General features: G+C 36.0%; 3 protein-coding genes across 4 annotated transcripts; 2 read left to right on the top strand and 1 right to left on the bottom strand.

The window, feature by feature from the left end:
* The first annotated feature begins 240 nt into the window (after window positions 1–240).
* Window positions 241–23664, top strand: LOC129278078 (microtubule organization protein AKNA-like). Its single transcript, XM_064110779.1, has 14 exons — window positions 241–401; window positions 3215–3309; window positions 4799–6350; window positions 8095–8263; window positions 8940–9191; window positions 10080–10234; window positions 11489–11555; window positions 12220–12430; window positions 13111–13235; window positions 14031–14251; window positions 14987–15285; window positions 15710–16925; window positions 17662–17845; window positions 18151–23664. The coding sequence occupies exons 2-14, from the start codon at window positions 3252–3254 to the stop codon at window positions 18283–18285; spliced, it is 4644 nt and encodes a 1547-aa protein (XP_063966849.1). The 5' UTR covers window positions 241–401; window positions 3215–3251; the 3' UTR covers window positions 18286–23664.
* Window positions 23665–24611: 947 nt separating this feature from the next.
* Window positions 24612–29074, top strand: LOC129277660 (microsomal glutathione S-transferase 1-like). The gene is made up of 3 exons (XM_054913814.2): window positions 24612–25164; window positions 26043–26131; window positions 26731–29074. Exons 1-3 carry the CDS (start codon window positions 25045–25047, stop codon window positions 26978–26980), a joined length of 459 nt encoding a protein of 152 aa, XP_054769789.2. The 5' UTR covers window positions 24612–25044; the 3' UTR covers window positions 26981–29074.
* Window positions 27561–46641, bottom strand: LOC129278077 (protein zer-1 homolog). Of its 2 annotated transcripts, none has more exons than XM_064110151.1 (14): window positions 46506–46641; window positions 45021–45721; window positions 44281–44430; window positions 43383–43803; window positions 42601–42744; window positions 41455–41513; window positions 39984–40046; window positions 39175–39442; window positions 38534–38624; window positions 37729–37799; window positions 37094–37203; window positions 36387–36572; window positions 35285–35382; window positions 27561–34797 (listed from the first exon to the last, which is right to left on the bottom strand). In XM_064110151.1, the coding sequence occupies exons 2-14, from the start codon at window positions 45710–45712 to the stop codon at window positions 34658–34660; spliced, it is 2493 nt and encodes an 830-aa protein (XP_063966221.1). In that variant the 5' UTR covers window positions 45713–45721; window positions 46506–46641; the 3' UTR covers window positions 27561–34657. The 2 variants fall into 2 exon arrangements, with proteins under 2 accessions (XP_063966221.1, XP_054770268.2); XM_054914293.2 differs by having other exon boundaries at window positions 45021–45767.
* Window positions 46642–72089: the final 25448 nt, after the last annotated feature.

Genomic DNA, 72089 nt, shown 5'->3' on the forward strand with positions numbered 1-72089 from the left:
TATTCTCACATTGGAGCAAGCAATGTATTAGAAAAGAAAAAAAAAGAAAAAAAAGACCACCACAGAAACATGTGCAGGTACAGTTTGGAGACATTTAACAGAAATATTAATGTTTTTAAAGAAGGTTTGGGATAGTATACAAGACAACATAACATAAAATCTTTTGTCACATTGTGTTTTAGGAAAATCTTTGATTTTACAGCTTAATAACGTTTCTTACTAATATTTGTGTATTTCTGCAGAGTGACTGTGTGTGACCACGAGCCTAATGAACAAAGAATGAAGAACAAAACCAAATCAGACTGACTTCCAAGATGCCTTCCATCCCAACCCAGACAAAGAAAGATGGATGGGAAAAGAATTGCTTTGTTACATCCACTGACAGAGATGTCTTCTGCCATGTAAGTTGCATTATAACCACTCAATGAAGGCCTGAATGCTAGTTCATATTGGATATGTGCTCTCAAATTGCTCTTGATCAAATTACACTATGCAATATAATGCAATTAGGACTGCTTCTTCTCAAAGCATGTCAACTTAATAATGCTTGGGGAGAAAGCAAGGCTTTTTAACATTATCACAAACATTGATGAAAGACAAAAGAGGAAAGAAATCTACATAATCTTTGGATTATACTTTGTTTGATAGTCACTGCACAGTGGTACTGAAGAAGGTCTTTATTGCAAGTGCATGCATTGTAAAATTCATAATATTGTACATTATGACTTGACATGGCCAAGCATCAGGAAAAACTACCAGCTTGTCTATAGTTTGAAGGATGATTTATACACTACTCAAAAAAAGTTAAGGACCACTTTTTAAAACGTACATAAAGATTTTATACAAGGTGTTTTATTTCTGGAAATACCTCAGTACAACTGTCCTAAACGTCCTTAAACACGCTGTAATCAATTTCACGCATGGGTGGTTTCAGTTGTTGCACAATGTCTCTCGCATCACTGCACATCCTGAAAAGTGGGCCCCGAGGGGTATCAGCTACCGACATGAAGTGGTAAAAACGAATGTCTGAGTGTCTTTCAGGCAGTTCAGTAACGAGTGTGACCACCTCCTGCAGCAATAACGGCTTCACAGCGCTGTCTCATGGAGCTGATGAGGCGATTGATGTCTCTGACGTCCAGTGCATCCCATGCAGCCTCCAGAGCCACACCCAGCTGCTGCAGTCCAAGTGGATGGGCTTCGAGCTGCTCGAGACTCCTCCCCATCATGTCCCAGACGTGCTCTATTGGGTTTAAGTCCGGGGACCTCGCTGGCCACTCCATACGCTCAATCCCCTGGCCCTCAAGGAACTCGGTCACCACCCTAGCTCGGTGGGCACGGGCATTGTCATCCATGAAAATTATGTTTTGTCCCACATTTTCTGCAAATGGCACCACTATAGGTTCAAGGACCTCATCCCTGTACCTCACTCCTGTCATTGCTCCCCCTGGGACCACGTAGAGACGAGTACGGTTGGCGTAGGTGATGCCTCCCCACACCATGACGCTGCCTCCCCCATAACGGTCATGTTCTGCAATACAGGGGTCTGCAAATCTCTCTCCTGGTCGCCTCCAGACTCTCGAACGTCCATCATTGTGGTCAAGGGAAAATCTGCTCTCATCTGTGAACAGAACTCTACGCCATTGCTGTCTGGTCCATCTGACATGCTCCCGGGCCCAGTTGAGACGAATTCTTCTGTGAGCAGGGGTGAGTGGGACACACTGAGCTGGCCGTCTGGCATGCATATTGGCTCTGTGAAGTCGGTTACGGATTGTTTGAGTGGAAACAATCACTCCAGTTGCTGCAGCGAAGTCATTGTTGAGGCGGCGTGCACTGTGAAAGCGGTTGCGGAGGCTGAGATTCGTCAAGTAGCGATCATCTCTAGGGGTTGTCGAAACTGGTCGGCCACTGCGGGGTCTCTCGGAGTATAGCCCTGTCTCTCGGTGTCTTTGATTTGCTCTGCTAATGACACTGTGTGACACGCCCATCATTCTGGCTACTCTTCGCTGACTGAGGCCAGCTTCCAGCATCCCTAGGGCTCTGGCTACATCTGTTTCACTTAGGTGGTGTCTTGGCATTGCTGTTGTAGGCAAGTTGTTGATTGTGCAGACTAAAGACGGAAAATGCTTTGGAAGACACTTGTCTTATGGCCCACTGCAATGATGCCAGAGACATCATGAAAGAACTGCATGTGTGAAATTGATGTCATTGTGTTTGATGGCATTCTGGACAGCTGTATCTTGGCATTGCTATTGTCAGCAAGTTGTTGATTGTAGAGACTAAAGACAGAAAATGCTTTGGAAGCCACTTTTGTACGGGCACATTGCAATGATGCAAGAGACATGAAAGAACTGCATGTGTGAAATTGATTTCATTGTGTTTGATGGCATCCTGGACAGCTGTATCTTGGCATTGCTGTTGTCAGCAATTTGTTGATTGTAGAGACTAAAGACAGAAAATGCATTTGAATCCACATTTGTACCACTTCACAATGGGCCCACTTTTCAGGATATGCAATAATGCGAGAGACATCATGCAACAACTGAAACCACCCATGTGTGAAATTGTTACAGGGTGTTTGAGGAGATTCAAGACAGCCATATTCGGGTATTTCTAGAAATACAACACCCGGTTTGAAAATTGTATACACACATTAAAAAGTGGTCCTTAACTTTTTTTGAGTAGTGTATTTAAGAGCGTTTGCATAATGAAATAAAAGTGTTGAATAAAAAAAAAATATATATATACTTATCCCCCCCCCCCCATATTTCAAAACTATTCATCCCTGAACATTGACATCTATAGAACTTAGAACATGTTTGTTTTGCAAGTTGTACATTTCTTGCTCCTTTTCCTTGCTCATTTTATGCGTAATGTTTATGCTGCAAAGTTATTTTAAAAAAAGAGTTGACTCAGCCCCCCCCCCTCCTCCCCCCTCCCCCCCCCCCCCCCGTCATAACAGGATTAAAGTTATAATCCATATATTTTCATACTGTAGTGGAGATCACTGACAATGCTGATTGCACAAACTTTTGCTTTGAAAATCATACACTATAAATGTAATAGCATACATATTCACCTAGATGTACATGTATGTAGTGTATAATTTTAAAAGCATGTGTGAAAACTGCGATGGACAATTGAAATACAGTTTAATACCCCATGTGGTATTTTCTTGTGAAGTGTCTAACAAGTTATTTTATTTCTTTTTTTATAGATCACTGTGATGAAAATAAGAAGATGAATCAGACAGTATGGCTGGGTCAGGAGGGTCATTTGATGATCATGATATAGACTTTGACCATGATGATGGTAAGAATTCTCATTTTATTTCAGCAGCATGCATTTAAAAAAAATTGTATTTATTCAGATTTGAAGGAAATTCCAACCCAAATAGAAAGTTATTATTAAGAGAAAAGAATCAGAGGATCAGAATCACATGTTAATAGTTTGAGCAATAAAAGAAAGCTACAGTATATTGAATAGTGTTTAAAGTTGTAATTTGTCTATTGGGGTGTACATAGGTATTGAATGAAAATGTACCTTACTAAATGTAAGATGGAACAAGATGGTAATTATAACAGCAAGGCCCGCTGGGAGAACGTTTTCAGAACTGAAGTGGATACCCTGGGTAAATTATTATTATTATTAAAAGAAAATCTGTATGTATATGTACATGTATGTTTTACATATTGATTATGGTAGAGTTAAGGTTTCTCAAAGACAAGGAAAACAGGCCTATATGCAGTTACTAATGGGATAACAAGTATAGCTTTGGTATTAATCTTTGATGTTATTTTGTTGCTAGGCAACGTTTCCTAGCAACAAAATCTTGCCATAAATCAGAGGAAGCCATATTTCTGTGGTAACAGAGTGAGAGGCTTCATTACGCAGAGGATGCTATAATTATTATCCCATCCTCTATAGCAGTACTTGTAATTTGATACATGTGCCAGTATGTTTGCTAAAATACAGTGCAATGGTACAACACTTAAATTAAAATCTTGGTGTTTTCGTTGTAAAATTGAAGAATACAGATATACCTGCATGTGTCGGCCTTGTAAAATCAATGTTGCATCCATTTTGTCATAAATGTTTCACAAGTACATTTTTTTACAATACTTTAACTCTAAACTCTCCATGATCATTAAAAGTGAAAACAAATTATTGTTGTAGCTTATATTGCTGTAATCTTCATTTTTTAATTTGGTTAAAAAAGTTTGTTTGATCATACTCTTTCAATTATAAAAACATTTGTTAGGGATATTTGATCGCAAGTACATGGCTAAGGTCATTTGTATTTTATTTTCCTAAATTGCACTCAACTTTTTTATTCTTGATTTCTTCTAACCCGGTAACTCCAAAATAATCTAAATTTCTGGATACACTTTACCTTTAAAATCAAGGTCATTGACATGCTGACTCAAAAGGCCTAGTAGAAACCCAATGAATTCTGTATCTTTGTCATTTACATCACTCTATTCAAAGCACATGCATCATGCAATTCAGTTAACACAAGAAGCTGGTGAGTGAGAGCAGGATTAAACTAAGAAGGAAATTAAGACGGTAAGTCTTTGTACTGCTCAAGTTTCTTCCTCTCATACCAAGTTTGCTTCTTAATACACACTACCATAGGGACTCTTCATTGTTGGGATTGTAGTACATGTTGGTGGTGTGTGGCGGGATTGGGAACAGTATTACAGGTTTCAAACTTTCAATATTTCCATTACTTGGTCTTTGGTCTTTTGCTTGATACTGTTTGCAGTTCTTGATTGCAGTTTTTGATTGATTCTCTCGGCAGATCGGGGTAGCCGATATACCAGTGCTTCCTTCAGCAGCAGTCCAGGCATCGAGGACGAGTATGGAGGGGAAGTTTTCTCACCGGAGCCTGAGGGTGAGAATAACTATTCCATGTCCCATGGTAAGGATGGCATCCAAAGCAGAGAAGAGTCACAGGAAATAGAGGAATATGGTGATATTGGACCGTTGACTCCCAGAGGTAAGATCATTGGAAATGGATTTGAACGGCCGATCCATCGTCAGTCGCTGCAAGAGTTTGAGCATCTTGAGCAAATCCTCAAAGACCAGTCTCAGGATTCTGCAGAAGATGTCCACATGGATGATCGGTTGCTGAATGGAAAGCTGAGTGGAGGGTACGAAGCTGATCGCAGGAGTTCTGGAGATATGGATTACGGATCTGATCATGACTATGATATCAATGGAAGTGGCAGACTGGAAGGAGAAGAGATTGTGCATGATGATATGATGAAGTACATGCAGGCAACACCAAGAAGTACTCAGGAGTTTCCTTCAGGTGAAGAACATAGACTTTCAAGGCTGATGGAAAACTCATATGACAATGATTCCCTGGATGACTGTGAAGGTCAGGTCAATCAGCAGTTTGTTCCATCTCCTCAACTAGACTTTTTCAGCCTGAGTCAAGAGCAGCTGCCTGAAGGACCGTCTCATCTGGATTCAGAAGACGGCTCTGATTTATTTGCCAATAGTGGAAACAACACTCTCCAGGACAAAGAAAGCCTCTCAACAGTCATTCAAGCAGCGGCTGCAAATGTTGAGACCTTCGGGACGGGGGACAGTCCGGAGAGTAAGAAGGATTCCAGCGGAGGAGATGTGGAGCACTTCAAACCTATCTCTACCTCTTATAGACGGCCAAGCAAACCTCAAACTGCTGCACAACTGAAAAATAAGACAATCTCTGATCAGAGTTCAGCCGGTGATCAAAACTCACAGCAAAGTATTGAAGGTAGAAGGAGAACAAGTAGTGTCAAATCGTTTAGAACTAGATCTTCCAGGGCGTCAACGCCCCAATCAGTATTATCACATAGTAGGAGAAGTAGTATGAGAAGCATTGATGATCAAAGTGAATACAGTATTCAAGAGAGCATAGGACAAGTGAGTCCTAGATCAAGCACACCAGGACATAACTCAACTCTCATTCATCAAGAAGATGAGTTTAGTCCATCCCCCGTGAAGCATAAAAAGCAGAGTCCTCAAGAGGTCATACCCAGGTTACGCTTGGACAACATGTCTGCACGTAGTGACCAAAGTAGCATTGTCTCAGACATACATCACTTAGACAAGAGTGCAAGATCACGACTGGTCAGTGATGAGTATGTTGATCAATTACAGATGGAATATGATGATCTCCTTCAGAAGTATGCCCAAGCTGAGAACACCATTGATTCTCTTCGTCTAGGAGCAAGGGTTAACCTGCACTATGAGGGCTCTCCGGTAGGCCAGCCAGGTAATGTAGGGATTTCCCCTGCTAAACACAGTCAGGATATAACATTACCCACAGGACAAAAAGGAATGCTATCTTCCAGGCAAAATAGGTAAGTGCCACTTGTGTTTTTTGTTTTTCTGTGTGGAGTGATTTTTTTCATTCTTACAAAAAAAATAGGAGATTGAACAAAAATATTTTAGAAAAAAAGTCCTCAAATGACAGACACTGAATTTCATGAGGGCCCAGTCTTACAAAAAGTTGCGATTGATACGATCAACCACAACTAGGGAAAGCTAGCGTCAACATACTGTATGAAATGCATGTTTTTTCAAAATATTTTCTAGATATGATGTTCATTCATGCATTTACTGTTTACTTGACAATTCAGTATGTTCTTTGTTTACAAGATGACATTGTGCATATTCTCTAGGAAAACTTATGACATTGATAGATTTGTATGTGGTTGAGGTTGATCGGATCAATTGCTAAGCTTTGTGTTACAGGGCCCAGGCCTTATTAAATGGATCTTAGCTTTAATCTCTCAGTCATCTAAAAGACAAAGAGAACTGTTCTCTCTAAAGAAGAATTAGGTTAACTCTGCCTGTATGACTTAGTTTTTTTCTGTCCTGTCTGAACATGATTTTTGTTTATTTGTTGTTTTGCACAATTATTTGATACTGGATTTGCACGCTTGTTGAAAAGAATTGCCTCTAAATCATAAGTGAACATCTCTGCTTTTCTTTGACCCCTTTCGCCTTATTCTTTTATAAGAAAATTTGTGTTTTCAGCCCAAACAAGAGATCAATAATGATATGTTGGTTATATTCTGTAACAACTCAGTTTTTTTTTCTTTTCGTTACATTTTCACTAGTTTCAATTATTTAATATTTATGATGCCCCGATACACTTATTAAAAATTTGTTTCTCACATTTTCCTATGGATTTAGTAAACACAATGAAAGGATCAAAATACAGTACATGTTTTGTGAATGGTGTTGTACTCTTTGTTCATCTTCATTAATGAAATAATATGAATTGTAGGTAACTTTTGTTTGAATTAATCCAATCCTATATTGTCAGCATTTGTAATAACAATAATGGAATTGAGTATAGAGACTCTCAAGAGACAAGGATGTATATTTGATACAACTGTGTCTATGTTCCACGCAACATGCACAACTGCTGACATGATGTTTTTGTGCTAAAATAAGAAAACTTTTCTAGTTTGAGTGAATTTCCAATAATCCTAATGAAATTTTGCAAATTTTACAAATTATAAGCTTTGAATTCATATAATGATTAATAATAATAATTGGTATTTATATAGCGCTTTATCAATCTACGAGTGTTCAAAGTGCTTCACAATTATTATTACCCGGTCACTGGATTCATAGCATTTCAAGCAGCCTGTTAGGTGCACACTTGCTAAACCAACCACAATGACGGTTGTTTCCTACCGGTACCCAATTAGCACCTGGGTGAGAGTGGCAATGTGTGGATTGACGCCTTGCCAAAGGGCGCTAGGCCATGGTGGGATTCGAACACACAACCCTCTGATTACAAGGCGAGAGTCAGAACCGCTACACCACGGCCCTTCCATATGCTTGTCAGCAACAAAAATTTAATATACAACTTATATAATTTTAACTTTATCTGATCAGAATCAGAATTATTTTGATCTAGAATTTAATTTGGCATACAAGAAACGATTACAAGTCATGCTTAATGTCATTAACTTACAAGAACATTATGAAACCCCTCTCCCCCCTTTAGGAATAACAAATACTCCTTTGGTTGAAGAAAATCATATAATGTCCCTTCTCACTATCATCCTCCCTCTCCTTATTATGTAGTCTTGTACACCCCCCTGGAGTGAATAGTGTGATCCATGTGCACACATCATCCAATATAAACATGGGTGCTTCCACTTCTAGAAAGGGGGAGACTCAGAAGACCTTGCCGGATCCATCTGAAGGGAAGTTATTGGCCTTACAATTCCAGACTGAAGGTCATAAAGAGAAGGTATGTCTAATAAGGGGGAGGGGGTAATATATGGGTGCTGTAGGTGATTTACCCCCTCCCCCAATAAATAAATAATGAATGATTGATTGATTGAATGAATGAATGAATAAATAACCATATAAATGAATGAATGAATAAATAAATGAAGAAATAAATAAATAAAATGAATAAATAACCATATGAATGAATAAATAAATAAATAAATAAATGAATGAATGAATGAATGAATGAATTAATTAATTAATGACTGACTGACTGACTGACTGACTGAATGAATGAATGAATGAATAAATATATATAAATAAATAAAACACGGGGTACAGATCATCATCAGATCACTAAAGGCATTTTCGTGATGTCATACATGGAACTGTTTCACTAAAAATACCAAATTAAAAATGGAATGATTTGAATGTTTCTACCATATGATTTTTATGTAATTTTCAATCCTGTGGTTATTTTGTTTCACTCTGTTTTCATTCAAATCCCACTTTCTACATGGAGTATAGAATACACTTTAATGAAATAAAAGTGGATATAAAAATGTTTTGATAATGTAGATAGCAACAATGTGAGATACATTAGGAGGCAGGCATATTTGATTATCATGCAGATAGTAATGCATGTTAATGATGAATCACATCATCATCTTTATATCATACATGCATATCTCTAGATGGATTCATTTGAGATTCTGTTACAAGAAAACCACCTCGACCCAACGGATCAACAGAGGGGGCTAGAGGGTTTGAAATCCGGTCAGGCCAAGCTAGAATCAGACTACATGCAGGCCAAGGAGGAGCACAGTATGAAGGTCAGACTAGGGTCAGCACGAGGTCAAGAAGTGACCTTTGACCCTGAGAAGTTGGTTGAAGGTCAGTTGTTTCAGCTTGGGATGAGACTAGAGGACATCCAAGAAAAAGTCCAGGTGAATATGATATAGATATCAACATCTGTCTGCATGACACAAGAAAAATAGAATAATACCCCTTTCATAAACCCATCCTCCAATTAGCCGCCTAAGAGTAATGCGGATAATTCAATAAAAATTGCGTTCACAAACTCCGAAAATAATCCGCACTATTTTTACGAGCGCCCGTCCTGAAAAAGGCGGATAATCGTCATGGCAACCGCACACACCCCCTCCGATGCGGTTGTGTTGGAAAAGGGTGACCTTGTGACCGCACCATGGCAATTATCCGCATTACTTTGGATTGCGTTCATAAAGTCAAAATCTGGTCCAGATGCCGCTATTATGCGGATAATTGCAGCATCAAAATAATGCGGATAACTCTGGTCCTCCTCCGATTTTACGACCAAATTATGCTGCTATTAGCCGCATAATTGGGTTTATGAAAGGGGTTTAAGAGAATTTTGATTAGTGTGATGGTGCCAAGAAATGGTAAATCTGGTCGGCAAAAGATATAATCATGTAAATTATATCCCATTCTGGTATTCTGACAAACGTGTGACATCAAGGCAATTTAATACATATTCCATTTGACATTAAAAATGTTTGGTAAATGCCCCAGTGGTATTAAGTATACATATAAAGAGGTCTTGTTGCAGTAGTTAGTGCCAATCTATTTCATATAAGGACTGGGGTGGAGTGAATGTAAATGTAAGGGTTAAAGCCAAGTGATAGGAATTATGAAAATGGGATGTTATTTTTATCATATTTATATTGAATGATCTCAAATTTATACTGATGTTAATCTCTTTCATAGGATAATTTACATAATAACCTGTAAGAATTCCCTGCAGGTTTATTCATATTGAATGAACTCAAATTATTGATATCAATTTTATTCCATAGGAGAATCTACGTAATAACCCACCAGAACTACCGGCCACACCCCAGAGGAAGCCATCGGATGCTGACGTAGCAATGAGAGATCCTCATGGAATGGTTCCATCCAGAAGAACCAGCTCACATTCACCAGAAGAAGATTATGCCTTGCTGATTCAAAGGTTAGTTGCTGATTTACATCATTTGCTATCTCACTTTTATTTTTACAATTATAATACTCTGTTTTGCTTCAATCTTAACCTTCACCAACTATCTATTTACTTGCTCCTCCTTTTGATTTTAGCATATAGTAAAAAACCTTGAAATCCCATAGGCGGAGACAATAAGGAGGACTGATTATAGCGATGATGCTGATTATTTTTATTCTTCAGTAGATGGCTAACTGTCTATAAGTTGTAGAGTGATTTTGAAGAGAAGTGAAAAGAGGTATTGATTGAATTAAACTGTGGAACATAAACCTTCAGATTAGATAGAAAGTCAAATTTTCACCCCAACAGCATCTTTTTCTTTTTCCCGTCCCGATTCCCTTTCCATCACAGCCCCTCTGCCTAGGGGGGGGGGGGGGGGGTCTCCCAAGTAATGTAAACGCTGTTATTTTCGCGGGATTAATTTCCGTGCTTGGCGGCTTCAAAACATATTCGTTGGTTCTTGAATTCGCGCTGCACACTCCGTCATAATCACAAAGTCACTTCCTTCTTCCCAATCTGTGAATGGTTTTAATTAACATTTCAGCAAAAAAATTGTATTTTCTGATCATAATTCTAGCCCTAAATTGGTGTAATTCAGCATTGTTTTGATCCAATCATGAGCTTTTGTGACATTTAGCGCAACTTTTCTTTGCGGGGCGGACATCGGGGAAGGCAAAACGGAGGTGCTACTGGCCTGGTATGGACGGCCGAGCGGGTAAGGACCGGGGGATTACAGCTATTCAAAGTGCATGGGATCAATCAACAAACCTGGGCGATCGACAGGACGTCTTCTTAAAAACTAAACAGATCTAACAACTTACCAATCAAACAGCTAAAGCAACTTATATTTCAAGCAAAATTATAATTCAAATACCGATCTGCGACTTAAAAAAAAATTATCGCATTAGAACAAATTCTCGCGATGCATATGATTTTGGGGCTCAAGCTTGCTTGCTTAAATGTCGCCCTCTATAGGTCAAATTATGCAGTCTCTTTGCCAAAACGATACACGCAATTGAACAGCGGTTCAAAACTTGCATTAAAATAGATGCTCATAAATTCACGCTCGCCGATCTTGCCGCGAAATCCGCAAAAATTCCCACTTTTACAGTATACTATCGGGATTTTTCACACAGTTTCCTGGACTTCTTCATTACTATGCTGCTTTGTAATGTCTTTGTTTTGTTGAATTTTATATTCTTATTAATTATGTTCCTCTTTATGTAGGTATAATGACCTGAAGCAGTTGCCACCCCACCCTGAGAGAGACAAAGAAATACAAAAGCTTGTCAAGGTAATTGCCTCTTTAGACACAGTTCCACAAAAACAAATGGGATTCTCGAAAAGATGTAACTGTTTAATCTTTTTAATATTTTCAATTCTCTGATTTTAAAGTAAAGCATTGTTGAGATATGGTGTGAAAAAGTTCAGCATGTGTTTCAGTTTTCAGCCATAAACAAAAAGCCTGACTGACATACATTGGTAAAAACATGTTGTATGCATCAAGTCTCAGATTAAAGAGACTTTCCAAATACAGATAAGACATGACTTTTTTGCATATCTCTTTAAGAATCCAAACTTGGCAGGGTATCCCTCTTGGTACCCAGGACCTGACTGAGCCAAAGCAGAGGTGATAATCCATCACTTTATGTTACTAGGACTGATTGATAATGTTTGAGTGAAATAATGCATGATATGGGATTTAAAATATTTTATTCTTTCCAATGGAAAATATCCATTGAGGATACTGACGAAATCTAATGTCTGCCATGTGCTTTATATGGAAAAGGACCATTGAATTAATACATCAATTCCTAAGAAAATTTTTTCAAATGTAACAATTGTGTGCCTCAGAATAGGGTATTTCTAGATAGACAGCATTATGTGTATTATTATCAAAAGAATTATTATCATTAAGTTAATATTATATTGTGATTGATGATTTCTATTTACTATAGAGTCTTCAGGACATGCCACAATTTGCTCTTAATCAACCAAACCATGATGATGATGGTGATTTCCATGGTAATGATGTTGAGATGCAGGAGGAGGAAGATGAGATTGATTTTATTGCTGATGTTGAGGATCATGATGGAGATGATGATGGGTCTTCTAATCATTCCTCTCCATTCAGAGAAACTACGTCACCTGATGTCTTCAGACCGAAAGGTAAAACAGCCATCCTCTTAATACTACATGATATCACAATAGAGTGAAAGCCAGTTCACATAGACCACATATTTTATCAACCAGTTTGATACTTGTAACCTGGGGTGTGTTTCATAGAGCTGTTCGTAAGATACGAGTGACTTTTGGCACGACTGGTGATCCTTACTTGTGCTTTGTGATATCCCTACGTAATTGATCTATGACCTAAGAACATGTTCCAGTTATGCGTAAAAGTGTGTAACTTTACGAACAGCTTTATGAAACACCTACCAGGTATTGTACAGTCCTTTGTAACAAACCGTTAGACAAAATGAATTTTGTGTATCCAGTTAAACGAAATTCACTGCAAATTAGAATGTTATACCAGGAAAAGTATTCACTGATAATTTTTCCTTACAGTTGCTCAAAAAATTCAATGCTTGCTTAGTTGCTTGGGCTCATGTATTGTTTAAAATCATCTAAATTTGATTTAGTGCAATCAAGAGAACAGTCCTTATACTCTCATACATAGGAAAATAGAAATATGCACGATGTAAATTATACATGAACAGAAAAGTGAGGTTGTGACATCAATGTCTTTAGTATTTGATGATATTTCCTTTTGTTGATAATCAGGATGCCTGTGTAATAGGAATGTTAGTTTCCTCTATTTATTGTTATTTCATCTTGTTGAATTGTAGGATCAAGACAGGATAAGCTTCCAAAATGGCAGCCCCCTGTTGACGGGAGTAACTCCTCCATGGGATCACCTGATCATGATCCGCCATCATCAGTACATTCTAGGAAGAAAAGCATCCCTGGAAAGGTTAGTTGTATTCATCTTCATTTTGTATATATCCAGGGGTGTGAGAGTTCAGCTATCTAGCTGATTTCAGCATTTTGTGCCCTCAATTTTCAACATAATTTCAGCTTAGTTTTGCTTTCCTTTGTACAAAAGTATAGGGCTCTTCAATTTCAGCTCACTTATGTTAATCTATTGAAACCTGTGGGCATGTGATAATTGATCTCCTTTTGACTGATAAAGTAATAGACTTCTTGAAAAGTTGCAAAGCTTGTTCTAATTTATGATCTTAAATAATAGATGATTATGCCATGTGACGATAAGAACATGATACTACATGTGTTTCTACATTGGTATTATGTATACTCATCATTTTTATAATGTAGCGATTTTGATATTTGTATTATGGGCTGTAGCTGTACCACAAACTGAACTTATTATTATCTGTCAGTATGGAGGCCGTACAGTACACCATGTATCTTTTGTAGGCATATCTTTGGAGCACCTACTGGTAAGCATATGTCAACAAATTGATACTTGGTGGCTGTTCCATTAAGCTATTCTTAAGTTACGAGTGACTTAACAAATGATTAGTGATCCTTCTGTCAGTTATATTGTGTGTACCAAATTTTCAATTATGTTGGTTTAGCTACTAAGAAAGGGTCACCAGTCATTTGTAACTTACGAACAGCTTTATGAAACGCCCAATTGGTGTACTGTGAAGCCTCCAAACCGATTCATTATTTGCCAAGGAAACCTCGGAATAGATCACTAGATAGAGGGTGTTTATTATTAAATATCATTATCCTATGATTTCAGTCTAACAGCAAGCATACCCCACCACGCCCAAACTCCACCCACCAATCCTCCAACCAAAGGGGTAATGGAGGAGGTGATACCAGGAAACCAAGGGGTAATAAACCCACCTTGGGTGGCCATCTAGAACCAGAGGGTGACAGTGGGTTCCTTGGATCAGAGAGTAGTCGGCAATCCCTGCAAGTCAGAGGCTCGGATACCAGCACAAGGAACAGAGCACATAGGTGTGTTCTTTATATAATGATGATGATATTCATAATAATTGTGATATGCTACCTTTTTATAGTGCTTACACGTTTCCACACTGTAAAGTATTCAAGGTGCCAAAAGAATTAAGAATGAAATAAAAAAAAATGTTAAGACAAAAATTGCAAAATACTCCACAGAGAAACAAGTTTAGATGTCTTGAGGAAGGCTATTCTAGGGGCTAGCACGGATACCCTGATCAGGTGCCCAAGCATTCAAGGAATTCCTTCCAACAAGTTTCCAAAAAGAGTAGCAAATGTAGATAACCACCTTTCCAAAGAATATTTGGGCTGCGGTGGGATTGAATCCTGGACCTTTTTATTTGAAGTCCGGAGACTTATCCACTGAGCCACAACACCTCTACCTCTATGTTGCTGATTAGTAAACAGGGAAAATAACATTTTGGCATCTCGACATACAAGTATGAGAAGAAACCTTTTCATATCCAATCCTAGAAACTTCTTCAGCTCTCCTGAGTTGGTATATAAAGGAAAGGGTTGTTGCTGATTTAGCGACTGAAATTGTCCAGTCAATACTAATATGAATGAGTCTCTCAAGAAAGCAGTAGAATGTTATCATTACTATAGAACAGGTTTTATAGTTATGAAATTATCTTGCCATCCAAGTCATATTTTGAACCACATTTCGCAGTCACTAAAATATTGCATTAAATGTGTAATCTCAAGTTTATCATCATCTTTTTTTAAATACAGATTACCACCGCATTCTGAGAATCCTAAATCACACCTTACAAGACATTCCATGATACCTGTAAAGGGACCTCAGATGGGGAGGATGAAAACACCCCTGAGAAACAATGGTTCAGTCCCTCTACGGCAAGAGCCTTTGGCTGAGGAGGAAGATTCCATGTATTCTGGAGGGGTCAAACGAGCAAGAGAACTGAAGCAAGATGTTCGTCCACATGGTATGCAAGATTCTCAGAAATCGGCCGGGAATAGGACAAAAGAAAGACGTCCTCAAACAGTGACACCTCATGAAAAGCAGAGAAGAGGTAAATGTCCAAATTGAAACATTTGTTATCCCCTTATCATCTGTTTCATGTCTTCACTCAACATATAGCTCAATTTAACTTAAGAATTTTCAGGAACATTGATTCAAATTTAGCTTATGTCTGCTAAGAGGAATAACCCTATGCTCCTGGGATATTTGTGGTCATGTTACAGCTGGGGGTATTGGGTTTGAAGCAGTGGTATCCTCAGCCTTCACAAGAACTTACAGTGACAGTAGTATTTCAGCTCATGTTGCAAAGTAATTCTTCTCAAAAGGTTTTGAAGCATAGCATTAATATATTAATTTGTTTGAGTGTTTGCTGTTGATAGTCAATTATATTAAAATTTTAAGCATATGGGGGGATTTGTTTGTAATTTTCTTTGGTTAACATAGACAGCCTGTTAATAATCTTTTTCCTGTTTCAGACCCTAGGTCAGAAGTTCACCAGCCCCAAAGAATGCCAACACCCATGAAACAGACAAATAGGCAAGGATATGCTCCAACTCCTCCTGCACAGCAAAGAACATATCCCCAAACTGAACAGGGCACCCCTCTTGGTACCCAGTACCTGAGCCAAAGCAGAGGTAATAATCCGCGGGCAAACACGACGCCAGTACCTCAAAGGGTAACCCGTCAAAGGATGGAATCAACAAGGAGGCCAGTGGAGTCACCACCAAAGCATCATCAAGAATTTGATAAAAGGTCTGATGTGACTAGGAGTAGTGTGAGGAGTGAAGCATTACAAGCCCTTCAGGATGAAGTCAATCAGTTGAAAGCAAAGATGGCCAATGCAAGACAAGATCCTATTCCAGAGGAGACCGGGTATTCAAGGATGCGTAACCTGGGGGGTGAGGATGACGAGATGCTCTCTTCAAGGAGCTCCAAGAGTGAGATGCTTCACATGCTACAAGAAGAGATTGAAGATTTGAAAGATCAGCTGGCAGAGAGGGATGCCACTCCCAGCAGAATGCCCTATGCTTCTTCAACCCCACTAAGGGACACCATACATGATGTCCTCAGCGAGAGGTATATCCCAAGGAGAAATCCTTCTTTCAATGCTTCACCAATCCCTAAGAAATACCATTCTGGAGCCAGACATTATAATGGATCTACAATAAGAACACTATCTCATCATGTCAATCCAAGTTATTCAAGTCAGACAGGTGTCAAGTACTCCCCTACGAGCCCTCCAAGGGTTTCCAGGACACCAGGGGTGTTTCAGGTACCCAGTGGGCAGTACCAAACTGAGACATTGCCATGTCCAAAGTGTGGAGGGACTGGGTCTCATACCCACAGCGAGTACACTCACCCACCTCCATCAAACCCCGCCCCACCAGCTCAGAATTATGCCCCCTCATACAGTTCACCAGCACAATCAATGCGGTACCACCCCCAGACATCTTATTCACAACCAAGTCCTACAGTTGCACCTCAAACAATGTCAGCTGTACCGCAGCAGAATCCATCGATACCAATCTATCAAGGACAATCCTATGTGCTCCCACAGCCTGCTACCTTGACACCACAGGCCACCCAGCAGGTACCCGGTAATGTTTCCCAGGTGATGGGAGCTGTACCGACTGCAGTACCTGTTGCACCAATACTGAACCAGACTAGTGTACATGGAACACCTAGTCATTTGTAAGTGTACCTTGTTATTTATGTATTCCACATATTGATTTTCATGAACATGAACATGTACTGTATGTATTTATGCATTTATATTGCAGTTATCCTGGTAGAATTAGACATGAAGATTTTATGGTATTTAACTGCAAGCGTATTAAATTACATATATTATACTTTTCAAATTCATCACTTCACATGTATGCTGGTTCATATTCTCAAATGTACCTATTATGTTTGTATCATTTATTTGTGGCACTTAACCCAGACTGAGGAAGTTTAGAGGCAATATGTAAGCTGTAGCTGTCCTAGCACTAAATCTGTCAGTTTACATGTTTGTGAATATTTAGGAAACAAATGGGAAATTCCATAAAACATAATCGTCTGATTTTCTATATGTAAATCGTTCCTTATTTGTTGCTGTCTTCTAGTCTTAAAAAATTGAAATGCTTCCAAAGCTTCATGGCATCGGCAGTTTGTAAAGTGTAATAATAATGAAGAAAAATGAGGGCCAGACGTACAATAAGTGTTATTCTTTTATCGAATCGCCCAAATACATGCTTGTATCAATGTATATTTTACTGATATTACTGATTGCATTTCAATTTTTTTTTATAGTAATATAAATGCCAGTATTTTGACCAATAGAATATCACAATTTCAGTGGCCTTTAACAGTCTCATGACTCGTTATAGCTATTCTATTCTCCAGTGACTATGATTGATTGTGATTCGTTGTTCTCTTTGCCAAGGCGTCTTGATGCTCGGCCAGTCTACCTGATACCCTCTAAAAATAGAGGGCGCTATTACATCAGGGAGGATGAGGAGGAGGGATCCAGTGAAGGAGAAGGAGAAGAAGAGTTTTATTACAGGAGAACACCAAGATCCACCAGGAGCAGCAGGAGACACACCTCAAGGACTGTCAAACAAAAGAAGGTGAGTAGTCTTGACTCGGGCCTTTCAAGCAGAGGATCATGGATTCCTATCCCAAACATGGGGTAGTCCTAAAGCACAGACTCAAATTCTATATCTTAACGAATTTAGAATTATACCATGTCTAGAGTTTTTTTTAGTTGAGCAAAATAGTAAAAATTGATTTATCGCAATGATCATTAGGCCAGCACGTATAAATAACTTTGTTCTTTTCTCTGTATATGTCTCTCCCCCCCCTCTCTCTCTTCCTTCATACCATCACTCTCTTTTCTTCTATGTCTTTTCCTTTACACTCTGTTCTTCTCCAGGTCAGTGAAGTTCCTTTTGAATTGCAACTCTCCCTTGATGATGCTCTGCACATGGCACAAAGGCTGAAAAGAACAACCCGTCAGATGGTGTCCTCGGTAAAGAGAGATGTACACCTAGCTGAATCCTTTAACTGATGACATCTGCTTGGTCAAAGACTCAAGAGATCAACCCATTAGATGGTGTTCTCTGTAAGGAGAGATGTACGTTTAGCCGAGTCCTTTATCTGATGACATCTGCATGGGTCAAAGACTCCCCAGAGCAAGCCATCAGCTTATGTCCTCTCTAAGAATAACTTCTGTTTGGCCAAATCCTCTAACCGAAGATGACAGTGACTACTTTGGTTTCATCCTGGATAAATTCCTTTTCATGGCCCAGAGACTCTCCAAATAAACCCAATCAGATGTTAGCTTAGTAAGAAGCGTCTACAGTCTGCCAAATCCTTGTTCTGATGACGATGAACAATACTCCAAGCACTCATTAATTACATAAAGTCCACCTATTTTTGCTCCACCAAATTTGTCCCTCTAAAATGGGACAGACCTGTATTTGTATTCAGCATTTTAATTGATTCAAAAGCATGTCTTAGCAGATGTATGATTTGAATTTGATAATCTATTGTGTTTTTATTGTATAAAGACATTCATTTTCCGTGTGGTGCTACAATGTGCTCTGAACAACCTTTTTTTTGCTTAAAAGCAAAGTTATAGAAAAATGATCCATTATGGAGGATATCACCTTTTAATCCAGTAAAGCTTGAAGTATTTGTTTTTAACATAGATTTAAATTTTTTGAAGATATTCTCAAAAGAGTTGAACTATACTCGGTTGTCTGGCGCAGCGGTTGAAACTGTAGAGAGAGTGAAGAGTAGATTAAAACTGTTACAAATTTTGTACAAAATTTTCTTGTATTCAACTTTACATGCAGGCATGGTTATTATTATTTTTGATAAAGAAATGGCATTGTAGATTGTACTTCATAAATTATTATTAAATATCATTGACACCTTTCCATTCTACTTCATGAAATATATGCATTATACGTACCTTTAAACAAATGATGGCCCAAATCTTGTAAAGTAGCAACTGTTTTCAAGCAAAACATACGCTTTCTTGAAGGACATTTCCTTTCTCTTTCAATGAATATGCTTCATAATAAGTTTGTACTGCCATGTGATCACTCTACTGTAATAGCGTCATGGTTTCAATGATTTCTATTGTTTGGTTTGCAAGAAGTCGGTCTCCTTCTCAGATAGTCTAATACCACATAACCTAAACCCATTAGGTCTAATTGCTTTTTGGTCTACACTGAAGTTCTACACTTGGTCTAATACCCACTCGCTATAGTTATTGTTAGTTTTATTCCAAGTTGGTCTAATTTCCACGTGGTCTACTCATTATGTTTACTTTGTCAGTGACAGTTTGGTCCATAAACAGTTCATGTTACCATATATACTAAGTGGTACTAAGTGGATGGAGCCCAAATGGAAATTAGATAAAATGATTCATAGTCTAAGTGGCAAATAGATTGACAGGTTATTAGACGAATCGGTTGTAGAAAAAATGGGATTAAACTATCCGGATTCGACCCATCCAGAATTTCAATTATGGTGTGAAATTGGAACCTAAATTGAATGTTTAATCACATATTCATTTACATACTCATGTAAGGTTTGCTATGGATGGAATGATTAATTCTGCTCCCAAATTTCCGTGCAAGAACTTGCTCATTTCCTTTGATATGCTCCTTAGGGAATGCAAGAAAATATTTGCAATCAATTGCAAATTTCTGATGCAACCTTCCAACTTTTATGTACATGTCATATCTAGAGTAAATTGATTTTAACTGTTTGTTACAAGAAGCACACAAGCAATCAAATGTAAATTTGCAATTGATTGCGAGATATGTGATTGATTTTAGGAGGATTGATTGCAAGTTTCTTGCAATTCCCCTTTATTGATTTTTCACTTCAGTTCAGTTTCAATTCAATTTCAATATATCACTTTTTAGTACTAAACTTCTTTAGAAATAAAATGTTACATCATACTATCCGTAATGTACACTGTACTAGGTAATCATTGAAATAATGTATTTAGTATAATAATATGTTATCATGTTGTACCCCATGTTGACATTTATTCAGAGGTGCAAAACGAACAACTTTTAATGATCATTTTTATACCAAGATATCAAAGAACAAACAGAGGCTTTACTTGTATAGAATTTTTAACCAGACATGAATTTTTAGAATTTTTATTGTATAGTGTTTTTATACATGCATGTATAATATATTTTGTAGAGTTGATTGTGATTTTGTACTTTGATGTGAATTGTTATACATATAGCTAGAGTGAGTCAGGTATGATTCATAATAATATACATGTACATTCACATCAGTTTTGTTTGATACCCACATAACTTTGTAAATCATTATCAGGGCTTATAGATTTATAAAGGTGCCAAATATGATTTTTGCAGCTGTAGCAACCTTCCTTTTAAAGGGGAGTTCCACCCCAACAAAAAGTTGATTGAATAAAAAGAGAAAATCAGACTCACCTAACATTGATAATTGTATCAGTATTGGATGTAAAGTAAGAAATTTATGACAAATCAAAATTTCACCTTTTTTTTCTCAAAACAGATAGACACCGTTCTCACTACCTTCCTAAAACTAGTTTACTGGAAACTAGTTTAAAGTGTAGTGAGAGTGGTCGAAGCAATCTTCCAAAACGGTTCAGAAAACCACCTCACGATGTAGTTTTCAAGATCACTTTGCCTCGTTAAACTGGTTTTAGCATAAGTGAGGACACAACCATTCTTCGGGAAGCGATCTTCGCACGTTTTGAGCGCGCTACTACACACGACAGGTGTAGAATGCCTACGCTACGGTTTCAAATTTTGCACAAAACGTGTAACCCCATTGAGAGCGTCTTCATAGCAACAAGATCGCTTGACCTGAAGTGATTTTGAAAACCACTTTTGTTTGATTAAGTGGGAATGCTAGCAAAGCAATCTTTTAGACTGGTTTCCTGAACCAGTTTCCAGTTAACTAGTTTTAGAAAGCCTCATGAGAACGGTGTCTTATATGCACGACACATTGATATGAAGTCAAGCAAAGCTTGAAAATGTTATAACTTTCTCTTATTTTACATCAGATTTTGATAAGATTTTCAGTCGTTAGCTTGTTTAATTCTTCTCTTTTCATTCAAATCACTGCTTTGTCAAAGTGGACTTCCCCTTAAAATGATAAAGTGATGCTTTATTTCATTTATTTTACTCTTCAGTATTCTTCAGTATGATCAGCATTTTCAACGCAGTTTATTTCCACCTTGATAATTGTTAACCACTAATCTGACTGATACAAACATGAAGGTGAATTTGTGTGTTTTGGAGTACATACGTGCAAGTTGTGCCCTAATTGTGCTGTCAATCATACCTGTTCAAACCTGAGAGATTAGTCAACAAGATTGTACTTGACACCATCACAGTGTTTCTCTTTCAAAATGATTACAAACCATTATTAAACACTACCTGGGATCTCACTCCCATTTCTACTGATTATTCCCTATTGGTTCCTGTGCTACGGATATTTCTTTAATATTTTTAAATTCCTATTTGTGGGCTGTGCTGTCGTTTATGTCTTAGGAAAAATTGGTCGACCAACAAGTCTCCCATAATGAACATTAGTGGTATATGTATTATGGAACACACAAATTGAACATTGATTTTCAAAGAGAGTACACATGGGCCTGTACATTAAGTTCCATATAGTCAGTAACTTAAAGTATTTTTGTTATATACAGTGTATGTCCAGTATTGATAAAATACCTCTTCTTTTATATTTTTGATAAGTTCACTTGTTGGATTTGAATTTAATAAAATAGTTTTTGTCATCTGCTTTGTTTGATTTCATGTCAATCACAACAAAATCTGTCCAGTTGATTGGTCCAAGCAAATCATGTGATTCAATACACTGGTCTTTATGCAAATGAGCAAAGGTTTGCACTGGAGGGTCACATCTGGGGCCCGTTTCACAACACTTGTTTCAATAACGGTTATAAGCTACTGAAAACATTCAATTTGATTGGCTGATAGTAAATTTGAGAGAAGAACTTTACAATTTGTTATTATAAAATGTCTTTGTGAAATGGGGCCCTGATGTTACTGTTCGTGAAAAGTGTGCCAGATCCTAATATAGTTTATAAAATGGTTTGATATGTTTGGGGTTTTAGTACATGCATTTGTCTGTTCTGTTTGTTTTAGTTATTATTTTGACTATAGCATTCACAGCTTATTTTAACCATTACCACAAACTTAGCATACCCAGCATTGATGTGTAATACACTTTATATTCAGTTTGATTTTATTTTCTTGTAAATATTTTAATTATCAGTATTTTGATTGATAATGTTACATTTTGCCAGATTCCTATATACTTTGATTTCATGCTTTTATTAATAATCAATTTGTGTTTGTTTTTAAAGTATGTATTCATTCATTTATCTGACCAAATTATTAGATGAATTGTTCTCAATTTTATAATTCTCAATTTCCAATTTTATTTTCAAAATCAAATCAATCATCTTCAACAAATTTATGTGATTGTTAAATATATTAGTGTGAAGTTTCAATTAATTTGCTTTCTCATATTTAGTTATATTTGCTCTGAATTACCATATTTTAGCACTTTTTATATTTTTTTATTCTCTAGAATTGATCTTTCAATCATTTTTGTTTCTAACCACAAAAAACTTTCATTTTGGCCATCAAACACAATTAATTTGTAATTTGTTTCCGTATAACCCCCACCCCTTGAAAAATAATATGTGTATAATATATATTTTGTAGTACTTATTATACTGAAATAAAAATAATGTTTTGTCTCCAAAAATAAATTTGATTAATGCTGTGAATATGAAAGGGAATACAAATTCCCCACTTGATTTGGACAATGTTTTATATTGGAATTATTAAAAAATAAATAAACTGCCTTGAGCAAGAAAATGCCAAAGCAATCAAAGATCTTTACCCCCACCCCCCCCCCCCAATCACTACACTTTCATATTGAATTATTGGAGATCTATTTATTCCTTTTAGGGCATGAAATGATTTAATAAGTATTCAAATATAGATTCAGAAGTTATATGTTATTCCTTCATTTTAATTAGAAACATTCCAGCACCTTGAAATATTGTTTATTTCTTTTTATGTTCTTGTACATAAGGGAGTATAAATGTATGTAATGTAGAAAACTCTCACTCTTCAACAACAACAAAAATGAATATAATCATTGCCGAGATGGGTAAACAAACAGGTATAAGCATATTTTAAATGATTTTTCTCATTGTTTACAAGTGTTCCATTTTGTAGCACACTATTTTCATTGTATTGGCGTATATTCTGTATTTTGTGTGTTTGGTTAATTTGTTTTCTTTGCAATGTAATGTGTGTTTTTTCGTGCTTGCCTAATATGGATCCTGCAATCTATGAATAAACAAAAATGACCTTGAAAACTATACCAATTGCTTTAAGAGTAATCAATTTCTTTTGTTTTCATTTCTTTTCCTTTAGCTCTAAACATTCAGGATATTTTTACAATGAAGGGATGCCGGAAAATTAAAAAATGAAAATCAAAGACATACAGTGTCTCGAGAAATTATTTGTACACTATACATTAACAACACTGTAAAAGGAGTAGATGAACAATGCCAGGAAATGAAAAATTGCCAATCCCAGATATTATCAAATTTAATGAATTGTATATCAAAGATTAAGAAGTTTATTTTGCATCTAGTTCCAAATTGTGATAAGTCATGCATGAATGATTATGAATCATTATATGCAATAAAGCATATTTTCATACTCTACTGTGATCGAGAATAACACTATGTTTCAATGGTCATGACCAATTTCTTACTTGTTTCCATGACTCGAGATAAGACCATGTGCTGTCATTTGATATAAAATTCTTATTTCAATGGGTATTACTTCACAAACAAGTTCAACTGCTGCTGCCCCATTGACTTTTGTACAGGGGTGCAATTGGACTAATATTTAATATAGATTTTCTATCAAAATATAAACCAACAAAAAGTATCAACATTTTGTAATAAATGTAATGTCATCTCTGTGCAAGTATCATTCCAGTCTGAAGGGGGTGATATTGATTTTGAATAGCTTGTCTTGTCAGTAATTTTTGTACAGAGTTTAATAATGGCAGAGGGTAATTTATTTTTAGATTGCTGAAACATAATCATTAAAATATGGTTTGTTCTATAAATGTTTTCAGTGAACATTTACAAGTGAATTTATATCACGCATTCTGACTGAAGCAGGATGTGACAGATCAATTTTATATTTTTCATTCTGCTCAACAACTATAGATTCATTAATGTAATTTTAAATTATTGCAGTTAGCTGTTTGTAATGATGAAGTACATGTAAATACTGCAAAGTTCTATCTGACTACGAGTACATACTGAAAGGTGAAGGTCAACCAACTATTGAATTGACAATGCAGGGTTGCTCCAATATCCCAGGTAAAACTTAAACATTGTATTCCCAGCTCTTCAGCTTGAGGAAAAGTCAGACTTTGACCCCCTTGATACCAATTCAAAGATCATATATTTCAATTGGTGTATTGTATGTCCTCAAAAGCTTATTCTGGAAAGGAATTCAGCTTATATGTGTTAATTGTATGAAGTTCAGATTTACTGTGACTGTTGAAACCCATACGAGGTTGATACTCAAGGCTGTCACAGTACAGTTTTCACTAGTGTTAGAGGATCTGTTGTTGTTAAACCTGAAAATTTTCTTAATAGTTCAACAAATGAGAGCTGTAAGCACAAGTATCAGAAACTTCATTCAAGAGAAAAGATAATTAGATTTATTTCATCATGTCTGCGGGATTTGACCCAAGTGAAGAGTTGACACTCTTTGCTACCTATGCTACCATCGTATTACTCAAGATGCTCCTGATGGCGCCAATGACGGCTTACCATAGAATAACCAAAAATGTGAGTGGGATTTATTTTCCAAAATGAATATATGATTAGTGACCAAATCATGCGTTCAATTGCAACATTTGTTTATTCTTTCTTTCTATTCAGCTTTCCCCTCTATTCTGACCCCCCCCCCTAATTGCCCAATAATTAAGGAGGGGGGGGGAAGGATCCTGACCCTGTGTAACGGCACCCTTGAGTGTTGCACTTATGTAGTATAGCCCATCATAGTAGTAGTCAGGGACGGATGAGAGGGGGGGGGTGGTGGCCGGGAGTGGTCAGGGCTGAATGTGTTTTTTCTTCCTTGCTGAAGTTTTATGTTGCCACGTTTTGCTTTTATATTGGTGACCCTTGACTTCTATTTCCCTTGACAGAACCCACCCTAGCTGTTAGGCATCGCATTAGAAGAGATATAGCAGAACAGAAGCAGTAGTACTATAGTGATACAAGTTAACTTTGCCTAAGTCAAATCTCTCGGGACCAGAGAGATCTGTTTGACTTAGAAGAAATGTGACTTAGAAGAGCTATATGAACACATCTTTTGAATAATCTGGGGGGGGGGGAGTTTCACAAAGATCTACGTATATGACTTGGAGTCGCACTTAAACGTCTAGTTGCGCTTGGTATAAAAGACATGACAGTAAAATCATGCCAACAGGACGCACACTACTGTGATATATTGATCAATAAGATTGCGTGTTGCATATCATGTATGCGTCAGCATTTAAGTGCGACCTAAGTCATACTTAAATCTTTGTGAAACACCCCCCAGGTCTTAAAAAATTGCTTTGACCTCAGGTATTTATTCAACGTACAGAAGGTCGACTTAGGCATGCAGAGTTACCTGTATATATAGTTCTAATTCTTCCAATTATTTGCTATCTTATTTGCAGGTGTTTGCCAATCCTGAGGATGCGACTGGCCACAGTCAGAAAGACAAGAAAGTAATCTTTAATGATCCTGATGTTGAAAGAGTCCGAAGGTAAAAATAAAATGAACCAAGCATTATGTGTCCCCCCAAAAAAAAGAAAAACATTTCTTCCTGTATTTTTTCCTTTTGGGGAGTCCATAATATAATAATCGAATTTCATCCACTTGAGAATGAATAGGCAAAGTGGTCATGTAGACCCCTTCCCCATTAATTTCCAAGAATTTAAAATGAAGGTTCCCTTAAGGTAAAATATTTCACTTTTTAGATCAAAATCGATGGATTACCGTATATAACGCATTATATTTTTTTAAAGGGGCTCTTTTATATAGGGGGTGTGGAATGAAATGTAAAATTGATATCCTCAATGATGATCTCTATTCTTTGTGTGCATTTGTGAACTAGTCAGCATTTTGTTAAATTTTGGCAATGAGAGAACAAAAAATTCCCCTGGAGAGTCAAGTTGAGTCCTCCCCTCGAAAATTGCTCCCGATCATAATGTGTATTGCCCATGAGAGGTGAGACAACAAGAATACACTTGTCGAAACATCAAGTTTGGGTGTCCTTTTCAGGACCAACCACTACACTCTAATGTTAAACTCTTGATTCTTATATCTTTGACGAATCATAAATAAATTTCATTCCAATTTCAGATGCCATTTGAACGACCTTGAGAACATAGTACCCTTCTTTGGCCTTGGTCTCCTGTATGCTCTAGTATCCGGGGCTTCATTGACAGTCATCACCTGGCATTACCGTGTGTTCGTCATTTCTCGTATTCTCCACACCGTGGCTTACATCGGTGCACTGCCCCAGCCGAGTCGTGGCCTCTGCTTTTTGACTGGTTTGCTAGTCAATGTTTCAATGGCAGTACAGATACTGAGAAATGCCGCCCAGTTTTAATCCGGAACATCCGATGTTTGCCTTCTTTTCCTATTTCCTTCTGTAAAACAGTGTATTCAAACCACTAATAAAGAGTGACCCTGTATAAATGAGTCATCAATAGAACTCTTGAAATTGAAATGCTTCATATCATTTTTTTGGGGGGGTAATTCTCAATTCATCCTGATTTTATATAGATGGGATAGTTATTAAGCTATTATATACTCCTTTGTACTTAAAATATACTATTCTGTTTATATGTCAAGCAAAGTCACAATGTTGATATAGTCTACAATGATCGGGAAGTGACATGAGGCAAAAATTTTGAGTGCACAACACTGCATATGGGGAAATTTACAAAAGTTTTAAAAAATGAATTTTGTAATATATTTTGACCTAGTAATTGAAAAATAGTAAGATTTTTCAACATGTTCCTCTCCTTTTCAACTGAAGTTTGGTCTTTCTTTGTTGAGAGACAGTGCCCCCATCATCCCCAAGGAATAGATGTATTTATACATTTATCTCTTAACTGCTAATTAATTGCCTGGTTGTATTATTTTGGTGGTCTTGATTTATTTATCGTTTCATTTCTTTTTAATAATAATAATAATACGAATTTGCTTGTATAGCACATATCACTGTCCATTGGTGTCTCTATGCGCTTAATAAGAAAATATACAAAGCAAGTGAGGATATAAGCTATTATCATGTAGACTGTCTCAATCATAAAACCGCTTAAACAAATAAGTTTTGAGGCAACTTTTGCCATGCAGAGCATGTAGATGGAAGAAGGGATCGTATTCCAAAGTTTTGGGGCAGCATGACAAAATGATCTCTCCCCATAGAACTTGGTCTGAACAACTGGACACTCAAGCAGATAACTCTGTTAAGATCTTTATGTGAAGGGACATATCTTATTAAGTTCGCACTGAGATATTCAGGGGCCAAGGAATAAAGAAATTGATAGGAATGAATTAACTTGTAATGAATGCATTTTATTACATTTGCCTGCTTGATTGTTTTCTTGAACTGTTTCAATGTCTTTTTTTATTATTATTATGCATTCATCCATTATTCATCAATTGTAATATTGATAATGCTCATTTTCTTAATCCTTTAACCTTCAAACATGTACAATAAAATCTTTATAATTTAACTGAAACTTAAAATATCAATAAATCAAAATAAGACCTCATAAATGACTGTCTACTGTATTAATTTTTCATGGTTACAAAACAAATAGGGAATTTGAATAAAAATTATATCAAAATCTATTTTTTTTTGTCTGATAAATAGAAAGATACTGATGTTGAAGTGGAATCCGATCCAAATAGAAAGGAATTTCAAATCAGGCAAAGAATAAGAAAGTTAAAGATTTTGAAAAGTTGTTTAGCTGTGGTCAATATTCTACGAGAATTTCAAATTGGTCACATAGGGACAAAGGTCATTTCACTCGTCTAATGCACAATATAATGTCATTTAAAAAATAACTGTTATTCTGTGTGATAATTTCTTTATGATGACAAATACTTGCATTTCATTATTGCCCCAGGGGGGAAATTGGAAGAGAAAAACAATGATTCCTAAAAATTTTGAACATGAAAAAGAAAAGTAATCTCTATAACTTGTCAGTCTATTTATCAAAATGCCAAGTTGAAATTAACTTAGTCTAAGGAGGTGTTGCAATATATGTGATCAATTGAAAATTTCAGTTGCAATTTACAAGTGATAGATCAATTTCAACTAAATCAAATCAATTTTCACTTGTTGATACAAGAAACAGACAGAGATCAATTGCAAATTTTCAATTGATCTCAAGACTTATGATTGATTTTGGAACCTAAAATCAACTTTAATAAGTTTCTTGCAACACCCCATTAGTAGTTATATCAGGGTTTTTTTTTCATATTCCTTGTCTTATTTCTTTCTAACTTTAAACACTGTTATTTTTATGGTTTCACATAAATAATTTCATTACTAAAGCTTTGATTCCACTTTTATAAGTCTAGTGACCTCCAATTGTATGGAGAATTCCATGGAATAAAGGATTTTTTTTGTTAAAGGCTTACATTATAAACTTCAATAAGAATGCTTGATATACACTGGTTTTATTTCAACTTTTTAATTATCTCTTGGCTTTGATTTATTGTGTATGCCTGCAATATTAACAAACAGATACTTTCTCACATACGGGCAAACTTTGGAAGCATGCAGTATTAAACTCCAGCAATTCATGATCATCATAAACTTTCATAAATTCATATACATGTAAGTTTAACTTAAAATATAAATTAAAGCATATCAATGCTTACTCTCAATATGTTATACATTCAATACAATTGTAAAGCATTTTACAATGTTTTCATTAACAAAATCAAATACAGTTTCTGAGTATAGATTAATCAAAATCTATCCATCATCAATAAGTCTTAAAGAAATCACAGATGAATACTACAATCCCATCTAGTCATTTGAATATGAAGAAGATTCTTATGAACACTGAAAACAAGAAGGTTGAAAAAATAGGGAGAAAAAAGTGAAAATAATGTTAATGACTATAAACACACCTCTGCCAATAGTCTGAATAAGATAAATGCAAAAAACTAAAAGGGCAATTTATCTTAATCTCAAGAGATCAAATCATTGCAAACTTTGTCAGTTGTATATGCCTACCTATATCAAAGAGCTCAAAAGCTGTGTTATAAATCAAATAGACTGCATTACATCAAGATAAGTTACAACTATATAATCTCATGCTCATGAACAAAATCATTTGATGATAATAACTTTGAAATCCACACCATTTGACCATAGAAAGACTGCTATTTCTTTTTTACATCTAAGAAGAATGGGGCCCCTAACGCCTTGGCTGTTGACCATGGTAATATGACGAATCTCTAAATCATGTTGGCTGTGATGTAATCTCCAAGACTGGACTATTTTTCACAAAAGGATCTTGTTTTTAGAATTATGCTTATTACATTAATGCATGGGATCCATGCTCTGGCAAATAAATGGCAAACTTTTCAGTTTACAGAAAAGCCATCATGACACAAGCAAAAAAAATGTTAAAACCTTATATTTTTAAGATCTCAATATGAATGGGACTGTAAGTGAAGGTAATGGGCAAACTATCACTTACGAAGCAAGCTGGATGCAGCTATCTTTCCGAAGTGAAGCTGAGGAAAGATAGCTAGATCCACCTTGCTGGGGAAGTGATAGTTTGCCTCGTCATATGAAATCAATAGGTGATTATATGCTGTATATTCCGCATCGGGAACACTATAAACGAAGACACCGATATGAATACGTCTCAATAAGAAGAATTTTGATTTGAAAAAACAATCAAGGTTTCCTTTGAAAAATCAATCCATTGAGATGATTATGCTTGTTTTCATGCTAACGCGTATGTAAAATGCGCAAGCATCCGAGATCTTGCTCCAGCAAGATTTATTGTTACATCACAAAGAAAATGTACCGTCACAACAAAACAATTGAGGGGCAATGCACTTTTATTTTGTGCAAGGTTTTACTGATAGCGCGTATGTACACTGCGCGAGGATCAAGATCTTGCGCAATCATCACTGCAGGTGATGGTGAATGATGAAACAAAAAATCGAGTGGCAATGACCTCTTTATTTTGCGCGTACTCAAACTAATTCATACACATTATGACCTTATGGGCTGAAAAAGATCAGCGAAACAAAAAAAGTCCATCACCACAAGCGATGATTGATGGGGAAACTACCCTTTATCACATGACCAACTTAGATTCTTAGTATGCGGAATATAATACATGTACATGTTATCAGTCAATATGATAAGCAAGAGACTAGTTACATTTCCTCAAGAGTATTATAAAAAAAATTGACATCCTACTAAAAAGGTTGAAACATGCAGTGCAAATGAACAAAATACAAATAGTTATAATGATAGACACGGACAAGCCAATACATGAATAGGATCTTATAATTATATGCCATTACCAAGCAATATTCATATAATTTACACATTTGTTTAACATCTTTTCTGCTTAAATCTAAATAACATAGGTTGTGAAAATCTCTTTTTTACAGGGCAGTTCAGAAAAATCTTGAATTTGTAATATCACATTTAGAAATGGGTGTTCTAAAAATATGACCCACTAACCTAAAAAAATATATAAGTTGCACTCATCAAATTTTGAGAAATATATGAAAATTGTAATATTGGTCAGATAAGACAAATACCAAAACTGACAAGACAACTGCATAATAAGTACAGGAAAATGAAATAGAATGAATATAACAAAATATATTGCAAAGATAGTTACTTGAGTATATGATAATGACATTACACAATATTCATTAGAGTGCTTGTAATGGCAGATGTATCTTTATATGTTAAAGAATACTTTACATAAACTAATAAAAATGTTATCAGTACTTATACAAATAATGAATGTTCATTCGTGCAATGGACAGAATACTTCATGAGGTGAAAGATGAAATGATCCATTCGACGAGGCGTAGCCGAGTTGAATGGATCATTCATTTCATCTTTCACCGAATGAAGTATTCTGTCCATTGCACGAATGAAAAGAACATTCATTATTTGATTTATATGACACCTAAAATTGATTCTTTTTCACATGAAAATTATGAATTTCGATGCGAAATATATGGTCATGCAGTGCGAGCTCGGTCTGCTGATTACCGTATCGCGTACATACAACATGCGCAATATTTTGTGGTGCCTGCCGTCTCGGTGCACGCGTGCAATGGACAAAATCGTATGGATCCAAAATTGCACGATGAATGGATCCAAAATTGCACGGTTGATGACGTTATTGTAAAATGGGCTGAATGATCGATATCAAACCAATCAAATGACAAGGATCTATCTTGGTGTCATATAAAGCAAAATAATGAATGAGGAAGGATACTATCCATAGTAGGAGAGTCAACTGAATATAGCCCCATGTGTGCATAACTGAGTTGGTACATGTAGTTGATGTTCACAAATAATAAAAATATTCCACTTTTACATAGCACTTCATACAACAAACCAACAACTCGGAACACTTTATACATACATCATTATCCCATTCATTGAATTCTGGCTTGCCTGCACACAACAAATACACTTTGTCCACTCCCCAGGGAATAGTCAAGCAAGAGCTTTTATACGTAATTGATAGGCATACTACATAGGCTTTAGCATCCTACCGGGTACCCATTTAACACCTGGGTGGAGAGTGGCAAAGTGTGGATCGATGCCTTTTGAAAAGTCGCTAGGCCACGGTGGGATGAGAACACACAACCTTCTGATTACAAGGCGAGTGTCTGAAGTCTGAACCACTACACCACAATGATTCTTACTTATAATTCACCATTCATGCAAACAAGAATACAACACATGTTAAAGCATTCATATTATGTGGTCAGCTTCTCTTTCAATGCAAGCCAACAATCTCAGGGTTCAATGTCATAAAACTTGTTAGAATAACAAATTTGCAAAAAACAGTTAAAAGCTACTGAATCCTTAAATTTGATTGGCTGATAGTACAGAAAATGTTACAGAGAATGTGCATTTGTTATAATAACAAGTATTCATGAAACCGGACCTGGACTAGATCCTCACATACACTCACATTCATACTCATTTCATTTCATTTACTTAGGGGTCAGTCACATATGAACGTTTTAGCCAGCATATGCTGACGTACATGGCAATGGTAAGATGTTTTCTTCATAATAATAATCCACTCATATATAGCACTAAATACATCAAAACATCTCTCAGCGCTTTCCACATATATATTACCCCGGTCATCAGATCCTGACATGCCTGCATACAACATATGTACTTTCTCCACTCCCTGTGGAGCATTCCAATGAGAGTTCCAAGACTCAATTGCTAGGTGTACCACATAGGTTTTCGCATCCTACCGGGTACCCATTTAAAACCTGGGTGGAGAGTGACAAATTGTGGATTGACGCCTTGCCAAAGGACGCTAGGCCATGATGGTATTCGAACACACGACCCTCTGATTACAAGGTGAGAGTCAGAACCACTACACTATGAGGCTTCCTAATCTCATTACTTGATAATAGGAATTGCCTTTTGTCAACATCACAAATGATTCTTCATATAAAGGCTTTGAATTCTTGATATTCAGTGTTGTTAGCAACATGGCATTCTTTATATCAAGGATGGAATGCTTGATACGAAGATATGGGATTACCGGTAAAGGTAAAGGTGAACAAGTGGAATGCCTCTGGCCGTCTCACCTGCATCACGCGATTCAATATAGCAGCAGTGCTGATTTTGAAAACTACTATAACTCGCACAAGATGTTCAGTGATACTTGGTTACTCTTATTTCCACGTTTTATGAACTAGACCAATACACTTATAGAGATATGATGGCAATTCAACAAATACCCCCAACGTGGCCAAAGTTCTTTGACCTTACATGACCTTTGACCTTGATCATGTGACCTGAAACTCGCACAGGATGTTCAGTGATACTTGATTACTATTATGTCCAAGTTTTATGAACTAGACCAACACACTTTCAAATTTATGGCTGTAATTCAACAAATACCCCAATTTGGCCAAAGTTCATTGACCCTAAATGACCTTTGACCTTGATCATGTGACCTGAAACTTGCACAGGATGTTCAGTAATACTTGATTACTATTATGTCCAAGTTTCATGAATCAGATCCATAAACTTTCAAAGTTATGATGGTAATTCAACAGATACCCCCATTCGGCCAAAGTTCATTGACCCTAAATGACCTTTGACCTTGGTCATGTGATGTGAAACTGATGCAGGATGTTCAGTGATACTTGATTAACCTTATGTATAAGTTTCATGAACTAGGTCCATATATTTTCTAAGTTATGATGACATTTCAAAAACTTAACCTTAGGTTAAGATTTTGATGTTGATTTCCCCAACATGGTCTAAGTTCATTGACCCTAAATGACCTTTGACCTTGGTCATGTGACATGAAACTCAGGCAGGATGTTCAGTAATACTTGATTAACCTTATGGCCAAGTTTCATGAACTAGGTCCATATACTTTCTAAGTTATGCTGTCATTTCAAAAACTTAACCTCAGGTTAAGATTTGGTGTTGACGCCGCCGCCGTCGGAAAAGCGGTGCCTATAGTCTCACTCTGCTATGCAGGTGAGACAAAAACGACTGGCTACTTGTACAGTATGCTAGCATACACTGGCTTACACCCACTAGGTAGGGGTTTATAAAGCTGTTCACACGTTACAAATGACTTTAGGAATGACTTGTGACTCCTTTCTTAGGGACTAAATCAACACCAATTTGAAATCTTGTGTTATCATTTACCACAAGAATTGGATCACAAGTTGTTAGTAAAGTTGCAAGTAACTTACGAACTGCTTTATGAAAAATTCACCTGGGGTCCGTTTCATAAAGCTGTTCGGAAGTTAAGAGCGCCTTTAAGAGCGACTGGTGATCCTTTCTTATGTGCTTAACCATCACCAGTGAATATACCATTTACCACAAGAAAGGATCACCGGTCGTTCTTAAAGTCGCTCTTAACTTACGAACAGCTTTATGAAACGGACCCTGGTGTGACAGCTCCTTCACATTCACAAAGCAACAATAGCGACCATATTACACATCAGTTCACAAGTTCAGCATTGATTCCAAAACAAATGCAAATGGAGCTTAGTCTCTGTATTGCTGTGACAGTCTAATAGCAATCTGAGCAAAGTAGGTCACACGTGACCAAGTATCAGGTCTCGCAACAAGGTCCTCTAGCTTCTTCAGCCCGCCCTCGCTCACCAGTAAACGAGAATACTTCTCTCCTGGGATAATGGAATGGAGATAAAGAGAAAGACATAACTCACTTTGGGTTTTTTAAGGTTTTGGTACCAAAAAGCTACAGATTACATCTATAGTCTTAACCCCAATAATCCTGATGGGGGGGGGGGGCATTATGCCCCCTCCCCAACATTTTCCTGATGTTTTTTTCAACCGTACTGCTTGCAGAATATTTTAGTCTCAAGTCTCGTGCAATTAAAACCAATTAGGGGGAACCCAAATTTGATGAAAGAGGGAAACCCTCAAATTTGTTGATGTCCAGATGGAAGCGACTCAAAGGTCAGAAGTGATTAATTCACTTTCTCTTTGCAATTCTAGACAGTTTGAAGATTATTACATGGATTTTGACTAGGAAAGTGATTTAGCACTCATCCTTATCCAGATTCCCAGTCTCTGGCACACTTATTGTGGCTTTACTATTTACATTTAATTCTACAAAGGTACAGTTAACAAACAACCTGATATACTTACTTGAGACTGTACAGAGATTGGCCAGGGCCCATGTCGCCCAGAGTTGAACTTGAGGAGTGTGGTAGGTATTCAGTAATCGAAGAATTGGTTCAAATGACCTGAAAAAAAAAATTATAGGAAAATATCACTGAGTGATAATAGCCAATCAACCAAATAATAATATCAAAACTTTGTCTCGTTGCAGTATAATTATCATTGTTACTTCAAAGACCTAAACTTGGTAATGAAATGAATGCACTAATGTGACATAAAGGGTTAGTGGAACCAGAATTTTATGATAAATTATACTTCAGGATTGTATGTGAACCATCTTTGGCAATTATCCAGGGGGGATAGAACATAATGATAATAGCACTAAATCACTTTTATATAGCTCAAATGTCTGTCATATATAACACTCCTGAGCCGGTATTCGATTAAAAGTACTGATTTTGTAGGTACTTTATTTAGCATTTTACTTGTATAGGCAGAGTGCTTAAACTCGTATTCAGACATCTAAGAATTTTAGTTCATCAAACCACATTCAAGCAAAATTTTTACTAATAACCATTGTGATTCCACAGATTTGGAGGGGAAAAAAAATGCAATGTACCAATTCATCTGTGCACAGAATGCATGACTGTGCGTATCACGTTGGTAAACTGCATGCAAACCAGACTTGAGTCTGATAGGCGGCAGACTTTAATAGATTTAAGCAAAATACTTAACGAAAAATTACACTTGATACCAAAGATGGATAAGTATTTTACTTCAGCAAAATACTGAGTATCGAATTGAATACCGGCCCTGGTGTTCCACGATTACTACCCCAGCTTCAGCAAAGCTTAATAAAGGCAATTAAACATTTCAAATTTCAATGAATAAATTTTCACCTTATACCAATTTACCTCACCAAGGTGCAATGTGGCAAATGTAGATTAAAGGACATTAGCACCAAATTAGGGTAGCCATGCTAAAGCCAGGTTATAACTACGATAATTGTATGCAGCACTCAGAAACTTTGTATTAAGCCCTACATAAATATTGCACAAATTATTATAACCGACCCCACTACACCACCACAACTTCTCACATCATTCATCAATGATCCAGTGATACTGACCTGTAGTTAATGTTCCTTTGTTCATCAAGCTGCCAGGATTCAATAGCATCGGCCATCTTATTCAAGACCTCATCACGACGGGTACTAGCCTTCCATACATCCTCACCGTCTGAAGCCATGTGAGCGAGGGCGCCAGCCGCGTTGTAACTCACCTCAATACCATCAGTTCTATCCTGGAGGAGAGATCTGCACATTCCAATGACAGAAATTTAAGAAAAAGCATTTACAAAGAGTTATTGTTTCCATGGTCTTTGAAAATAAAGTTAAATTGTTACAATATTATTTTCAACCTATATTTTCTGATATCATGGTATTTCTGAACTACAACTCGTGTTTATATCACTTTGAAGTAGCATTATGCTATTTTGAAACCAGGACTCACTTGTTGACATCATTTTCAGGTATAAAAGTGGCATTTCTAAACTGCAAACTATATATTCAGAGAATTTTCAGATATCAGGACATTTTTCAAATCTTTGAATGTTAACCGCTCACTTTCACTGCAGCCACTATCACAAAAATAAAGTAGTTTGACCAAAAAACACCGTGAGTTATTCATAAGCAGTAAACTGAGACAAGCTAATGACCAATCAAGAGATAACTATGAATCTTAATATTTTAAATATTAATGTTGACAATAATCAAATAGCAGCTAAAAATGCACATTCATGCAACACTACACGCAACATATAGTATGAAAGACTTACGCGAAGACAGGTACATGAGGGATAAGATGCGGTCTTAGTGCTTTGACCTCTGCCACATTACCCATAAGTCCCATCATGTTTCGGAGAAGCTCTGGTCTTGACCGGAAAGTCTATAATACAGGAATCAAATATTTGAACATTTCGATTATAAACTGAAATTTAAGATTCACCAACACAGTTCGAACTTGACTTATGTCATCAATCTGCAGATGCCAATTTGAAAGATATTTTCAATTTTTTTTTTTGGGGGGGGGGATCTTTTAGGCCTGGTATTACCATAAACTATAATTAAGAAACTAAGATTGATTATGATTCTAACTAGAAAAAACAATAAAGTGACTAATTGTAGGAAATCTAAATAAAGTATTCTTTGGTTGAATTCTAGACATGAATGAATGGTCATAACTCCAAGGGAATTGAGAATACCAATCCGCAATCCTAATTTGAAAAAAAATATGACTGTTTACCAAAAACTGTACTAAAGTCAGCATTAATAAGCGCGTGCAACAAATATGCATAATCAATGAAAAAATGTACTTGGATCAGAATCTTTACAACAAATGAGTAAACCAAGCAGCCTATGCTCTCAAAATCTTTAGAAAGAGAAACCAGTCAATGCATTAATTTATGCTTACTTCTTTACATCTGAGGAAGAGCTGCATGCCATCACCATGTAGAAAGAGTTCACAGTTGTGTGCTGTCTCATCTGAAAAGCATCAAATAAAAAATGAAATAAAATAAATTATAATGAAATAAAAAAAATAATAACAATGAAAAAAATAATGAAATAAAATATATAACAAATGAAATAAATCAAAACAACAATGAAATAAATCAATCAATAGAATAGTTCATACCGCATTGGGATGTATGTCAGGAGAAAAGGTTTCTTATTGGGTAATAATAACAATGAAATGAAATAAAGGAAGTAGTGGGATACTATGAGAGGGTTTCTTTGATATTGGGTTCTCTTGATTTCACATAATAAATTTATATCCCATAGTTGAACTGTGACAGCTCGCTTTGATCTATACATATATCTAGTCCCTCATTCTCATTCGGACTCAGTATTAGCTTGCTTCACAAGATTTTCCCCAGATTATCATAATGAATCATTACCCAGCATGTCAAAAACTGTCTTGACACATCCTCATCCACACACAAATGTGATTACCAAGTATTGGGTGAAAAATAAGGGAGTAGTTCTCACCATGAGGTTTCTCCCTAATTTCCATGATATTACCATGGCAACACATTTTAATATGTCTTACACATATTCACCCAAAGACTAATGAGTGTGCCAAGTAAGGGAGTAAATTGAATCACATGATTAGCTAAGGACTGACTGACACCCCAAATGTTGAATGATTCTTGTAGACTCCCTTCGAACTTTGTCTGCCAAGGGTAAAACAAGGTTTATTTGTATAAATTTCTACAAACCTGTTACATTCCATAGAGTACTCCATGCTGTCTCCATTACTTCATCACATATCTTACGATCCAAACGATCTTTGATCAGCTTCAACATACACTAAAAAACAAACAATCAGATACAGTTATGTGTCATCAATATTAAGGAGCTTATGTTTTGGATGATGGATGCTTTTATGAAGGACTACAACACAGAATAGTCCTCAGATTTTACAAAATTACCACATTGCAGGGACACGTAGGAAGATGTTTATATAACTAATTTTCTCAACTTTTTTAATCGTCCTCCAACTTATAACACATTCTCTCTACTTACTCGTTTCCTGGGCTTAAAAACCAACAGAGCAAGGCAGTGAGTCAACGGAATGGCATATTACGCCATGGCAATGGGTTAACAAAAGTAGTCTTGTCAAAATAGTGTCTTAGCACAATTAAACTCATTATCATTATATTAACATTCATGTATGCAAGATGTTTTCCCTTTCACTCACATTCAGTGATTAATCTAAAATCAAAGGTGATCAATTCAATCCATAGAATTAAAGCAAAAATCTGTTATCATGTTTTGTGTAATATCCAGAATTTAAGATCAATCTCGATTGTTTTCCTATATCAAAGATTTTAGAATCTAAACTTCCACAGGAACTCACTGTGATGATGCCCAACTTGCCGACCAATAGCTTCTGTCTGCCTTCGACATGACAGACAATTGAATTGCACATGTGAACGTAAACTCGTTGAAGGAGGCCCTCTCTGTCCTCGGTCAGCGCAAGTTTAACAAGGTTCTTGACAACGCGTTCAAACTGGAACTGAAAGTCTTCAGGGATGGAGAAATTAAAGAGTGTCAAGCCGCAGTTCCGTAGGAGAGTCACACTATCTACCACCTCTATGGCATCTAGAAGACAGCTGATTACCGCTCTGAATAATGTAATAAACATATTATCATTATCATCATCATCCACATCCATAACATTTTCATCATCATCAATATCATCAATATCATCATCATCATCATCATCTTCTTCTTCATCATCATCCTCATCATCCTCATCATCATCATCACCATCACCATCACCATCATCATCAACAACAACAACAACATTTTAAACCTAAGACAGTAAGTTTGGGATCAACGTTAGGGAGAACAATGGCTTTATTCTGTAAGAAAAAAGGGCGGATGATTGAAGGGGTGAACCAATTCTATGTGGGGGTATTTTGAACAATCAGAGAAAATGAAATTGCCAATATCATTTGATTTAATATGATTAATTATTATTTCAATCATTAATATTTAATATTTTCATGAAAGTGGTGAAATGGTGCATCCAAAATGTGCAGTACTATACTAAATTATACAGGATGATTGCATCCAATATAACAACATCAACTCGTGAATTGTCCTCTCTTAGCTTAAATCTGACATATATTGACTCAAGTTTAAATGATAGTATCAACTTACTGTCTCCATGTTTTTGTGAGATGTTTCTTGTAATTTCCTCTTGTGAGATGAAATAATGATGCACTGAAATCAAACAGGTCGGAGAAAAATAACACATTAAAAAAAAATCGCCAAATAATAGGAATCACCCATATTGAAAAAAGATCAAAATTTGAAGAAAAAATAATAATGAAAGTTAACCCTTGAAATCAGTGGGAAAATTAATCAATGATCTAGAATGGAATTCACAGAAATTATTCATGAAAATAATTTTCCATCTTTTACAGCACAAAACATTTTTTTGTTTTGACCTTACCATAATCATTTCCACTGGTGGTAGTGTTTACAGAATTCTTCTGAATGCAAACGGCCCAACACATCTCATTTCCTGAGACTGAATTCATCACACATTTAAAATGCAATCAAATTTTCAAAACACTGAAGATGGATCTTAGAACAATAAAGGAAGAGTACAAACAAGATTTACGGAAACAAAATAACAATGATTAACAGACCAAGCTGAAAAATTTGTATTCAATAAATCAACTAGCAGATAGTCTAATTATCAGATCATCTAACACCATCATGGCTAGAACAACTTGGTCTATCAAATCAATCTGGTCTAACAGCCACTTGGTCCAACTATCACTTGGTCTAATACTCAATTGGTCTAAATGTCATTCAGTCTAAAGCCAAGATAGTCTAATACTCAATTGGTCTAAATGTCAATTAGTCTAAGCCGAGATGGTCTAATTTCCACTTTGTCTACTTGTTTTCGCACTTTGTCACATGATTATTTGCTTAATACAACGTTTATCTAATCATATAGACCAAGTAGCATTTAACCAAGTGTATATTAGACATAATGGCCCTTACTCTGAAGTCGGGTTTAATTCAAATTCTGGTTTAAGTTGTGGTTTCACTATGGAAAGCCAGTTGTTACATCAATCTATAACAGTAGATGTTCAATTTATCAGCTCATTTGACTCCCAAAACATTGTTAACTGCCTGGGAAGGATAAGTATGAAAGTTGTCTTCACCATTAAATTAGTAAAGAGCACACTATTAAAAAATTAGAAACATTCACTGTAAACAAAATTTTGAAACGTTTGGCTTCCCATGATTTTGGCAGAGTTAGACCCTGGTCTAAGTTAAACCTGACTTCAGAATACAGGGCAATAGGTAAAGATTAACTGGAAATTAGACAAATGGTACAGCATCAATTAGACCAAATGTTTAGTAGAATGGTTGTATACTAACAAGGATCATTACACCACATGAGATGAGACCAAATGGAAATTAGACAAAGTGGTTGTAGCACGGGGATGTCACTTAGAATTGCTTACCAGAGAAAAAGTTTGAAAATCACCTCGAATGAGGCATTTCACACACAAGAAAGCATTTTCTATGGCTGAAAATGAGTTGATAAATTCAGACTTTGGTATGAAAAGTGGTATCCCTGTTTTTGACCAGACTGAAATGGTTTACTTACCTTCCTGATATTTGTATTTGGCTATCGCTGGGATACCTCTTCATAGCATTTATTATACCCTAGACACAAAAATAAACAAAAATAAACAATACATAATAATGATAATAATAGCTGGATTCATGTTTTGCTTGAGGACACAAGCGCTGCTGTTATTACCCCCAGCTTTAGCTGCACTGCCAATACAGGTGCTCAAGCATTCAAGGAATTTCTTCCTACCGGGTATCCATTCATCTCACCTGGGTTGAGTGCAGCACAATGTGGGTAAATTTCTTGTTGAAGGAAAACACGCGATGGCTGGGAATCAATCCCTTGTCTTTCAGATTGAAAGATGAGAGACATAACCACTAGACCATAATGCACCTACAGATCACTTTGAGATGTCAACAGAATTATTCTTAGAATTCTAATGTGAAACTACTGTCTACATCATTGTTTGATTCCCTTGGCTGGCAGGCTTACTTTCAGATTGTAACCTTTAAAATGATAAAATAACATTAGTATATGATCAAACCCTGATGAGATTATATGACCAAGACCTACTGACATCTTTTTAATTCAAGAAATGTGAATTCATTTATTCAAGAGGTACATTCTACCATGATCTAATAATGAATGACATTTCATACATGTATCTTGATATAAATTTTGATTTTGTTTTAAGCAAAGAGAGTTGATTGGATTAGAACAATGTGAAAGTATGAAATATGACATCAATCCCAAAATGACCTTCAGGAAACAAAATAATTCATGAATGCATGGAACAGAAATGATTGATCAGAAGCAGGAATATCAAGTTTGAACAAAAAAATACAAAGAAAACAATTTTAAAAATAGTTTTCCAAGTAATTTGATGATTGATCACTATGGCTATTCTTATTTTGCCATATTTTTCCTACCTCTGTTATCAAACAATATAGGCTATTAAGTTCATACATGTATACGACAAGTCTGCCCTACTTTTACACAAGGAAGCAAGTAACTGAAGTGTTATTTCCTGGAAATTAACAAAATGTGTCTGCCATTTACATCCATGCATATGATGGTTAACCAGCCATGAATGAAACTTGACCAGGAAGAAGAATAAACTCAATTTCTATTTTTATATTTTACTTGCTTCCTTTTGTCGAAGCAGAGCAGAATTATTACCTGTACAGCTCTCAGAGGCGATTGGCAATTGATGACTCTGAGAATATCAAAATAGGCGTTAAGTCCTTTCAGCAGGAAACCTCTCCTTTCAAGATACACCTCTACGGTGACTAGGATCTGATCTTCATTAGCAACACCAGCAACCTGATAAAAAACAAGAAGGAAAATGCTTCACAAGCGCCAAGAGTATTATTGCTTCACATGTTGGCTAGGTAAAGAGGTTTGAAAATGCACCATGGGGATTATCCTGGAAAAGGGCTATTTTGTAATATTTCAGTAAAAGTTCTTCAGAAACCATTTTTTCCCCCAGAATAACTAAAAAAGTCCTTTGAGGTACTACTTTATTACAAGGTTTATTCACAAACCTGTTCAACTAGTCTTACCAACATGCACGACTTCAAAGCTTCACTATCGTCTTTAATGAATTCACTCCATGAGCTCTATCCATTGCACAGTACCAACGCTTGACAATGGGTATTTGATGCCAGGAGTGCAGTGTCATAGCATGCTATGTGCCATGGATTATTTGAGATGACCAAAGTTTATAGAGCACCAGTACCTGCATTCTTCTGTATGGGATTACCATTCTAGAATATAGATTTTTCCCCAGAAGTGCAATTATCAAAGAGTAACAACTGTCTGAGAATTATTTAAAATGAATTCAGGAATGAATGAATTCAATTTGTGCCCTCAAATAGTGATTTAATTATAATTATTGCATTGCCATTTTTAGTTCATACTGAATACCTCAGGTTACCTGATAATAAGTTATCTATATTCACCTTGATAGCTGGTATGTGTTCCGCTTCACACTCATCCATTCCAACAAGTCCTAGAAAATGAAGCTTATGTCTTAATCCTTTCAGTCCATCAATACTACTAACAATGTTCTCCACCTCCTCCTCCTCCTCATTCTTTTTCCTACTCTCCATCCTACTAATTCCAACGTTCACATCATCGTGGTCGTCGACATCCATTGGTTTCTCAGCCTGATCAGGCCTACTGTCCGCTACATCCCTTCCAGCTGCACCACTAGCACCACCATCAGCATCATCATCCTCTTCATACTCTGAGTCCAGCTCCTCCGCTCTGTCTTCCAATGACGATGATGACGATGAATCATCCTCATCGTCCACTATTATTCCTTGAGCAAGATCTTGAAGTTCTACTTGATTTCCATTATCGACCATTTTTGCATCTCCACTGTTGAAAAAAAAAAGCTGCATCAGTAAACATTTGATAAACCTTCACTTTCTATCCAATGCATGAATCTATTATTTCATAATTTTCTATTTTTGGCTTTCAAGCCTCACTTAATTTTATTCTAATAAATATTTATATTCTATTTCAATTCTATTATATCATTTTTATTATATCAATGTAATTTATTTCACATAATTAACTTAATTCCAAAGGGAGAAAAATCAATGTACATTCATTTTAAAACCTTTTACTGACCAAATAGAAGAGAAGAGCAATTAGCCTTGCGGTCAGAACATTTTGGATTTAAATATAACCTAGAAAAATGTCCACAACGGAATATGTGTCATAACTAGATCATAGAGTATGTACTTCGTCTGACATAATAGACACACACAGAACAGACATATTTAAGAATTTTAAGTACATGAAAATATCAAATATAACATCATTACAACAGTTTGTTGCCATATTACTTACTCATTGTTTTCATTTCTTGGGTGATTTGTAATGTCGTTACCAGATAGGTCGAGAGAGAGGAGTGAAGAGAGACTTTTCACAAGGCACTTTAACATGGCTGTCGTCAGAGGAAGTTTGTAACCCTCGTTGTTGACAGAAATATCCAAATGCCTAGAAATAATAAGTATTGTTGTGTGCAATCGATTTTGAATTCATTTTATTAGTCTGAAACGCATTGATTACAAAGATAATAAAAATGGCAATTCCTAAGTCTAAAATTAAATGAAAATTTGATAAATAAAATATTGCTGTTTTACCTGTTTACAATGCAAATAAACATGTCTAAGACTCAAACATAATGCCCAATAAAGTAGGTAAACAACTACTAAACAAAATGTATCTATATTGCTATTATTTCTATGAACTCAATTGTTAAAAAGGCATCAACATATCTGACAGAGAGTTGGTAAGAAAAATGAAGCAATTTTCTTGAGATATCTACTTCTGCACAACTTTATTTTTTGTTGACTTACACACATCCCTAATGATGCATTAAGCACCTTCTTGCTTCTAATCTATTTTATTTAAACTTCATACCTTTCTTAATGCTACACATATAGGAACATAAATCTGCTATGTGTTGCTCTAATAAACATGAACCAAGTAATTTTTTTAAGTGATTTGAGCGCTGCGTAAAAGTGTAATAGCAGAATACTAACAAAACTAAGTGGAAATTGTCTTTTGAATGCGAGATGTATTACCTGAGTTGTGGTAAGGTACATACATACTCCAAACTGCTCTCAACAAGAACGCAATCATGAAGCACTAAAGACCTAAGCTGATGCCTGACAGGATCAAGGAAAGAAAGATCACCATTCTTCACCACCCTTGAGACATCTAATACAGTCAGGTTCCTTAGCTCTTGGACAAGACAATGCAGTTGTACCCCACTCAAGTCTGTATACCCTATGTTCAGACTCCTTAAATTCTTCAAAGGAAAGTCAAATAACGGGAGTCCGTACTTCTCTAGGGCATCTCTACACCTGTGAAGATTCAGTAGCTGAAGGGATGTGAACTTGAGCAAGGACGGCAAGCAGTCTTTACTAAGATTCTCACATTCCGAGATGTCTAACTCAATAAGTTTGTGGCTGGACAGCTTCTCCAGGCTTTCATCAGAAAGGGCTGTCCGACTTAGATTGATTTTTTTCAGCTGGACTCTGTTCCTGTCACACAGCGCTTGTAGTTTGCTATCATCCAGGGTGCCTCTCCTTGCCAGAGTGTTGATAATCCTATCGCTGATAACGCTGGGGAGGTACGCATCCTCACGAAGTGAAACAACCTTTCCATTGGTGTCCACCACACAAACAGTTCTTAGATCATTCAACGTGTATTCTATCATCAATTCCTGTAGAGTTAGAGGACTTGGGTCCCCCGTTCCTGCCCCCAGAGCCATGGCTTGATTCTACAAAATTGAGTAGAAAATACCTCTTGAGAGCTCTAGAGACTCACTGTAGAAAGAAAAAATTGAAATATAATTTTTTGAGAACACCGCATTTACCTGTTTACAACAAAAGTAACACTTTAGGCCCATATTCCCAACTCTATAGTTTAATTTAAATTAAGGCCTAAGTTTCAGTTTGAGTAAGGAAAGCAATTTGCAACAAAAATCTCTAGCAATGATTAAATCATCATTTCATTTGACAATCAAATCAATCATAGATGATTGAGAATAATAACTAAAATAGTTTATTGACAATTTGAGCATGAAGAAAGACCAAAGATTGATAGAATTAGAACTTGATCTATACGAAACAGAACTCCACCTCGATCCATTCACAATCACAGACTCCGTCTCACTTTCACTACTCTCAGAATCAGACAAGCCAACAAAAGTCAAATCACAATAAAACCTACATTTATTTATTCAAGAATGTCAAGGAAGCCAATTCAAGAAGTCAAGTAAATCACTCAAGATATAGTCAAGATTAGTTTGCATGACGGCGCACAACGAATGTTCCATGCCTAGTTCCAGGAGTATAGCTCCCGTGATATTCGAATCACGGAATCACGGGGTCATGATATCCATATTAGTTTTGTGTGTATAAAAATCGCACACACTCATAAAGCAAGTGTCCGGTCCTTTGACTTTTTTGTTGAAAGTCATAACCGAGATGCGAGATTGCATACACATGACAAAACTGTAAGTTTTCTCCTAAAATTACATTAGAATTTACCGAATACATTACCTTAGGTTAAGCAGCAATAAGCAGTATCGTCCACAATTAATGAAATGTCCACGAATAACCCACCAATTTCCTTGTAATTCACCAATCACGTCATTACGTCAGCTGTGCTGTGACTGAAAGGTGTGCAATGGGATTCCCCGAATCCCCGGCCGGTGTAGCGGCGGATTTGGTTCCACCGGCGGATACCGTATCCGCCGGCAGATATGGTTCTAAATGGCCGATATCGTTTTTAATCGGAACCATATCCGCCGGGTTTGACGCGGCTTGATGTTTGCAGATTTGGTTCCTCGGCGGATTTGGTTCTATTGACTATACGTTTAATGTTGATTTGGACAGACAACCTCGGCAGCGCGCGCATGCGCGGCTCTGCAGCTCGATCGCAATGGGGGGGGGGGGGGGGGGGGGGGGGTTTCGTCCGCCTTTAGTGAATTCTTATTCAGGGGCGGATCCATACAGCTTTTGACAAAGGGCTCGATGGGGATGAGGATTAATAGGAGAAATGATGTCTCGATATTTCATGTATTACATAGACCTGGCACATACGCCAAAACTATGCTATTTATTATAAGATTTTGATGAAATTTTCATCATTCTATTTTGTGAATTTTTATACTTTTTTCAGTCCGCAGTATGCATCGACCTCTTTAACTGTGCTTTTTCACACCATGTTTAGTGTCAGTTTGCCAGACTGTTTGGCGAAAATTTGCACCCCATATAGGCCTATAGGTTTTTTAAACTACAAATGTTTAGAAAAATTTCAACAAGTTAAAACTTCATATTTCAAAATAAATGATGCAAATTATGTATGAAAATAATTATGTTTTGCTGTTTGCTCATAATATTATTGCTTGTAGAATGCTAATTTTTTGGTAAAAACATAAATTTGATATTTCTAACAAACATAAAAAAGAATGTCAAAACGTGATCAACTTCTTATGTAGTTAATTGTAAGCCTATTTTTAATTTTTCATGTTTGTTTGTTTGCTTGCATTTATTTCTGCGTTCAAAAACACAATACAAAAATATTTACAATTACAATATACAAAATAATTCACAATATAAACAATGTAGTCATATTACATGATAAATACAAATAAGAGTGTGAGTATTTAAAAAAAGAATAAAATGTATTTAAAAAAAGAATTAAAAAAAAACATTCTTTTTTTTTCAATGTTAAGGAATCTGAATTAATTAAAGGGGACCGGAAGTTCACCCGGACAAAAGTTAGATACGCCACGTACCGTTTGGTGCTCCCTAATTTACCTCTCAGTCATCTAATTTTAAGATCAATATGGGATCTTTAGTGAAATATAATTTCTCCTTTATATCTTTTGTTTCTCACTATACCCCTCCTGGTTTTCATTTCTTTATTTGTTTTGCCTTTCTTTCTATCCCTGCTCATTTCGCCCCTTTCGCCTCTTTTCCAGTTTCGTAACCTTTCTGGCACATTATGAATAATATATCTGGGGCGTATACGCGTGGGTAATATAGCACCAAAAAGAAGAAACAGAAAGAGGAAGGGGAGGGAGATAAAATTAAAAAAAATATACGAGAAAATTTGGAGGAAATGATAGTAATACATTGGAATTTCGTAAATCAAGAATTTCATTTGCAGTGATCATTATGTATACTTCCCTTTAGGAAGCTTAAAGGGATGGTCCGGGCTGAAAGTATTTATAGCTTAACAAATAGTAGAGTAGAATTCACTAAGCAAAATGCCGAAAATTTCATCAAAATCGGATAACAAATAACAAAGTTATTGAATTTTAAAGTTTAGCAATATTTTGTGAAAACAGTCGTCATGAATATTCATTAGGTAGGCTGATGATGTCACATCTCCACTTGTTCTTTTGTATTTTATTATATGAAATTAGGTTTATTCAAATTTTTTCCTCTAAGAACTAGAAAAATTGAATTGACAATTGATTTAGTGCATTAGATATTTATTGCTGCAACTTATTTCATTATAAAAGAGACATATTATTCACACAAGTATGAAATAATGAAAAAAATATGATTTTATGTAATAACATAAGAAAACGGAAAGTGGAGATGTGACATCATCAGCCCATCTAATGAATATTCATGACGACTGTTTTCACAAAATATTGCTAAACTTTAAACTTCAATAACTTTATTATTTGTTATCCGATTTTGATGAAATTTTCAGCATTTTGCTCAGTGAATTCTACTCTATGTATTAAGACATGAATATTTTCAGCCCGGACCTACCTTTAATACAAAATACTGATTTTAATTATCGAAACTGCCATTGTTTGCCTTCATTTAATACTCTGTATTAATCGATGCATATTGTGCCCAATTTATCCCTAAAATTGTGATAAGAAGGATTTTTCATACTGCAATAAATTAATAGGTATGAAATAAATTAACAAATGCATGTTATTTGAATACAAGCATTATCTTGGGGGAAAATTCTTTGTATACTAGTAGTGCAGCAGACATTGACAGTTGAATGAAGACTAAGTGTGGACTATTTAAAGACCCAGACCAGACCCCAAAATTTAATTGACAAATCAGACAAATCGAAAGCTATTAATTTAAACTAAAAACAGAAATGCAAGTTTCATGCAGTCATCGCTTGCTGAATATATCGGGTTTCGAAAATGCTTTCACCGGCCTCGCAATGTTAGAAGTGGTGTAATTCCATAGAGTTGTAACAAGGAAATGCGTTATTTTCCCCTTTCAGATTACGCATTTTATTTTTTCACTCATATCACATAGAGATAACATAAATATCTTTTTCTGCAAGCTTTAATTGATGAAATCTACCGCTTTTGACTAGTTTTCTCGTACCACGTGACGTATGTGAATGAAGGATATCGCGATAGCGCAAGAACGATATCTTCCGAAGAGAGTGGTACTGAATCCGCCAGAGTAGAACACGATCCGCCGGCGGATTTGGTGCCTAGAACGGTATCTGCCAGGCGCAGGATCCGCCGGTACACCGGCCCCGAACGACTTGTATGATATTGGACCTTGTTTTGGGTCTAGAAAATTCCCTGAGAAAATTCTTGTATACATAAGATTAAGAAGATGTTTCTTGGTAGCCCCGTTGGTAGCCATAATAGGGGGAATGAAAGGAAAGGGGGGGGGGGGAGATAAGGGGAAGAAGACAACAGAAAAAAAATAGGAAGTGAAGAAACAACCAAATTAATTTAACTGTAAAACTGAATTGAAAAATGATTGAAAAAAGATAAAGAAATAAAAAAGATAAAGAAAGAAGGAAAGAAATAAATTTTAAAGATTAAAGGATTAAAGGAGAAGTGTGCATCACTTAAAGGGAAAATGAATGAAGATAAACAGACAGACAGACAGACAGATCGAAAGAGATAGATAGATAGGTAGATGTACCCCTAGTCAATTGCAATGTTTGTTTGTATATTCTTGATTTTGTATATTTTTTAATAGAATTCAATTCAATTCAATAATGGTTTATTAAAACATGCCTCACAGCCATGCAGAGGCTGAATAAAAACATGTGTACAATTTTACAATAACAAAATAATACTTCAAGTACAAACATGAAATGAAAAATTAAATTAAATTAATAAATGGGTCCTATTCAATTCAATTCAATAATTTCATAATAAGAGAATACATTTTGAACACAATGGAGAAGTATCATACAAGTTCAGCTAAAAATTTGGATCATTGAAATCTTAAAAGGATTACATAAGAATATACTTGAAGTCAAGATGAAAAAGAAAAGAATGTGAAGAAGAGAAAGAGGGACGAAAAACTTGAGAAAAAGGAGGACAGGAAGAAAAGAGGAGAAAAGGCGAAAGGGATACAAAAAGAAAAAAAGGAGAGATAGAAGATGAATCACACTGAATGAAACGTTGATAATTTTATTCAAACATAAAACTGATTCATTTTCTTTATGACAATGACAATGGTATTTTCTCTATGATTAATTTATCTGGAGTTACAGAATTTGAATTATACGTAGGCCTACTGCTCGGAAAAGGAGGAAAAGAAAATTTAGAATAATGGAATGTAGCAAAAGTAAAGATAATACCTCTCTTGCCAAAATAATCATGGTAAATAACTTTTCTTGAATAGAGATTTACAGGCATGCAAATAGGCCTCTTATTAAAAAAAATGGTCAAAAACAACTAATTCTCACTGCTTAACAAAAAGAAAGATATAAAAAGTGGCATAAGGAAACTATTATTAGCTCGTATTGTTTCGAAAATAAACCCACCAATCTTAAAGTGACCTACTAATTAACCCGGGTCTGTTAATGACTGTTTTCAGTTAGCCATGAAGACTATCTTTCAACAATTAAATAATAGGAGCGCGAGAGGAGATTTGTTGACGTTCCTAACTAAAAAAATGCCATTCTAGCACTTTTTGTAATCATGAGCGGGTATAGGTATATAACTAAACAATGCGGGCGCGAAGCAGGAGTGGAAAAAAAGAGATTTCGGACTTCAAATTTAACGGGACACTTTATTCATGTTTTGTGAATCATGAAAAGAATGGGCATATCTTCCAACATTAATAATGCGAGTGCGGAGCGCGAGCAGAAAATGTTTGATATTCTTATCTGAAACTAGATAATTTAAGCACGTTTTGAATAAAGAACAATCTGCGTATATATCTCAATAAATATGCATGCACGTGTTTTACGTTTTAGACCTAGGCCTATATAATCTGGGCATTCTGAATTTTTAAAAATCTTTTAAAATCAATAATGCGAGCGCGAATCGCGACTTGAAAACAATGATAAGCCTTATTTCAAGCACTGTATATAGGATAATATGAATTGTGAAGTGGAGGTGAATCGCACTTAATGAATAATACGAGCGCAAAGCGCGAGTGGATTTTTTTTTGACATTCCGACCTTTAAAAAATTGCCATTCTAGCACTTTTTGTAATCATGAACGGGTAGGTATATAACGTAAACAATTGATGCGAGTGCAAAGCTCGAGCAGAAATAATGAGATTTCCGACTTCAAAACGGGACATGTTTGTGAATCACTGCAAAGGAATGTATCTTCCCACATTAATGCGAGTGCGGAGAGCGCGAGCAGAAATTTTTGATATTCTCATCTGAAACTGGATAATTCAAGCTCGTTTTAAATAAAGAACAAGTTGCGTATCTCAATAAACATGTGTGCACATGTTTTAGATTTAGACCTATAGAATCTGGGCTCTATGAATACATTTGTAAAGAGCTTTTACAATAAATAATGCAAACGCGAAGCGCGAGCTGAAAATATTTTGATATTTTCCGATCTGAAAAAGGGTCAATTAAAGCCCTGTTTCAAGCAATGTGTAGGAAAATTGTGAAGTGGATTTGAATCGCAATTAATTAATGATGTGAGCACGAAGCGCGATCTGATATTTGTTTGAATATTATTTTGACCCATCCCCCGCCGGGACATTCAAAGGACATTGTGTCATCATATGAAAATTATGACCATCTTCCTATTCCTATTCCTAACCACGAGATGAAACCTGTCGATATTCCATTCTGAAAAAAGGAGACAGTTCATTATTCATTATATTTGTAACAAAATTTTTGATAAACTGTACGTTGTTATATATAAGAAGAATTGTAGGAGCAATTACATTAATTTATTTAGTTATTTTTTCTTTAAGGATATTCATAGCATAGAATGATTAAGAACATTCCAGAATGTCTCACTAAAGCTTTGTTAGACATAAGTAATCTTTGACTAATCTCTGTTATTTGTGGAATGTAGACAATAGACTAGTAGCAGTGAAAAGAACAATAGGCTTAGCTATTTTGTTGACATTGTTAATTTCACTGAGGTCATTCAAGAGGCTTCTAAAATTAGACTGCTCTGGTAATTGGCAGAATGTTCTTTTTGTAGACAATACTAGAAGCTTTCAGAATAGTGAATACTATAGAAGCTTCCAGAATAGTGAATAATTTATATATAAGCTGGCAGTTTCTTCAAGGAGATCATCATATCAGATCATATCACATCATATCAGATCAGAACTCAGAGTTTCACGCCAGACTTTATGAGTTTATTTCCACCTGGAATACAACATTTATCTTCTGTGGAATTATTTGCACGCCTGCATCAATGAACTGTTTGCAGTTACTTTGAGAGGGGAATTCTCAGCCTTCTCATCGAGATCATCAAGCTGTTTTAATGAACGCTTTTCAACCCATCCGGATTGCTGAAATTGACTGTTAATCATCATCAACATCGTCTTCACGGACATTTCAACTCGTTACAGTGACTCTTGTTATTCATCGTGCTTCAACAACAGTTTCATCATCGCCATCATTGTGAACTTTAATTTAAGGAATCTCTGCCAGCCAACCTGGACTATCATTTGGAATAATTATCAGAACTGATACCTCAAGACATGTAAGATGTTTGGTTTTATTTGTTTGTGTATGGTTAATTATTTCCTGTAATAAAAAAAAGGAAATAAAATTTAAGACTATTTTTTTTTCATTGTTATTTGTTGCAGTATCGTAACACTGTCATGAAAAGGGTATTTTAAGTAAATGTGTTATATAGATGTGTAAATAACTTACCAATCAAAATGCGAGCGCGCTGCGCTAGCTGATACTTTTTTATAATCATACCTGAAAAGGGATATTTTAAAACTTTATGGAATACACAAAGACAATAATGTACTTGGCAAATCGAATAATGCAAGAGCGCAATGCAAGGGAAAATGTTGATATTCAGACAATAAAACGGACATTTTACAGAGCACTTTTAAAAAATGAATTCTTAATTAAACCCGGGAATCAAACAAAATAATGAAAGCTAGATGTCCGAGCTGAAATATATTTTGTATATTAATTGACCTAAAAACTTAGTATTTTTAAGCTACATAAGCATATTGAGCAAGATATGTATCTCATCGAAGAGGTAATGCGAGCGTGAAGCGCAAGCGAAAGTTTCATATAGTGACATATGAAATATGTTTATTTTTGAAGTCTTCCCGGCCCTTACCTTATGTTATTCACTTGTCTTCCCCCTCTTATTTTTCCTCTCCTATTTTTCCTTTTCTTTTTCCCTTCTTTTTTCTTTCTTTCTCCGCCATTTTTTTGCTCCGCCAATAGGTGGGGGGCGGGCCCCTCGCCCCCGGATCCGCCTATGGGGCTCTGGGAACGATTTTTTTACTGGGGGTGCTGATGTGAATTTTAAAAGAAAAAAAAACCGTTTTCACTTCTTTTGGTCAGAAGAAAAAAAAAGAGGGGGAAACGGTTTCATTACAAAATGAAGGTCATTTGGGTTAAATTTTTCAATTTTTACACAAATTGAATCGAATTGAATTAAAAAAAAAAACATGCATCTTTCACAATATACCTTTGGGACCTGGGGGCGCTTCCTATAATTACTTGTGCAGAGTTCCGGAATTCCATCCAGAAGTGTCCGATTACCCCTTTGATGCATGGGCAATTCGGTGGACTCACAATTTTTTTTTACTGATTTATTCGAAATGAATGGTTATGATGAATTGGCCATCACTCATTTATTTACACCTGCCACAGATATAAAAATATAGGTCTACTCCCGGAAAGTATTACATAGGCCCCTACATCACATAAACCGGTTACGTTGGTGCATGCAGTTCAATGATTCCTTGTTTTTTACATCCCATCATTTGAAATTTAGCATTAATCGTGAAGCCCCAAAACTCTGGACTATAGCCTATAAAGAAAGCACCATCCGCAGACAACTTCAAATAAAACCCCCAAAACTCATCTATTGAAAACAACCATTTTAGAAATCTTTTATAGGGCAGTAGAATTAAACTTTACTGAATAGCCTACTAATTTCTGCGCTCTCACTATATTAAAGGTCTAGTCCACCCAAGAAAAATGTTAATTTTAATCAATAAAGAAAGATTAAACAAGCATAACGCTGAAAATTTTATCAAAATCGGATGTAAAATAAGAAAGTTATACGACAATAAAAAGTTTCGCTCACTTTTCACAAAACAGTTATTTATGCACAACTCAGTGACATGCAAATGAGACAGTCGATGATGTCACTCTCTCACCATTTCTTTTGTTTTTTATTGTTTGAATTATACAATATTTCAATTTTTACAGATTTATAAGGACCAACTTGAATGAACCATAACATGTTAAAACAATACCACATGTTCAGGAAGGAATAAAACTTTGTTTCATAGGCAAACGGAGAAATTGGAACATTTCATATACTAGTAATAAAATACAAAAGAAGTAGTGAGTGAGTGAGTGATGTCATCAGTCTCCTCATTTGCATACCAACCAGGATGTGAATATAACTGTTTTGTGAAATTAAGCGAAATTTTAAAAAATGTCATAACTTTCTTATTTTACATCCGATTTAGATGAAATTTTCAGTGTTATGTTGGATTTTTCTATTTCATTCAAGTTAGCTTTTTGTTGGGTTGGAAGGTAAAACGAAATATCACGTGAAACCGTCAAACAAATCATAAAGATGAATATGAACAAGACTACATACTTTAAAATTTTCTACTCGTGCTTCGCGCTCGCAGTGATTATCTTGTTACATACGCATCTTGTTCAGGCTCACAAATATTGCCAATAATTCCAGGACAAAGGACATGAAATGTCCCCAACAAAATTTAGCTCGCGCTTCGCGCTCGTACTATATCTAAATATAGGGCTTATGGGATTATCGCCTATGTAGTTTTATAAAAATGAAGCTAAAAAGTGTCTGTAGGACTATATCCCCTTCAAAGAAAAAAAATCAACTTTGAGCTGCCGATCGGGGGAAAATATGGGTGAAAAAAAATTGCCCCCCCCCATTGGCGAAGCTATATAGGATCGATCCGCCCCATGCATGGAGCCCTGCCTAAAGCTAGGTTGTTATTTATTTATTTATTTATTTATTTATTTATTTATTTATTTATTTATTTATTTATTTATTTATTTATTTATTTATTTATTTATTTATTTATTTATTTATTTATTTATTTATTCATTTATTCATTTATTTATTTATTTATTTATTTATTTATTTATTTAATTATTTATTTATTTATTTATTCATTTCAATAAAATTTAATATTCATTTGCTCAAATGCAAATTGATGCTGAAATTATCCTAAAATGATAATATTTTATTTCCGAGGCGTCGGCGAGCGAGACGAAAATACGGAAGACATTCCAAGAATAGAGTGCTCCCTTATTATAAGAAAGGATCTTTGGTTCGGATCGAGGGTTCGTAGGAAATCTTACGACTCGTATTAAAAGGGGGCACTGCCTGACGATAAAAATTGTCTCCCTATTGTGCTACTGTGAACGATTGTAGGCCTACTTCTATCCTGATATATGGCCTCTGATCTTCAACTTCAGATTAGAAATATTGGCATATATAATGTAAATGGTCGGATATTGAATTTTTTTGACAGATAATGGCTCCACTCTCACACGGGCTGATGAAGTGATTGTTAGTCTACTTCATGGGCGGAAATCCCAGGGGGGGGGGGCAGGGGGGACGTGTCCCCCCTACTCAAAATAGTAGGGGGACACAATATCAAATGCCCCCCTACTATTTTTGGTCTTTTATGATGGTAAGAAATACATCATTCTAAATCGAAATAAAACATGTATTTTGGGACGAGATATGACCTAACTTTGGCGACGATAACCTTTTTTTTGCTTGTCAAATTTTCCCGCCCCTTGTCCCCATAGGCGGATCCAGGGGACCGAGGCCCCCCCCCCCCCCTCTTGGCGGAGCAAAAAAAGAAAAAAGGGAAAGAAAGAAGGAAGGAAAAGAGAGGAGAAAAAGAAAAGAAGGACGACGAGTGCATAAAATAAGATGAGGGGAAGACTTGGAAAATAAAAAGAATCTTTCATGCCACTATACAAATTTTTCGCTCGCGCTTCGCGCTCGCATTGCCTGTTAGGTGAGTTACATATCTTGTTCAATATGTAGTTCGAATATCAAGTTTGGAAGTCAATATACAAAACATATTTCACCTCGGAAATCGAACTTTCATTATTTTGTGTAATTTACAAATTGGTTTTTAAAAAGTGCTCTGTAAAAATGTCAGTTTTATGGTCTGAATGTTAACATTTGCTGCTTGCGCTGCGCGCTCGCAAATTTTGATTTATCAGGTACCTATTATTTTCGTGTATTCCATAAAGTTTTCAAAATATCCCTTTTCAGGTCTGATTGTCAAGACGTATCAGCTAGCGCGCTGCACGCTCGCATTTTGATTGGCGAGTTATATTAATGTTTCAATATTGATTATACTACAAACTACTTAAAATCCCATTTTCATGACAGTTTATCAAAAAATTTAGCTCGCGATTTGCGCTCGCATTAATGGTTAAAAATATATTAACTGATGCATCTTATTCATAATCACAAAAGTGAAATGTCCAATTTTTATGCCATGATATCATCAGATTTCGTGCCCTCATTAGGCATTAATAAATATGATATTGATTTAATAATTAAATTGTCCCTTTTGTTTCATCTCGCGCTTAGCAAGAGGAATAGGAAGATAGTCATCATTTTCATATGATAACATGTCGTAAGGATGTCCCGGTCCTATGTCAAAACTCAAAGTAATAATAATATCAGCTCTTTTTTATAAAGTGCGATCCATATCCACCTTACAATTTTTCTACAAAGGGCTTGAAATATAAAGCTGAAATTGACTCTTTTTTCAGATCGGAATATCAAAGTTTCAGGATTTTCATGATTAAAGTTGTATTCAGAATGCCTAGATTCTAGGTCTAAATATGAAACACGCTCGCGCATGTTTATTCAGATACCGAACTTGTTCTCTAATTTAAACCATTATCCAGTTTCAGATCACAATATCAAAATTTTTCTGCTCGCGCTTTGTGCTCGCATTATTATTGTAGGAAGACCCCATATTACTCATCCTTTTGATGATTTACAAAACATGAACAGAGTGGCCCATTTTTAGGTCTAAGTCTCGATTTTTTCTTTGCTCGCGCTTTGCAATCGCATCAATCGTTAATTTATATAGCTATCCTGTTCGCGATTACAAAAACTAATTGAAATTTTCCAATCTTTCTTTAGAAAGTTCAAAAATTTTCAGCTCGCGCTTCGCGCTCGCATTTTTTTATTGTTGAAATATGTAACACCTTCATGGCTAAGTGCAATCAGTCCTTAACAGTTACCTTTTCAACAGCTAGGTACCACTTCAAAACGTATATATAAAAAATTTCTGCTCGCGCTTTGCGCTCGCATTATTAATACTCATCTTTTTCAGCATTTACAAAACATGTATACAGTGTCTCGTTCAGTAAATATTGTAGGACTAAATCTTGAAATTTTCCGCTCGCGCTTCGCGCTCGCATTAATTGTTTACTTATATACCTATTCTGTTTGAGTTACAAAAAGTGCTTAGAATTTCCATTCTTTAGGTGAAAATGTAAAAAAAAATCAGCTCGCGCTTCGCGCTCGCATTATTTTATTGTTAAATGCTACTTTAACAGGTATCTTGCCCATCAGTTCATTTCTGCTCGCGCTTTGCGTTCGTAGTAATTATTAAGTTGCATACACATCTTTTTCAGGATAACAAACATTGCCCAGAATCAGTTCAAATTTTAGGAAAAAATACATAAAATTTCCAAAAAAATTAGCTCCGCTTCGCGCTCGCATCATATAAATAAGGATTATAATATTATATATTAATTTATAAGAATAAAGCTAAGAAGTGACTAATGAGGACTACTCCTTCAAAGAAACAAACAAAAATCATCTTCGAGCTGCCAATCGGGGAAAATATGGCTGAAACAAATTTCCGCCCCCCCCCCCTATTGGCGAAGGCTGCATGGATCCGCCCCTGTGTCCCCCCTACCTTTTGTGAGAGATTTCCGCCCCTGGTCTACTTGTTAGACCAACCAAATTACATGCATACTTAATCTAGTAGAAATGCAAGTATGAAGGGGTATACTGTTTCAGTTGGGGGGGGGGGGTTCACAAAGATTCACCTGGACAAGAAATAACACTCGACAATGGCACACCAGTTAAGACCATTTCTTAAAACTTGATTATCGGTCTCTCTAAATAATTTTCATGTTATCACGGTTACGCAACCAAACAAATTTGTTCCCATCAACAATTGACCTTTGGATAAATAATTTTTAGGTACGTGTACGTGACCATCAATTTTATGTTATGCGTATTCGTTGAGAATTACTGATGAAAGCAAATGGTTGCCTTCCATAGTTTAGTGCAATAGTAGTCAAAACCAGTCTTTGTGAAAGCCCCCCTCTCCCCATACCCAGACCGATGCAGAAACAGTTTTCATTGGGCCCTTCTTCAGTGGGATTCCATGCTCGATCGGCTCACTTCCATTTACGCAATGGGAGAATTGTAAAATGACATAAATCATGCAAGGAATTCAAGACAGAGCCATCGGGAATTTATTGTAGATATTGGTCTCAGACGAGAATGGGGATGCTTTATAGTCATGTACATGTCATCTCTTCAGAGCTAAAAGGACATAAAACCTGCTCATGCATGCTCTACCCGGGGAGGCCGGGGGGGGGGGGGGCACTTCCATTGACGAGTGGATACCATGCGCGACCACGGGGTGTTGAAAAGCACCCTAAACACGTATTTTCCATATTCTGAAAATGCACGCCTTAACAAGTATTGGCGTGTGAAACCCTACCCTTAACAAGTATTGGAAACAAATACTATTGGCAAGTATTCCCAGAACTGAGCCCCTAAACAAGTACAACGATGTATTTTCCATATTCTGAAAATGCACCCCTTAACAAGTATTGGAAACAATACGATACTCTTGGCAAGTATTCCCTGAAATGAACCCCTAAACAAGTACAGCGATATTTTATTGTTATGTCACGGGTCCGTCAGTCGTCGGTTTTACCTTTACACCAGAGGCGTCGATCCTGGGGGGCAGGGGGGCGATCGCCCTACCAATGAAAATATTGGGGGGGGGCAAACATATCATTTTGCCCCCCAATAATTTTGCCCCCTTCGCGCTCGCATCATTTCTGTAGTAAAAACCCATACTTTTCATGATTGAATAGGTGAATGTAAATGTCCCATTTTCAGTTTTAAGCTTCAAAAGAACTCCTGCTTTTATTTGCAATCATCTTTTCTTGGATATATATCTTGTTCTTTATCAAAAACTTCCATTAAACTGTCATTTTTTTCAGATCGAAATATCAAAATTATCAGCTCGCGCTTCGCGCGCTCGCATCTATTCTTCTTTTAGATACCAATCTTAATCATTAGTACCAAAAATGCGTAGAATATCAAGCTTTCAGGTCAGAATATAAATAAATTTCAGCTCACTTTCGGCACTCGTACTATCTGTGTAGTGAGATATGTATCCTCATGAGTTACAAACAGCCCTAAACAGGCACGCTTTTCCTGTCAGTATGCTAAAAAAAATCAGCTCGCGCTTCGCGCTCGCATTAATTTGTTAATGAGATACGTGTCTGTGTCTCATGAGTCATATATATGTATATATATAGGGCCGTAGCCAGAAGCATTTTGTTGGGGGGGGGGTGTACCAGCTAAATTTGCCAATTAAATTTGGCGTGACAGCGCCAACGTGAGCACAGGGGGAGTCTGATGGGGGATGTGCCCCCCCCCCTACAATAATCACATGCTAAAAGATTTTGAATTTTTAGGATTGAATTAGTGGAATTTGGTGAATACTTTAAGGTAAATTATACAAAGATATACAAAGATATTTGCACTGTAAAAATACAATTTTGGATCAAAATAGAAAGGCTAGTGTGCCGTAGTTGCTAACTTGCAGTATAATGATATACCCTATGCATTAATAATATCAAAATCAAAGATTTGTTAATTTTTAATTGACCTTCTGTGCAAGATGTAACTAAAATTTCAAGAGTGCTACTGCTAATTATGTATCTCTTTCAGCCATTAAAAATGTTACAGAAATTATTGAAGTTACCTTTATCTTGTATGTTATTCTATATCATATTTAACGTCTTGGGCAACCCCAACCTGCCCCCACTCCCACCCATCCCCACCGGCCACCACAAGCACATTCTGACACCATAAATTAAAAAAAAATCTTTTCGGCGACAGAATTTAGTAAAAATAACTTAGAACATTTTGTGTTTTTTGCCAACTGTTCATGAATTTGCCAACTGCAGAGTTACCATTTTTTAAAGTCTTGTGTTTTGTTCTTTTCAGAATGAACGGGGCAGTACTTGTACATCACTTTGCTGACTGGTAGAGCGTATAGTGTTCTGCCACTTTAATAGGCCCACTTTATAATTTGCCAACTATAATTTGGCTTTGATTATTATTCAACTTAAACCTTGAAAATTGATCCCACCCCATATTTCTTTATCTAGTCTTGCCTCTAATTTTACAAAACTAATGTGTTTGTTAAATCGTCAATAATTGTGGTATAATTTGCAAACTCACAAGCTTGTTTATATTGGGGGAGGACCGGGGGCTTACTCTGTGTGTTATAGCTCCATCTGTTTTGTCCTTTGTATTTTGCTGACTAGTAGGGCTCTAAGCCTGGCTACATGGACTTGCCAACTGGTTGTCTTTACTCTATAAGTCGTAACCTTCTTCGAAGTTAGTACCCCTATTTTTCTTTCCTTTTTTTTTTTTTCTTTCTTTCTTTCTTTCTTTCTCTCCCCCTCTCTCCTTCTTTCTTTTTCCTCTTCCTTTCTTTCCCTCTTTCATTTTCTCCCCTATCCATCATTTTGCCAACTGGTATCATGATTTTGCCGACTGCCATGAATGTTGGGGGGGGGGTGTCACACCCCCCATACCCCCCTCTAGCTACGGCCCTGTATATATATGTGTGTGTGTGTGTGGGGGGGGGTGTGGATGGGTGTCTTATACGATCGAGCGCTTTTGGAACGTTAATGATTTTGCCCCCCCCCCCAATCTGAAAAATGGATCGACGCCCCTGCTTTACACACCATTATTTTGGTTTTAGTATGGCCCCAGCACCCTCCACACCTCGCACAAATCGGACTCTGAACACGAAGTGTTAGGGCAAAAAAAAATCCTTTATAAAACATTTTGATTATGTTTTATCATCCCCGCATATTTGACCCTAAACATGTATATTTTTCCGAGCGAAATAGATAACCTTTTTTCAATATTTTTGTGTTTTTGACACCCTTATCACGTTACGTACGTAACGTGTCCTATCTTGAAAAAGACATCCTTTTTACGTGTTTTTTTGGTCGCGCATGGTATCCACTCGTCAATGTAAGTGCCCCCCCCCCCCCGGGATGCTCTACTGGCTTTCACCACATGCAATCTCCATTCATATTTCTCATTTGTGGTGTTTAGAACTTGAGCTGGGCTGCTTTTGACTAGTTTCAACGTTTTTTTGCTTTCAAGTCAATAGATGTGTATAAAAGGGTAGTTCCAACTAACATAATGCCATTATAGGCTATTTCCAAGAAATCAGTCTTGTTTTAAGAATCATCATGACTGGACCTGGAAGCCACAGATATGGCCTATTAGCGGTCACCTCAGTGGCGGATCCAGGGGGGGTACAGGGGGCGCGCGCCCCCCAGCCCCCTAATATTTAAGCGGCGCCGAAGGCGCCGCTCAAAAAAAAAAAAAAGTAAAAGAAAGAAAAGGTGCCGCTTGAAAAAAATAAAAATAAAGGAAAGAAAAGAAAAGGCGCCGCTTAAACCAATTATACACTGATATATACTAGCAACAGTAAAGGAAAGGCTATCCCCCAGCAAAGCACAATCATATCATCTTCCTTATCTTTTCTTTTAATTACCCTTTTCCCAACAACTTCGCCGGTTGAAAATAATCAGCAGTGCGCTGCCTGCATATAACTGGCGCCAATCAAGAATAATCAGCGTCACCTAAATCTAAATCTGCGCCGGACAAGAATAATCATGCAGCGCCATTTGGTTATAAGTCGGCGCCAGTCAAGAAAAATCGGCACTGCCAGAGTCTTAACCGGCGCCGATCAAGGATAATCAGCGCCACCTAAATCTAAATCGGGGCCGGACACGAATAATCAGCGCCATCTGGTTATAAATCGGCGCTGCCAGAGTCTTAACCGGCGCCGATCAAGAATAATCAGCTCCACCTAAATTTAAATCGCGGCGCCGGGCAAGAATAATCGGCGCCATCTGGTTATAAATCGGCGCTGCCGGAGTCTTAACCGGCGCCGATCAAGAATAATCAGCTCCACCTAAATCTAAATCGGCGCCGGGCAAGAATAATCGGCGCCATCTGGTTATAAATCGGCGCCGGTACTGAGAAAAATCGGCGCTGCCTGAGTTCTTAACCGGCGCCGATCAAGAATAATCAGCTCCACCTAAATCTAAATCGGCGCCGGGCAAGGATAATCGGCGCCATCTGGTTATAAATCGGAGCTGCCAGAGTCTTAACCGGCGCCGATCAAGAATAATCAGCTCCACCTAATTCTAAATCGGCGCCGGGCAAGAATAATCGGCGCCATCTGGTTATAAATCGGCGCCGGTAGAGAAAAATCGGCGCTGCCTGAGTTCTTAACCGGCGCCGATCAAGGATAATCAGCGCCATCTATATAAATCGGGGCTGCATGGTCAAGAATAATCAGCGCCATCTGGTTATAAATCGGCGCTGCCTGAGTCTTAACCGGCGCCGATCAAGAATAATCAGCTCTACCTAAATCTAAATCGGCGCTGGGCAAGAATAATCGGCGCCATCTGGTTATAAATCGGCGCCGGTAAAGAAAAATCGGCGCTGCCTGAGTTCTTAACCGGCGCCGATCAAGAATAATCAGCTCCACCTAAATCTAAATCGGCGCCGGGCAAGGATAATCGGCGCCATGTGGTTATAAATCGGCGCTGCCAGAGTCTTAACCGGAGCCGATCAAGAATAATCAGCTCCATAATTCTAAATCGGCGCCGGGCAAGAATAATCGGCGCCATCTGGTTATAAATCGGCGCCGGTAAAGAAAAATCGGCACTGCCTGAGTTCTTAACCGGCGCCGATCAAGGATAATCAGCGCCATCTATATAAATCGGGGCTGCATGGTCAAGAATAATCAGCGCCATCTGGTTATAAATCGGCGCTGCCTGAGTCTTAACCGGCGCCGATCAAGAATAATCAGCTCCACCTAAATTTAAATCGGCGCCGGACAAGAATAATCAGCATCACCTGGTTAAAAATCGGCGCCAGTCAAAAATAATCGGCGTCTCCTGGTTCTAAATCGGCGCCAGTCGATTATGAATTGCCGCTGCCTGAATCTTACGTGACGTCGGTAAAAATAATCAATACTACTTGTTCTAATTAAATCGGCGCCGGTCAAGACAAATCGGCGCTGCCATAGTCTTAACCGGCGCCACCTAACTTTAAATCGGCGCCGGTCAAGAATAATCAGCGTCCCCTGGTTCCAATAAATAGGCGCCGGTAGAATAATAAAGAAGGGCCTATTGCCAACCAAATCTAGATCGGCGCCGGTCAAGAATGATCAGCGGCACCTGCATGGTTATACATTTTATTGTTAAATGGTCATAATGAATAATAAAGCTTATCGTATGCCCTTACAGAGTGGACTGGGGCGGGGCAGTTGCCCACAGATGTCATGAAATCTTTAATATGTCATTTAAAAAATCCCAGAATCATACAAAAGTGTAAAGCAAATCCTTTAATTTTGATCTTATTTTCTAATGCTTTAATAAAAAAAGGTCAGTCACTTTTCTTCTTTACACATTCCACATTGTGCCACCTCTATATGGCCTTAAGTGTAAGACAGCTAATATCATGACTATAGTGTTTTGATTGATTGATTGATTTTATTCGTCAAGAATATCACAGGAGATTACAATAAAATTGAAGAATACCTTGACAGGATAGCCCATGAAAGCCGAAAGGCTTATTTCCAATGGGGTCCTATAGTTAGTATAAAACATTAACATATTGTAACAACAAGTATAAACTACGACAAGTACTGGAATATGGTTTTAAAACAATAATAATGAAATACATACATACATATCCATCAGTCAAATAATATGCAAACATCTGAAGCAAACAACAATCCTCCTAATATATGAAACAAGATTATATTTCAACATACCCTACATTATCTACAATACTAGAAACCAACTGTACAAAATGTTTGATTTTTACTGGTTATATTGCTCTCGGGTAGCTTCCAGTTTTAGGTGCTTCTTTAATGCACTCTTAAATTGAGAAAATATTTTAACTGCTTTTACTTGATTGGGAAGAGCATTCCAAGATTGGATGCCATTAAAATAAAAAGTGTTCCCTATATGTCCTTCACGTTTTGGTAATACAAAATTAAAATTACTATTTCGAGTACCGTACCTATGGATATTTGATACACGGGTGAAATTATTTGCTATATAATGATCTAATGTATCCGAATAGAATATTTTATGCACGTGGTGTAATACTAACTGTTGTGATCTGTGATCTACATGAAGTAATCCTGCATTTTCAAGTTCTTTACATCCGACATGTGCTCTTGGTCTCACAATTTTATTTTGAATTATTCTTAGCTTTTTCTTATCTGTAACACCCAGACTACCGTACCAAGCCGCATTAGCATAGTCGAATAGACATTGTATAAGCATAAAGCATTGTATAAGCATAAAATACGTCTAGACTTCATATTCAAACAGGTTTGATATCTATACAAAAATTTCAAGCGTGAATTTGCCTTTTTGACGATTGAGTCTACCAAACCCGTCCATGATAGGTTACTTGTTAAATTAATTCCCAAATATTTCACTGAATCTTTTCTGTCAATTACCTGATTATTATATGAAACCTTGAAATCGTGTGTATATTTTAACTTTCGTTTCGAACAAAATAAAATGCTTTCTGTTTTTCCAACGTGTAAACTAAGCTTGTTGTCAGACATCCATTCAATGCAATTTGCCAGATCTGCACTAAGTTTTTTATCAATTATCTTGGGATTTGTATCTGAACATCAGCATATAAAATTAATTTAGATTCGTTAATACAAGTACACATATCATTGATGTAAGACATAAAAAGAATGGGGCCTAAAATGCTTCCTTGAGGGACTCCGCATTTAATAGGCAGTGAATCAGAAAGAACCGTCTGCATGGTAACTACTTGATGACGGTTAGATAAATATGATCTAAACCATGTCACACAAGCAGAGTCTAAACCCATCACTTCTAATTTCTTTAAAAGTATGTTATGATTTACAGTAACAAAGGCTTTTTGTAAGTCTAGGAGAACCATTCCAACCATGCGCCCATGTGAAATTTCGTTCCTGATAAAATCTGTTAAATGTACTAAACAAGTTTCAGTGGAATATCCGTTACGAAAGCCGGACTGAAATTTATATATTAGCTTGGTTTCTTGAAAGTATTTCTCCACTTGAGCATGAACAGATTTTTCCAAGATTTTTGACACTACACTTAATACACTTATAGGCCTATAATTACTAACGTCAGTTTTATCTTTCTTTTTATGTAGTGGGGTAACTTTTGCAAATTTCATATCATCAGGAAAGGTAGAAGACATAAGAGATAAATTGATGACATAATTCAAAGGTTTGTACAAATTTCTTGCCCCATCTTTTAAAAATCTTGCAGGTATCATATCTAGACCAGTACTTTTTGATATTTTCAACTTATTTAGTTCACCTAAAACAAATTTTTCTGTAACAGGGGAAAAATGAAAACTACCTTTTGAAATACCCTTTTCTTCATAAAACTTTTGAAATTGGTCACTTTCTGCATGAAATTTGTTTGTATTTACTGGTAATTTACAAACTAGCTTGTCGGCCACAGTCGTAAAGTAACGATTAAACCCATTTGCAATTTTAGCCTTATCATGACTTAATTCACCTTGCACATTGATAACCGTTTTTTGATCAGATTTCCCTTTACTTTTTAGACCTAAACCTTTCAAATTCTTCTACAATTTTCTAGAGTCATGTTTGTTTTCTTCGATTTTTTCTTGAAAGTATTCGTTTTTGGCACTTCTTACCTTCCTTTGAACTAAATTCCTTAAAACTTTATATTTTCTTTCAAGGTCTAAATTGCCAATATTCCTTTTCATACTTTTATAAGCTACATTTCTCTCTTTGATTAAAACAATAATTTCATGGTTCATCCATTTTTCAGTTGATTGCTTAATTCTTACCTCTTTCAGAGGTGCGCTTATATCTATAATTGATAAAAATATAGATTTAAAATTTGCCCAAGCCATATTTACATCGTTACATTCAGTTACCTTGGACCAGTCTGATCGGGATAACTTTAAGTTGAAACCATCTACATTATAACCTTTTAATCTCCTGATGGATACGGTTCTGTGGTGCCCAAATACGGGCCTAACAATCTTTCTTGAACAATAAATTTTCAAATTCAAATTCAAATTCAAATTTCAAATTCAAATTCAAATTAATAAATGATTACTTATACCGAGGTCAATAACACCACTTTGACTAATATGCTCTACTTTACTACATAATATGTGATCTATCAGGGAGGAAGATGTCTGAGTTGTACGTGTGGGCAGCTTTACAAGTTGGCTTAAACCACTTAGATTAAGTATATTCTCATATTTCTGGGATAAAGGAGACTTTTTCGAAAGGCAAATATTCATGTCCCCTAAGACTATAATTTCCTCATCTTTTTTAATTTTTTCTAAAGTGTCAGAGAGTGATTCAATGAATTTATTATCTTTAGGGGGTCTGTAAAGAGCACCCAGTGTAATGGGCTTCGTCCTAGGCAATAGAATATTGATCCACAATGATTCAATATTTCTTGAAGTCAAGTCTTCTCTTATATTAAATGCAATGTCGTTTCTTATGTAGAGACAAACACCACCACCTAGAAGATTCGATATTTTAGTCCAAAACTACCCGTTGCTAATACCGGGAGTGTATAATTACGCAACCAGACGTATATTCGTTAGACATTAAACCACTAAATATCATTTCCAATGTATAAATACAGTTTGTCAATACCTTTGTTTTAACGTTTAAATGTTTACGCCACAAAATCTTCCATTAAGTTAAATATTATTCATCTGATCACTCAGGAAGAAGTTTAAAAAAAGATAACGATACCTGTAAAACTGGAGAACTATTTCCAAAGCTCTGTCTTGAAGGATCTCTTTCTGAATTCAGGTCATAAGCATTATATCCAGTTTCATCAAAGTAATTAGATAAAAATTACTCATCATTACAAATTGCATTATATTTAGTGAAAAGCATCACAATATACATGTTTATATAAATACCAAATCTGTATATAGGCCTATACATCATGTACATGAAAATTGAATGATGATATATAAACCTGGATTGGTGATGTATTCATTTTCATTTCATTTCATTTCATTTCATTTATTTGACCATTTAAAATCAACATAGTACATGAACATCATAAAATAAAATAAGTATCATACAAATCAATCATTGACAAACAAGATAACAATTCAAAAATGGCCAGGACCCAAAAGAAGCAAAACTGCTTGTAAACTGGGCCCTACATAAAAATACATGTAAAATATTAGTCTGTACACATACACACACCCATATGCACCCATACACTCACGTACATACCCATCCTAATACATGTACATCCACGCATCAATCCATACAGAGCAAACACATAGCTCGAGATCATAGAGAAAAATAGGAAAGGAAAGAGAGTGATACAAGCAAGTAAAAAAAAAAAAAAAGCTTTAGAAGATGAAATAGATAAGTATCCTACTCAACCATGGACAACATTTTACTGAATATAAGTTTCTTATACAGACACTTAAATCGATTTATCGTAGTACTGGATCTTATATCGAAATTTAGATTATTCCATTCACGTACCCCAACAGAAGATAAAGAATTATAGAGTAATGTTGAATGGCAAAGAGAAATGTGTAAGTTTTTGCTTTGACGAGTTGGATAATTATGAAATGCAGAATTTGGTTGGAACATACCAATAAAAACAGGATGTAAAAGGTTTTTGTGAAATTTGAACATGAACATGGATGTATCAGGCGCGGATCCAGGAGGGGGCCGAGCCGGCCCCGGCCCGCCCCCCTATTTTTTGACAACCTGCAGAAAAAGTGTACTATAGGAAAAACACTGAAGAAAAGTAGGAAAGAGGTATCATACCCAGGATGTGTAATTTACAACCTCGTAACGGCCGGCCCGACCCCGAAAGGAAAGAAAAAAAGGGTGAGGGGAAGAATTGGAAAAAGAACTTTATATAAAAAAATTCGCTCGCAAGAGGATTAAATGACACTTATATATTCAGATCTGAAATCAATTTGCACACAATATTTTAGCTCGCACATCAAGCTTTAATTACTTTGTTTGTTTTACACAAATTGTTTATATCAAAATTTTCAGCTCTCGCTGTGCGCTCGCATTGTTTGATTTGTGAGTTACGTATCCTCTTTGGAAATTCTTACCAAAATTTGTCAAAATGCTCCTTTATCATGTCAGTATATAAAAAAATTGAGCTTGTGCTTCGCGCTCGCATTTAATTGTTTGAGACACACATCTTTTTCTGTATTTAAATAAAAACACGCTTAGACTGTCCAGTTTTCAGGTCGGAATATAAAAAATGTTGAACTCGCGCTTCGCACTCTCATTATTTAATTGGTGATACTTGTATCCTCTTCATTAATCACTAAAAACAGTCCTAATTGAGTCCCTTTTCACGTTACTATGATAAAATTTCGGCTCGCGCTTCGCGCTCGTATTGTTTAGTTGGATACTTATCCTTTTCATGATTATAAAATCTCCTCAGAATCTTCAGGTCTAAGGACATAAAATATCAAAGAATTTGAGCTCGCGCTTCGCGCTTGCATTATATATTAAGACCACATGATATACCTTATCTTGTTTATAACAATAAAAACTAACATATACTTAAAACTTCATTCTCTAGTTAGGACTACCCCCTGAACCCCCCCCCCAAAAAAAAAAAAAAAATCAGATTATAGCGGCCAATCGAGAAAAATGTTGATGAAAATATTTTTCGGCCCCCCCTATTGGCGAAAGCTGGATCCGCCCCTGTGTATTAAGCTTTATTAAGTAAGTTACAGGAATAATTTTCATTTTTAAAAACAAAGGCAAACTTGAGGATAAATGATGACTATTTGTAATTAACCGAGCTATGCGTTTCTGTAACTTGTAAATTTTTTCTAGTTTTGTTTTTTATGTATTTCCCCAAATAACATTGCAATAATTTAAATGTGGAAGGATTGTTGAATTATAAATTTTCATTAATATGTTCCTTGGGAGAATATTTTTTAATTTATACAAGACACCAGTACTACGAGAAATTTTAGAACAGACATAATCAATATGACATTTCCAATCAAGACACTCCTCGATGTAAATACCCAAGAAAAATATATTTTGCTTACGTTCAATAAAAACATTGTCTATTTTAACAGATTCAATTGAATTAGGTATTTTTTTTTCTTCTTATGAAAAATTACATATTTTGTCTTATCATTATTTAAAAACAGCTTATTACATTTAAACCAAACATTCAATTTATCGAATTCTTCATTTAAAAGGGAAACCAGTTGTAGTATGTTAGAATGTGAATGATACACGACAGTGTCATCTGCAAATAATGAAAAATTAAGTAATTTAGACGAATTGACAATATCATTAATATAAATAATAAAAAGAAGTGGTCCAAGTACTGATCCCTGTGGTACTCCAATGTCAACATTCATATAATCAGATTCAACACCATCGACCACCACATACTGTTTTCTATTAAGTAAATAATCAGAAAACCATTGGTGTGGAACACCACGAATACCATAATGATATAATTTTTTAAGTAAAATATGGTGGTCGATGGTGTCAAATGCTTTGGATAAGTCCATAAATACTCCATAGCAAAACATATCATTAGAAATTTCACGGAGGATATCATTTGCAAAATTAACGATGCTCAAATCAGTACTATAGTTTCGACGAAAGCCAAATTGTTTTGAAGTCAGAATGTCACATTTAAGTAAAAAATCATATAGTCTTTTATGCATAACCTTTTCTAATAATTTTGCAAAAACTGATAAAAGGGCAATGGGTCTGTAATTTTCTACATCATTAATATCATTTTTCTTGTGAAGGGGTGCAATCTTTGCCACCTTGAGTCTGTTTGGGACTATTCCACTATTCAAAGACTTATTAAATATGTCACATAGTGGATTAACAAAGCTATTTATACATTTTTCAACAACTTTAGGGGAAAAAGAATCAGGTCCACTTGATTTATCAATGTTTAAAAGATGAGATAATTGGACAATTTCATGAGTAGTTGTTGACCTAGCAAAAAATGAACTTAAGTTTGGTTTTGACAGGTATTTTTCAAATGAGTAACTTTGATTTTGAAACGATGAGGTAAGTTTTTTACCTACACTAATAAAAAAGTTGTTAAAATGATGTGCAATATTTTTCTTACCACTTATTTTCACATTTCTATCATACATGGTTTGAGGTAGTTTATTATGTTTATTTCGACCAAGTATTATATTAATTTGAGACCATGTTTTTTTCATATCATTTTTTAAGTTACAAAATAAAGACTCATAATATTTCATTTTTGATGTTCTGATGATATTTGTTAACTTATTTTTATACTCTAAATATTTGTTTTAATGACTAGTACTAGGTCTCTTTATACTTTTTACATATAATCTATGTTTATGCTTAACTGATTTCAATATCCCTTGTGTAATCCAAGGTTTATGTGCTTTTCTATTTTGATTCATTGATTTAATAGGAAAACATTTGTTATACATTGCATTAAATTTATCAAAAAACAAGTCATATGATTCATTGGCATTTTCACAAATATAAACATCACTCCAATCAGTACATGATAAACATTCTTTAAATATTGACAAAGTTGAATCATATAACACGCTTCTTTATATTTTTTTACAACAGGCTTTGCATGATTATCACATGATATTGAAAACACTGGAAAGTGATCTGAAATTTCACTATAAATAAGACCTTTGTGTTTTTCATCTTGTATATTATTTGTAAAAATATTATCAATCATTGATGCTTTTTTGTCAGTAATTCGAGATGGTTTTGATATTAAAGGATATACATTAAATGAAAACATAGTATCTAAAAATTCATTTGTTTTATTGTGGGAACCATAGTTCAATAAGTTTGTATTAAAGTCACCACAAATATAGATATCATTTCTTTCTCTCCCCAGTGTTTCTAAAACATTTTGTAATTTGTCATTAAAGCAAGATATATCAGAGTCTGGTGGACGATAAACACAAGCAATAACGGTAGGTTTGGGGTTGTTGGCAATTTCAACAAATACCATTTCATAATTATAGGTAAGATTATCTTTCAAGTATAGAGCAACTCCACCACCAGTCTTGGAAGGTCTACATTTAGAAACAAGTGAATAACTATCTAATTTATACATTTCTATATTTGTAGAAGTAATAAACCAAGTTTCAGTAACAGCAATTATATCAAATTCAAAGTTTAAAGATGATAAAACAATTTCCATTTCATCGAAATTTTTATTTAGGCTTCGAGCATTTAAGTGAAAGATAGAAAGTTTTGACATCACATTGCTAAACTGTCTACTGAATTCTT

Source organism: Lytechinus pictus, chromosome 15 (genome assembly GCF_037042905.1).
Source record: "Lytechinus pictus isolate F3 Inbred chromosome 15, Lp3.0, whole genome shotgun sequence".
Lineage (NCBI taxonomy): Eukaryota > Metazoa > Echinodermata > Echinoidea > Temnopleuroida > Toxopneustidae > Lytechinus > Lytechinus pictus.

Bases quoted from the DNA above. Each gene is read 5' to 3' on its own strand.
- LOC129278078 (XM_064110779.1), top strand. From the start codon at position 3,252: ATGGCTGGGTCAGGAGGGTCATTTGATGATCATGATATAGACTTTGAC. The intron at 6,351-8,094 runs GTAAGTGCCACT...CTTATTATGTAG, and splicing joins CTATCTTCCAGGCAAAATAG to TCTTGTACACCCCCCTGGAG. The intron at 13,236-14,030 runs GTTAGTTGTATT...CTATGATTTCAG, and splicing joins AGAAAAGCATCCCTGGAAAG to TCTAACAGCAAGCATACCCC.
- LOC129277660 (XM_054913814.2), top strand. From the start codon at position 25,045: ATGTCTGCGGGATTTGACCCAAGTGAAGAGTTGACACTCTTTGCTACC. The intron at 25,165-26,042 runs GTGAGTGGGATT...TCTTATTTGCAG, and splicing joins ACCATAGAATAACCAAAAAT to GTGTTTGCCAATCCTGAGGA. The intron at 26,132-26,730 runs GTAAAAATAAAA...TTCCAATTTCAG, and splicing joins GATGTTGAAAGAGTCCGAAG to ATGCCATTTGAACGACCTTG.
- LOC129278077 (XM_064110151.1), bottom strand. From the start codon at position 45,712: ATGGCTCTGGGGGCAGGAACGGGGGACCCAAGTCCTCTAACTCTACAG. The intron at 41,514-42,600 runs GTAATAATTCTG...TTTTGTGTCTAG, and splicing joins CGCCTCTGAGAGCTGTACAG to GGTATAATAAATGCTATGAA. The intron at 40,047-41,454 runs GTAAGTAAACCA...GTTTGATTTCAG, and splicing joins CAAATACAAATATCAGGAAG to TGCATCATTATTTCATCTCA.